The sequence below is a fragment of the Brachyhypopomus gauderio genome, chromosome 1 (assembly GCF_052324685.1).
Source record: "Brachyhypopomus gauderio isolate BG-103 chromosome 1, BGAUD_0.2, whole genome shotgun sequence".
Taxonomy (NCBI): Eukaryota; Metazoa; Chordata; class Actinopteri; order Gymnotiformes; family Hypopomidae; genus Brachyhypopomus; species Brachyhypopomus gauderio.
In genome coordinates this window covers 24,119,205-24,186,816 of record NC_135211.1, presented here as the reverse complement: position 1 = coordinate 24,186,816, position 67,612 = coordinate 24,119,205, and the positions used below count along the sequence as shown (strand labels likewise).

The 67,612-nt window shown below is 42.3% G+C and overlaps 5 protein-coding genes and 1 long non-coding RNA gene across 8 annotated transcripts; 1 reads left to right on the top strand and 5 right to left on the bottom strand.

Annotated features, from left to right (window-relative positions):
* Positions 1 to 244: 244 nt before the first annotated feature.
* Positions 245 to 9,519, bottom strand: rnpep (arginyl aminopeptidase (aminopeptidase B)). 2 transcript variants are annotated; one of them, XM_077004443.1, is made up of 11 exons: positions 8,706 to 9,519; positions 7,732 to 7,869; positions 6,877 to 7,028; positions 6,474 to 6,590; positions 2,494 to 2,729; positions 1,881 to 1,994; positions 1,610 to 1,722; positions 1,373 to 1,481; positions 979 to 1,203; positions 736 to 878; positions 245 to 609 (listed from the first exon to the last, which is right to left on the bottom strand). In XM_077004443.1, the coding sequence occupies exons 1-11, from the start codon at positions 9,081 to 9,083 to the stop codon at positions 463 to 465; spliced, it is 1,872 nt and encodes a 623-aa protein (XP_076860558.1). In that variant the 5' UTR covers positions 9,084 to 9,519; the 3' UTR covers positions 245 to 462. The 2 variants fall into 2 exon arrangements, with proteins under 2 accessions (XP_076860558.1, XP_076860557.1); XM_077004442.1 differs by lacking the exon at positions 7,732 to 7,869 and adding an exon at positions 7,550 to 7,690 and having other exon boundaries at positions 8,706 to 9,514.
* Positions 9,520 to 10,123: 604 nt separating this feature from the next.
* Positions 10,124 to 25,417, bottom strand: inavab (innate immunity activator b). Of its 2 annotated transcripts, none has more exons than XM_077004441.1 (10): positions 25,303 to 25,417; positions 17,050 to 17,164; positions 16,322 to 16,455; positions 15,229 to 15,351; positions 14,698 to 14,926; positions 14,540 to 14,593; positions 14,156 to 14,453; positions 13,705 to 13,860; positions 12,851 to 13,583; positions 10,124 to 10,505 (listed from the first exon to the last, which is right to left on the bottom strand). In XM_077004441.1, the coding sequence occupies exons 2-10, from the start codon at positions 17,102 to 17,104 to the stop codon at positions 10,413 to 10,415; spliced, it is 1,875 nt and encodes a 624-aa protein (XP_076860556.1). In that variant the 5' UTR covers positions 17,105 to 17,164; positions 25,303 to 25,417; the 3' UTR covers positions 10,124 to 10,412. The 2 variants fall into 2 exon arrangements, with proteins under 2 accessions (XP_076860556.1, XP_076860555.1); XM_077004440.1 differs by lacking the exon at positions 25,303 to 25,417 and adding an exon at positions 19,028 to 19,242.
* An 8,266-nt stretch (positions 25,418 to 33,683) lies between these two features.
* Positions 33,684 to 35,332, bottom strand: gpr25 (G protein-coupled receptor 25). The gene has a single exon (XM_077021973.1). The coding sequence runs from the start codon at positions 35,298 to 35,300 to the stop codon at positions 34,200 to 34,202; it is 1,101 nt and encodes a 366-aa protein (XP_076878088.1). The 5' UTR covers positions 35,301 to 35,332; the 3' UTR covers positions 33,684 to 34,199.
* Positions 35,333 to 46,643: 11,311 nt separating this feature from the next.
* Positions 46,644 to 52,359, top strand: olfml3b (olfactomedin-like 3b). Its single transcript, XM_077004439.1, has 3 exons — positions 46,644 to 46,866; positions 49,352 to 49,637; positions 50,817 to 52,359. Exons 1-3 carry the CDS (start codon positions 46,762 to 46,764, stop codon positions 51,599 to 51,601), a joined length of 1,176 nt encoding a protein of 391 aa, XP_076860554.1. The 5' UTR covers positions 46,644 to 46,761; the 3' UTR covers positions 51,602 to 52,359.
* Positions 46,706 to 47,255, bottom strand: LOC143513395 (uncharacterized). The gene is made up of 2 exons (XR_013130634.1): positions 47,021 to 47,255; positions 46,706 to 46,909 (listed from the first exon to the last, which is right to left on the bottom strand). It is a non-coding gene; the product is annotated as an uncharacterized LOC143513395 (long non-coding RNA).
* Positions 51,679 to 64,439, bottom strand: syt6b (synaptotagmin VIb). Its single transcript, XM_077004438.1, has 6 exons — positions 57,866 to 64,439; positions 56,689 to 57,265; positions 55,235 to 55,355; positions 54,940 to 55,111; positions 54,649 to 54,799; positions 51,679 to 54,525 (listed from the first exon to the last, which is right to left on the bottom strand). The coding sequence occupies exons 1-6, from the start codon at positions 58,228 to 58,230 to the stop codon at positions 54,454 to 54,456; spliced, it is 1,458 nt and encodes a 485-aa protein (XP_076860553.1). The 5' UTR covers positions 58,231 to 64,439; the 3' UTR covers positions 51,679 to 54,453.
* Between the last annotated feature and the right edge of the window lie 3,173 nt (positions 64,440 to 67,612).

Sequence of the window (67,612 nt, the reverse complement as noted above, 5' to 3'; positions counted from 1 at the left end):
AGGTTTAGAGGTGGTCACATTAAGTTCACCGGCAAAGGTTAGAGTGCATTTTAGGTTCATCGGGAAATTTCAACCGAAAGCCAATATCCCTAAATTTTATGAGTGCATCGACTACAAAATGTATTAAAAGAAAATGCAACATTTCAAGTTTCATCTTAAGTCTTCTCTTCTATTGGTTTGTAATCCTAGAATGATTTGTGTAGTATTCCTGTATTATGTATAGGATTACAACATAAGGCATTAATTAGGAAATAAGTTTTATTATAGGAAAATCAAACTTTAATGCCAAATTAAGAAAAACACCTGTAAACGTAAAATCTGTAAACAGATAACTGAGGAAATTTTAAGAAATTAATTATACAGTGTTCAGTATTTTGCAATGCTCATTATATATGAGCATTATAAATTGCTCCTTATATATTTTTCTTCCTTGAATAGGCTTTACTGGTGTTGTCAAAAGCATCAAACCATTATCTTCTTCACATAATTTTGAACATTAACATGGAGCTGATGAGAAGTGGCAGAGAAAACCTCTGTAGCTAGAGCCTTTGTCTCCTCTGTCCCAGTCCAAAGGGCACGATACACAGGTAACGTGTACTTCTGTTTTCCCTGTCGGCATAAAATTTGAAGAAGGAAAAAAAAAAAAACAACAAAAAAAAAAAACGCAACAACTGTTAAACTTGATGTAATCATGAAAACCAGAAATGGACAACCAGACTAAAGTAAGTTCCTGACCTGGCAGCTTAGGAAACTGCGCACATGCTGGTATCCGGGTCCATGTTGGTTTTTCGCCACAATTTGGGCCCACCGGAGCCTCAACTCAGCATTGTTTGACTTCACAATGTGTGGGTACTGGTCTTCTAGCATCTTAATATTACCTGAAGAGCAGCAAAATTTGTCAGGTGCCCTTTTGTGTACATAAACATCAGGTTTAAACCAACCACAGGTATCACAGAAAAAAAGATGTGCTGACAGTACCATCGGGAAGCGGAGACTTCTCAAGGACCTTATCTAAAAAGTAGACGGTTTGATAGGTCTTCCATGGCTGTGTATCAGTCTTGCTGACAGCTGTAATGTCTACATTTTCTTGTCCCCAGAGGTCAGCAAGCTTGTCTGCAGGGTCCATTAGGGTTTGGCCCGCAGAGAGGTCGGGGAGATATGGGGGCCAACCGGAAACATTGAGCCACCTATCAAACTCCAAACCTAAAAGTAAACCCACAAAGTGCAGATCTACTCAAGTTCACCTCATTGATGCCCACTTTCTGTTGTGCCAAAGTCTGGTACTGTGGATCTACTGACTCTGCAGAGCAGGAGATCTCTGACTGAACCTAGCCAGCCCTGGTTTAGGTTGTGGCAGCCTCCCTCTACATACCTTCAATCTTGTGGACATTTTTCTCCTTTAAGTCAGGAAAATACTCCAGGAAGAAGTCCAAAGCGTCCTCAGCGATCACACTGCAGAACTTGAACTTGTCTGTATATGCCTGTGCAGACAGCAGGCGACACTTGTATCAGGATAGGCAATGTGTACTATGCATCCTACAAAAGTGATAAAATGGTAGTGAAATATTTAGATCAGTAGTAGACGGTTTCAGCACAGAAAGCGATGAACCTTAAGGAAGGCGTCGAAGCGGCTTTGGTCTCCTGTTAGCTGTGCGAGGTAGGACACAAAGCAGAAGCCTTTCTCATAGGGGGTCTCATTGTATGTGTCATCCGGATCAACACCTAATCAGAGAAATTTACATAAGTACGTAATTTACATAAAAAAAATACATAAATACTTTTTTTAACAAGCCAAAAATCAACATGTTAATGGTGGATAGAACATATTGTAATTTACAGAAATACACTACAGACCACTGGAAGTTATCTTGCTCACTGACCAGGTTCAATCTTAACTCGCAGTTTGTTTAGGGGATGGTCTTCTCCAGTGTTGTCCATGTGCTGTCTCAGCAGGGCTCTACCTGTTGCTGCCTCTAAGCAGGTATAAGCCTCCCCTAAAAAAGAGTGCGCAAGTTTAATTCAGATTTTAACAAGCTATAATGGGGCATTTGGAAAAACAAAAAAGAAAACACACACAAAAGCAACTCACTGCAAGGGGTTAGAACTACACAGCTTATATTAAAGGAAACGTGTATGATATTCATGTATTTTGTTTATTCAGAACATTAACATTACTGTAATCTGAATTGCTGTGGATGTAAACACCATGAGCTTTTTTTTCTTTCAGTGCATTTACTTAATTCATGTATAAACTGTGTTTTTTTCCATTCTCAAAACACGTGATTTGTCAGGACTTTAATCATCATCCTCTAGGACTGTGTCACAGCCCAGTGAAAATCTGCAAAGGAGCCGAGTTTCTTGGTATAGAAAATTTCGTACAAAAAACTTAATACAAAAAAGCTATGCATGGCTTAAAACGATGTAAAGCAACAATGCACATCCTACTACAAGAACTGTACATGCTGGGTTTTCTCCATCTAATGGGTTTCTTACCGTACAGCTCTCTGCACACTCTGCGCTGGGCGTACATGGTGAACCCTTCGTTGAGCCAGAAATCCCCCCAGTTGGCGTTCGTGACCAGGTTCCCAAACCAGCTATGACAGATCTCATGGATGATGACGTCAGCAAGTGAACGGTCGCCCGCCAGCAGACAGGGAGTGACGAAAGTCAGGCAAGGGTTCTCCATCCCTCCGAAGGGGAACGAAGGGGGCATGAACAGCACATCGTACCTGGCAACGTTAAAAATAAACAAATAAATAACAACAATCCCCAAAAAACATTATTCACAACATGAACCAATTTTAACTGCATACATTCACCCCATGAGAAACACATATCTTCCAACCTCAGTTACTCACACAAAATGCATTTGCATATATAAAATGCACTTAATTTGTGTCAAATGTATTTTTATAACATGTTCAAAACTAGGAACTAGGCACCCCTGCGGTGCCAAGATATCAGACATCAGCAGCAGCCATAAATCGGCACTTAAGCACTGAGCAAGCAAGACCCGTCACCCCTGCTGTGAGCGCTCAACTCTCTGCTGCTGTTCCTAATGTGTCATAAATTCACAGACGAATTTTTTTTACAGCTTATTAACATTGCTTTAACCATGACCCCAACTTCCCAGGATGACCAAAATAAGAAAAAGCAATATTAATATTCATGGACACTGAAAAGGTGGACTCCTTCACTGACCTTAGTTTAAGCCAGACATGTGAACAAGTCACTAAGTTGCAAGTAACAAGTAAGTCTCAAGTCTTCACAATCAAGTCTCGAGTCAAGTCCCAAGTCAATACAAGCGAGTCTCGAGTCAAGTCCCAAGTCTTAAACTTCAAGTCCTAGTCAAGTCACCAGATGTAATTTCAATATTTAACACAATTAATGCAGTTGATTAGTAGTATATTAAGTTAGTCAGACTAACGTTAGGCGTTTGAGTGTTTCCGTTTGCTTGAGTGAGATGTCGTCGCAATTGTCGTTGTCACCTAACCCCCCCCTTGCCACAGTTACTTTCATCCGTCTGTCCGTCCGTGTCACCCCCCGGCCGTCCTCGCTTTCGAATTATCGTTAGTGCGGACACAAGTCAAGTTGCTCATGTGGACCCTTGTAAAAGTTAATTTTCGACCCCTGAGTTATCACATCCCAGCTAGCTAGCTAACCGTTATAGCATTATGTTAAATATACATAGCAGAGACTTGCTTTTGTTTGTGCAGCCTCAAATGTTGAACAAAGTTTGAAGTGGCTGCATCTCCATCTCTTATCCTGACTCCACATGTCTTGCATGTCGCAGTTCTTCTTTTATTCACAACAGCATGATCTTTATAACTGAACAGAATAATTTTTGGTAGCATGTTGCTTGTCCTCTCTGCACAAATTCAACGCTGCTGTCGCCCCTCCCCCGATCGGTTACGGATAAACTGAGCTGAGCAGTTCATATTTTAAAGCACCATTTAATACAAAATAATCCAGTTATGTGATTCTATATTACTTATTTATTATGTTAAAACAGGGCTCTCAAGTTTTGGATTCATGTCAGAGTGTGAGAGTTGTTGACGGGGGGGTGTGGCGAACGTTAATTGTTGAGGGGGGGGGGGGGGGGTGGCGAACGTGAGTTGTTGAGCGGGGGGGGTTGGCTAACGTAAGTTGTTGAGCGTGGGGGGGGGGGGGGGGGGGGTGTTGGCTAACGTAAGTTGTTGAGTAGGGGGGGGGGGGGGGGGGTTGTATATCGCGATCGATCGCCAGTGGAGGGCGACATAGATATGGATCGGAGGTAAATAAACTAGATTTTTTTTTTCTCGCCGTGTGAAATCGGAAGTGTGGTGTGTGAAGACGGTCAAATGCGTGAGACTTGAGAGCCCTGGTTAAAATAAGGATTTCAAGTCTTTTCAAGTCTTAAATCTCAAGTCCGATTCCAAGTCCAAGTCAGTAAAGGTAAGTCTAAGTCAAGTCGCAAGTCTTCAGTGATGTTGTCGAGTCAAGTCACAAGTCATCAGTTTAGTGACTCGTGTCAGACTCGAGTCCAAGTCATGTGACTCGAGTCCACACGTCTGGTTTAAGCAAACCAGTTCGTGCTGATTCAAACAGGTTTTTGTCATGTGGATAATGATGAATCAGTTCCAAAATTGTAACAGAATACAATAGTCTTCATAACCTACTTGTATCAAGACATCGTTATGCCATTGTCTGAAAGGCCTACAAAGAAAACAATGCAGCTAGCTCTCTGACAGAACCAGCTTTAGGAATCAAGTCCAGTGAATCAGGAACAGCTGGGTGGATTTGCTGTCAATCAGACCCACATCGCGTGTACAGGTTTGTAAACCCAGCAGTGCAACATCAAAGATTTTATCTGTCTTGACTGAACCCATCAAAGCATGAAGCATTCATCTCTTATCTCTATTGGTCTGGCACATCATGGTTGGGATTGTTTTGGTTAGTTATTGGTCTTGTTTACGGAATTTGATAACTCATTACATCATCTTTTACCATTTTATTCTATATGTTACCATAGGATACGACTGCTAACTGATCAATACACGTTAGGGTTTTTTTGTAAAGCTTGCGGTTGCCTGATATACCTAATTTGGGTAGATGATAAATAATCATTTTGTGGAACTTAAAACTTTATGAGTTGAGGCCGAGTTTAAAGAGTTATAAAGACTCCTAAAATTCAATACTCACTAGAGTATTGGTATGAATGACTCAATACACTGGCCATCAAAATTGTTAAGATTAACTGGGCACCACCCTGGGCACCTTAAACAGGAACATAAGGTAACTGACATTACATTTAATGAAGGATAAACTCCCTAAGAACATGAAGATTTCTTGAACCAAGTGTCAAAGTGTGTTAAAGGATAAATTCATGCTTTTTTAATGGTTTCTTTTAATGTGGACGGTAAGTATTCAATGTTTTGATTTTAAGTGGATATCGTGGATGAGTGCATACTGTAGGTTTTGTGGCCTGTGTTTGATGACCACATCCAGGTTAAGGAAACACTCAAGTAGGGCTGCAACTATCGAATATTTTTGAAATCGAGTATTCTGTCGATTTTTCCATCGATTAATCGAGTAATCGGATAAAATCACAACTTTTGTGTTTTTAACGAAAATTGTTGGGGGGGGGGGGGGGGGGGGGGGGTGGGACATAGGTCATCGGAGAGGTCGTTTTCTGCAGGGTCCTAGCGCTAGATTCGTCGCTATTTAAATATTTGTTTTTTAACCGTTAAAAAGTGGGGGGGACATGGCTTCATCGCTATTTAAATATTTGGTTTTAACTGTAAAAACTGGGGGGGACCAAAACCTGCTTTTGAAAAAGTGGGGGGGACATGTCCCCCCCCCCCCCCCCCCCACCCAAATTATGTCCGTGTGTGTGTGTGTGTTTGGAGGGAGAGATGAGATGATAAATTACATGAGTGAGATCATTTGCTGTCTTGCTACTTATTATGTCTAGTCACTATCGACTCATAACACGTGCTATATATAATTATAACTACTGTACATTATAACAAGCACTAGTCTTTATATCAGTTATAATCATAAACATAACTTGGAGAGGCTCCTAAACCGCTTGGAGAAGCGCAGTTCACGTGCGGATGCTTTCGGTTTAGGTGCTGAAGTATTGAGGAAGTACTGTTATGGTAGGCCAGGTCTGTTTTACAGTAAATACACTGCACTACGTTGTCCTCCTTGCGAAGCGAAAAATGGTCCCACACTTTTGACATTTTTGCCTTTTTACGGACACCGCTATCTTCATTTTCCGCCATTTCCATCAAAACAAATCACGCCGCCTTAAACCTGTGCGTCAGTTATAACAGTCCGTGTAAAACAATGATACCGGAGCTGGACATTTAAAATAGATGGTGACATAAATTAAACGAAGCCTCGAGGCAAAGAATTTGCCTCGAGTAATTTTTGTAATCAAATTACTCGAAGAATCGTTTCAGCTCTACACTCAAGTCAGGCTGTCTTACCTCCCCCATACATACGGTCCAAAGAGCTTCTCTCCTACTGACAGAAATTCCTCAATAACACCATCATACTCCTCCTTGGCACTGTCCAGTAAGCATGGTTCAGCCCACACCCGAGACCTGAAAAACACATTGTAATCAAAGAGACCTCTTTTGGTCCTCTAAGCCCAGCCCAGCCAAACATCTTTCCAACAGACAACCTGCTTGCATTTCAGTAAGTTTGTACTCACTACCTCCTCCTTGCTAATTTTATTAACTTTGTTTCTTCTGCACACAGAGACTAATGAGAAGCTATTTTTTATTATATTGCACAGATGTGAACAAGTAGGAGCAAAATCAAACGATTCATTTATATCATGACGGTAGGTTGGATGATGATGAGTGCATCTGGGGTCAAAGGGCTTACCTTGGCCCAACCTCAGCTGAAGCCAGGTCCCCAACAGCCAGGGCCACCAGGTAGGACGGGATGGGCTGCTCCATGGTGAAGAGGAAAGTGTTGTCTGCCTTCCTGTGCTCCCACTTGGTGGCACTCATGACTGCTGTGAAGCCATCAGGCACCTGATGAGGGCAGAGGTCAATTGATATCTTGAGCTGCTGTATCTCTGAGCCTGCTCAAAGTGCAACACGGCTACCACACTTCTTTTTGTGCATGTTGTCTTTAGGGTTATACTGAAAGTTTGTAATTAGTAATTGTTGTCTGTCACATCTAAATGCCTTAATAGCTTAGACTGCCATGAACAGATTTTTACTGTTCTCTACAGTACTGAATGTGATTCTAGCATATTTTGCTCAGTTCTGTGCTTCAGGTAAATGGCAATATTACTTGCACCAGTCTATAAATCACCTCTGATCTGTTGTTTGACTGTCATAACAAATAAAGTTAAAGTTTAACCCTCAACCAGTGATGACTAGTGTATTATGTGGTTTTGAACAAATGGCTACCACGCAAATAGTTTGCCATTGTTGAACACCAACATATTTTAGATATTTGAACCTCTAGCTCAACATAAAAACAAAGCAAAAAAAAAAGTTCGCCTTTCTGTACCTGCCTGCACAGTACACCCTAACCAAGACCTCACCTTCACCGCAGCTGAATAGGTGCTCTTTACTGCCGGAGTGTCAAAGCATGGAAAGAAGGATCGATTGAGCACAGCCTGCCCCTGGGTAAAGACGTAGGGCTTCTGCTTTCCAGCGGTCTGCTCTGGGTCCAGCCAGCACACCTGAGAGAACATATATGTAGCAGGTGAGCAGGGTCCTTTACCTGCACGGTGGCTGAGTAGCGACTCTTTGTCATGGGCGTGTGGAACCCCGAAAACACGCTCCAGTTCAACACTGGAAATCCAGATGTGTACAGGAATGGTCTCTTCTCAGCAGTCTGTTCAGGTCCCAGCCATGACATCTATGAAAATGCCCCAGTACAGGTCTGTGTGCACTACAGTAAGGGACTATGCATGGGGCATGCAAGACATAAAACCTATTTCACTTCTGAGGAAGTTGGACATCCTACTGAAACCTGCTGACATATGGAAATGACATCCTGAATGATTTCACTATAGCCACTCACACAGACTTTTTATAATGTAGCTTCCAGTCTGTGTTACCTTCTGGTTCTGCCCTTTTAGCCAGGCTGTAATCATTTAATGCAGGAGTTGCTGCCACACTCCAGAAATGTTTAGATTTCATCTGTCCTGCATATTATCCTGTACAGAGCCAGTTTCCCTCTTTTCTTTTTCCAAATGGCTGCCCGCCTACCCGAGAAATAATGAGACGAGGAGAGACGAGGTTCTCTCGAGATCCACCCTGGACCTCCTGCCTAACCAGCTATGATGAAGGATCAACCCACTGCCCTGGACCCTCTCACCACCCTGAAGTCTCCCCTGCTATGGCTGTAAATCTGCGGCCCTGGACTATTATTACCAACCATCACGAAGTTTAGGACTGAATAGGAATTACATAGAGAATTCATGTATATAAAATACACAGAAAGATGAGATATATTTATCCTTACCATCTTTTCTTTGTATCTCTCTAATTGTTGTTATGGTGACATAACTACAGAGGATGGGTTCCCCTCCTAAGTCTTGGTTCCTCTCAAGGTTTCTTCCTCATGCCCTTAGGGAGTTTTTCCTGGCCACTGTCGCCCTTGGCTTGCTCACTTGTAAAACTGCTTTTACAACTGTTGTAAAAAGCGCTATATAAATACATTTTGATTTATTGATTGGTTGCAATGCTTACCCCAGGTCCGTCAAAGGCTGCATACTTGATGTGAAGTTCAAATCTGTCTTCCGAATTCCAATGAGATGGAAACTTCACAACCAGCGTGGTGCCATAACTGGTAAAATCCTGAGTTAAAAAATCCACTTTGGTGCACTCCTGGTCATTACGGCTGAACGAAACCTCTTCAAGATTTAGAGTGCGATGAATGTCTAAGCGCAGCTCACTTTGTGGCCCTTCGACGCACTGCAATCGCAACGTTTCTTTACCCTCTAAGCGTTTATTATCGAAATCCACTTTTAAGTCAAGGTGAAAATGGTCTATTTTGAACTGTCGGAAACTAGACGACGTAGCGATATCCACTGCTTTGTCGGAATGCAGCACACGTGTTGTATCCATCGTTGTTGTTTATTTGCAGGCGAATAAGCGGTAGCAGCCTGCGAGCCTGCCTAGGGTGCAATGACAAGCGCCTCAACCTAGTGACCCTGTGTAATGGCGGGATCAATCAGATCTGCAACATCTTCCGGGTTAGTCAGACGCTAGAGGCGCCAGCGAGAGATTAGAAAAATGAACAAGAGTGAATAGAGAAACAAAAACTATATGACAGGTGTGGCAGCAGGGCAATAGCAGTACTGCCGCTCAAGCCTCAATTAAACAACCAGTCAGCACCTACTAGCGCAGTCAGTGGCAGAAAAGCGTCCTCCAAACCTGTAGAAAACAGTAAATATGGAGGCACGTTTTCTTCGATATTTTAGTATAACACTAGTTTATAAGTTTGTGGTACGCCACCGGCCAAGTGGCGAGAAAGCATTTTAATGTTTCGTTTTTAACCGCTTAGCTCCATTCTCCCTGATTCGAAGACTCTCTCACTGGCGCCCTCTGGCGGTACGTAGTCATTTTTTTAATATTGGGAGGAAATCTAAGGGGACACGCTCCTCATAAAACCGCTCTGATTCAATACTGTACTTTTTATGTAGCCTCATATGTACGTTTATTGTGGACGTCGTGGCATTTAAAATCACATTTAATTACCTGTAAAGTAGTTTCGCTGAAAAACTGTAGCGTGGTGTAACATTAAAGCGTGACGAGTCTAAACATTCAAATTTGTGATTTTTGTATTTAACACGCAAATCACAGCTAGCAGAAAATCTAGTGTATTTAGTTGAAGTGTAATGTACACACTCGTTATATTACGCGTTATTAAAACCTAGTCTAGTTAGAAATCAAAGCAAATCTCATTTAGGTTATTTACTCTAAATGGTCTTTTTTCAAAACTTCCACAACGATCTACACGCTGTATAAATATAACCAAAATAATATCCATTTTAAAACGTTAAATTGCACACTTCAGTCACGTGGTGTTTTCAAACAAGTTCTGCAGGACGAAATCAACAGATTTGTCTCAGTAGCGACACAGTGTGGCAAAGTAAAACAACGTATTAAACTTTTTTAATAACAAATATTTTTAATGTACAAAATGTAGACATAAAAAATCTATTTTATGACCAGCGACATTGTCTTTCACAGCGGAAGATCACGTGTAAAACATATGGTGTCTTATAATGTGAAAAAGCATTTGATCAAGGTTAGATCACCTATGGACATAACTATAGCTAAATCAATTTCTAGTAGTTCAATAAATTAAACCATAAATAGGACTATCGTCAGTGTGTGTGTGTGCACGCTCATGTTTTTTTTTATATATTTTATTTTCTGTAAGTCCTTTTCCTACACTTGGCTGACAATTTCTTTGTCACCATCTTCGTACCATCTGATTGGTGTTCCATCTGCAGACCTCTGGATGATCCGTCTTTGGGCCAGCTGTAGGATGTATGGACAGAGACACACAGACAGAGAGATAAATGTATACAATGCAGTAAAAGAATACTTTTGGATGAAATGTTCCCTCCCAAATAATCATACTGTTTTGAAAGCAGGGCAGAGTTACTTTTAGCAGTCACTGGTAGGCGTGAGAGCTTTACCCCATAGGGAAGGCCAGCTGTACACTGGTAAGGAGAGACTGCGAGAGCTTTTGTCCATACACACCTTCAGCACTGAAACTCACTCACTCAGTAATGTTGACTGAAGGAGTGGCCCACATGTACAAACCTTATGTTCAAGAGGTCAGTCTTAAGAGATTCAAGTCAATCCTGCATATAACTGGTTACTGATTCCCTTATTCCATGTTTTGAAACACACCCAAAAAGCATTCAAATTTGTTTAGGTGAACCAAACAGCAGGTAAAAGTAGTATTGGTGACATATACAAGTGGTGTTTTTGGAAACCAAAAACCTTCATTTATGATGTTTTTGCATTTGATGAGAAAGCTAGTGAGAACAGAAAATCAACATTACTGAACTGAGACACATTTGTCCTTTATTATTCTGTTCCATTTCTTCTTTTTTTCTAGACACTGCTGAAAACATTCAACACATTTAAATGCTGAAATCAATTCAAGAAGATCAAATACACTGAATTAACTGATTATTAAGCTAAAAGAGAAAAGTACATTGCTTTCATATTTGGGAAAATAGTGTATTTAAAAAGTTTCTCAGCTGCTCCAGTGCTGGAACACTTGACCATGTAAATCATTAGCAATGGCTGAAATCTGATACTGGAATGTAGCATCTGTGTGTCAAGAAGAGTCAGTGTTGCTGTCTCCTGACTGAACTCAACATTAAGATCTTATACATCAGAAATAGCCCCCAAACAGCTCAAGGAACACGAGTGAACGTACAGCCCTGAAGACCAATGAACACTGACTCATTTAAGCTCAAATAACTCCTCCAGTCAGAGCTACACCACATGAGCATTATATCTGCTTGTATAATGTAAAGATATTATACTATTATCTTAGATCTCAGTAGCTGCGGTTTAGCTTTGGACAGACTGAAAGAGGATACTTTAACACCTCCTTTTCTATATTTTGGTTTCCCTTTCCGTAACCCTCCCACCCATTGAAACATTCTCGTTCACAGCTGAATTAATTTGCAGGAATTTTCTTTTGTGAAGTCAGCTTGCTGGGGCATGTGGTGCACATTCTTCTAGTTTCCAATTGCACATTTCCATCTCTGAGAGGATCGCTTCACTTTCACTCGGGATGAATAGTTTTGGAGAAGTCTCACTGTTCTGCACTTTCTCGTCCCATGCTGATGAGCAACAGTGTTTTTTACAGCTATTAACACTGCAATGGGTTATTAATAGTGAGGAGCTTTTTCTTATCCATGAAAAAAATACATTAAAACATCCTAACTAGGTTGTGTGGTTTAAAATCCTAGTACTTCACTTTCGGAGTAGCTTTGTCAAAACCTAACAATGTGATGTAAAGGTTTTTTGTTAAAGAATGATCACAGAACAACATTCAAATAAGTTTCAGCATCTGGGACATGCCAGCAATGATTCAGTTACATAAAATGTTAATCCTGGACATTTATATAATATGACAAAAAAAGTGGATGTAAAATGGTGGACATCCAGTGTCTCTAAGCCACTTTCAGAATGTATAATTGAACCATTGGGCAGGGCCACCATCAGTTTCCCTTCATTCAGTTTAAGCTTTTGTCCTTGAGCTCAGAGGAATGCTCACCAACATATCAGGTTCACATGTGTTTCACTCACTGTAAACTGGCACTACCAAAACAACAAATCAACCTTGAGTGATTTTTTTCCCCACAAAATGTGTTAATACAAAAACCCTGTAGTTAATATATATTTACCTTACAGTATATAACCTAATATTGCACATGTGTTAACCCAGTTCTGGCAAATTCTTTAATTATTTGTACAGTTCTTTTAAGTTTCTACAAGAGCTCTTCAATTCAGTCAAGCGCACTTTACTTGTACGCCACACCTAATTCCAGTATCTGATACAACGGTGTTATTAAACCTCTTGAGTCTCTCTGGAAACATCTGTGACTCTACAGACAGGCCTGGGCAGTGAGTCCCTATCTGTGCTGGTAACGAATCTCTTCACCCACAGACTGAAACATGATGGTAAGCTGAACTCGAGCTATTCTGTTTCATAAAGCCCTCAGCTAGCTGCGTGCTCCAGACGGGGTGTCTGCCACCGGTGCCTCTGACGTGGTGGATGCAACACAGTGGACGGGTTTGCTTTGCCCCCTTTGATATATATACACGATGAGCAGCAGTCAGAAGATATACTTCACCTGCTGTTCCTGGAAGCTGTGCTGCAGCGAGAGCGGCGACTCGCGTCCGGCCGTGTTCCGGAAGCGCACGGCGCCCTGCCGGTGCCGGTCCAGGGAACGGGGCCGCGGCGTCCGTAACTGGCTGCGCTGGTGCCACGACTTGAGCTCCTCGGACACCACTTGGCGGGGAAGGCCCCTGTTGGGGTGGTGGGGGTACTCTCTGAGCGACGGGGCCCGGGACACCTTGACGTGGGGGGGCATCAGCCTGCAGAGTTGCTGGTGTGGGGGAGCCTCATCGTACCAATAATCATAGTGGCCATTGGAGCAAGAAGGGGAAGGTGGGTATCTGCTGTATATCCCACCCACGTCCACATCAATGCCCCTGCCGTCATCCATGTATGTGTAGATGCTGGGGGAGAACTGGGGTGAGGGGCTCTTGTAGTAACTGAGGGGCACGTAGGTCTGAGGCATGTGGCTGTCTGTGTGGCTGGCGTAGTGGTATCCGTAGTGGTCTTGGCAAGGTATCTGCAGCTCGGCTGGGTACTCAAGACAGGGCGAGCTGATGTAGGAGGTGGTCGAGGAGTGCTCGGAGCCACTGTCCTCACAGCTGGAGTAGTACAGTGGGTTTCCCATGGCCAACCTCACAGGCGAGTAGTCCGGGGACATCAGACTGACGTCCGTGAGTCTCCTCCTGGACCGTTGTGGACGTCCTCGCTCCTGGTCTGCATTGTACGCCGGCTCGCTGTTAGGAAGTCTGTCAAAAGCCCAAAGCGGTGCAATCATGAGGGGAAAAAAAAAACTAAACAAGTAGAGTGCAAGAGAAAGAAGGAGAACGTGTGGTTTGACTGTATGTGTGCTCTGAGCTGGCGGCTGACCTGAGAGATTGTCCTCTGTGCAGATGCAGGTCTGGTGTGGATGGTGCGCTGCTGGACTGGGTGTGTCTCAGTGATTTGTGTGTAGGTATTTGCAACGTTAAGCCTGCTTCTTCTAAACAGGCTTCCAGTGAAGGCAACGTGGGGGTAACAGCAGGACTGCCAGAGAAAGAATTATTGTCAATTATGGTTATTCGGTGGTATAAAGGATTTTGTCAGACTGGCTGTCATAGTATGGTAAACTTTATACAACAACTTTTTAAGAAGGCCATGAGTAAAGTGGAGGTGTAGCCATACACACCCATGAAATTACTGTGTGTCTTAATGATCGCTGGAGGCGAAAAGTCAGTTGGAGAGGTCATGTTTCAAATTTCTTCACAGTTTGAAAACCGTGTTTACAAGTTAAGTGGTGCAAGAAGTCCATTAACAAATCAGGGTCAAAATGTCAGCGTACCTGGATTTGATGCTACTAGAGTGAGATTTCTTCTGTTTCTCATAAGGTTTATCCAGGCTGGACTCCTTCCACGGGGAGTTCTGAATGGGGGCAGGGTCGAACTCCTGTACGGGGCTGTGGCAGGCGTGCACGGCCTGGAGGGGAAGAGGCGATGCCGGGCGGGGACTGGGCTCAGAGGGCTGGAGGAAATGGCCATTGGGGGTGAGCGGGCGATGGAGAGGACCCGGGGCCACAGGACAAGGGTCAACAGCTGGAGGGGCTTCTGACGAGACACGAGATGACTGGCTCGCCAGTTCCTCTAAAAGAATCCCAAAAGAAGATATACGTCATTACAACGTTCACCGTTAGACAGACGTCAGCGTTATCCACCGTTAGCCCATTTACCTTCATCCATCACTGCTGAGTCGGACAGCGAACTGTCGTCTGAAGCTCCCTGATCTAAGGACACAAACATCGTCACGGTCAGTTTAAAAGGTCACCGCTGTAAACAACACCAGCACCAGCGATTAATGCAGAGGGCCGAAGTTTTGGCCTGCGCTCACGTTTCTGTGTGAGGAGGGGCGGGCGCGGCGAGGATCGGCCGTGCTGGAGCCGCAGCTGGAACACGGCCTCCTGCAGCTCCTTCAGCTTCTGCTCCTCACGCCTACACTGCTGCAACCTGCTCCTCTTCACCGCTTTGCCGAGGGGCTCCTCCTGGCACAGCCGCCGGGCCGCCACGTAGATCTGCTGCTGCAGGGCGAGCTTCGCCTCCACCGCGCTCAGCTCCGAGTCCTGCAGGACCAGATCAACGCACTTGTATGACCCATTTCTATGAAATGGGGTTTGAGATGGAAGGGTGAAATCCTGCCTCTGAACGTAATGTTTCTAGTCCATCTGAGGTTAGTTAGATCAACAAGTATATTGCAATATTACAGTAATATAAAAAGAAAAGTTTATATTATATGCAGTGAACTCAAAATTAGTCACAACACTAAAAAATTAAGCTACATGGCAATGTGTTAACCCTAAAGATTATTTGATGTTTATGGGAACAGTGAAATATGTGGAAATTGTCTTTTGGTTGGACTCTTTACCTCTCCTTTATGAAGCAAGCTCTGCTCGTCCAGTTTGAACGCAGCCCCAATACGGCGGCGGATGAGGGGGGGTTTTTCCCCTGGCAGGAGAGGGTAGTCCGAGGACAAGTGTCCAGTCAGCTCCTGTGTGAAGTGGGAGATTTATGGGGTTAAACATGGAGAACAATGAGGAGGTGAATGAGGAAAGGGCATATCGAGACATGCTGCTACTTGTGACTTTCGTTCTGCACAGCTCATCAGCACAGCTGGGACACTGAAACTGTGTTCAGTGGGAGATGAAGCAACGAATGAGTTTCTGCCAGTGTGGCTTAAGCTCGCGTTCTTGCCTTTCAGGTATTAACCTCCACATTTAGCGAGTTCAGACAAGTTGGATGTTCCCAACCACTGCAGTTACGCAACGGCGTTATTCAGAGATTCTGTCCTTTCTCATCCTGCGTCCTGAATCGATCCTGCCATCCCTCCCAAAATCAATCCCATCCAAAACACGCAGGCAACAAATGAAACCTGCCTGTGGTGACATTTCCAACAGAGACACAAACCCTCATGACACCAGTTTTGGTGAGCCACAGCTGGGGTGTGCTGATTCAGCTACAGACGATATAAACACTGTTGCTAGGGAATGACTTCAGTTAATGTGACAGAAGGGTGAGGTGTCCTCACTTTCTTAGAACACCTGAGCGGGCGAGTGCGGGTGGAGCCACCCGGCGCCTCACTCTGAGAGTGCCTCATGGTAAGCCACCATCTTTTGTTTGGCAAAGTAAAAACAGGTGTAGGACAGTAGGTGGGGCGGCGACCTATTTGGAGCAGGGCCTTGTGGGTAAGGCTCACCGAACAGTGGAGTCCTCTCTGGAGAAGAAATGCTTTTCACAGAACTTCAGAGCTACCCCCAAATTCAAGTCAGTGAAAACAAAGTTTAAAACATGACTTTCATACTTTTTTGAACTGAGCTCTGGAGCTCTTGTTTTCCTGTCCAAAAGGTATGTCACAATTTTCCATAATGCAGTGGAAGTCCGTTCTGATATGTAGTTCTGATTTCAAAATTACTTCTGTGTTAGATGTGTGTGTGTGTGTGTGTGAGTGTACAATGACTCACAGCCTCTCTAATACAGAGTTTCTTCAGCTCCAGAATACATAGCTCTAGCTTGTCTTGCAGTGACTGATGCTTCAGTTTCACAGCCCGAGTGTGTGTACCCACGTCCTTCATCACAGTGGTGGGACTGTCGGGGCCTAAAAGACACCCCCCAAACACACACACCTTTAGAAAATGTATACTCTACTAGTTTATATAAAGTGTATATCAATTACTGCATCATGGCAAAACATTTGTGAGTAAATTAGGGATACCATTCTGTAATGAAGATAGCGGGTGCGTACAGGTGTAACATGCAGATGGACACAATAGCACTATGAAGTGGAAACTAAGGAGGAATTTATTCAGTCTACTCTGACATCATTCTGCATTCAGAAGTGAGACAGTTTACAAAAGAACGTACTACCAGTATGATGGCTACACAAAGATCAAAACAGACACAAGTGCCTATTCAGCCTGGCCTGATAATCTCCCATTGTGTGTGAAAGAGAGAGAGAAAGAGAAAGAGAGAGAGAGATGTCTATATTACAATGGAAGATGGTACCACCTCAAGATCAAAAACAATTTCAGACAAATAATAAACTGTTATGATACAAAATATCAAAATATACATTTATATGATCATATAATTAATGGTATCATGTAACAGGTGAACCTACCTGAATGTAAAAATATACATTTATATGATCATGTTATTGTTATTAATGGTATCATGTAACAGGTGAACCTACTTGAATGTAAAATAATCCCACTGTCTGTGTCACTGGTTTCTTCTTTGGCTTCCATAACTTTTAGACTTGTGCTCTTCAAGACCAAACACTACGTTTTCAATGTCTTGACAGTCCCCTGTGAAACATAAATCAATTAATATAGCATTACTTTTTAAACCTGCTGACTAATTTAATGACTTGAGGCAAAGTGAGTGTGGTGAGTCCCATGGAACTATTTAACCCTTCAACCGTGACAGGATCTGCTGACCCAGAGCCATGGGGGTCAAAGCAGATGCCGAGGGACTAAGTCAGTCAAACAATAGTTTAGTGGAGCCACTCAGAGTCTCGGGCTAACTATGCCTCACAGCCGTGCACTCTCAGCAGGGACTCAGGCTAGGGTTTAGCCAAGGGAGCATTCAAGTTAGTCTGTTTCCCTTTAATTTACTCATTCCTAAGTGGATGACTTTTCTGTGTCGTGATAATTGCACTCAGGGACACGGGAATTTTGAGCAAAGGAGAAATTAGTGCTCAAAAAACCAAAACCAAAACAAAACACACAATTAACATGGAGAGGTTGATGAAAAAGGCTTAAATTCCTATTTTCATTAAGCTGAGGCAATGTAATCCTTTTTGAATGAGAACTGTATTTTGTCTTCAGGGAACTGAAGAAATTAAAGAGAGAAGGCCCTGCTTCAAAAGATCTTGGTTCATCAACAGGAACACAATGCCACAGTTTCAATGTGGCAGTTCCAGTTTTCCCATGTAGAGCTCCAGGTTCCCATGACTCCGTAACTCCCGTCAGCCGTGAGTCAGGTGTGTCAAAAGGCTATTGCACCAATCCCACAGTTCAGACCACTACACACGAGTGACACACAAAATGACACACAAAGTGACATCATATCTGCTCCAGACCAAGGGGAGAGTCTGTTTAGCTTCCCGTCACCAGGACTGTTCGTGCTCGTCTAGGCCAAAATGACTGTGTGGTGAGTAAACAGGGTTGTCCACAGCTGAGAGAATGATTAACAGGTAAGAGAGCTATGTAATAGTAGTCCATCTCCAGTCACAACAAGCAATGTGTAGAGTGGTTAATTAGTGAAACTCTGCTGTGTGTTTCACACTACCTCTGAAAGCATTATGAACTATATTCTTATATACAATAAAATGCTTTGTAAACCAGACAACTTTTGTTACTTTGACTATTTAATTAAATGTGTCAATTCTAAGAAACATAATGAGGTTTTAATCTTGTCACAATTAATCTTGAGCCTGATAAAAACTGCATCGAAATTGGTGTTCCATTTCTTATGAATTCATCCTCAGACTAACTCTGAATACTACATTTTCAGTGGTAGTGGCAAAAATAACCAATTTTTTGCAATTTATGGGTTTGTTTTTGAACAACGCAGAATAAAACATCCTAAATATCTCCGTGGCCTTCCCCAAATAATGTCAAAATATCATCCAATCTGAATAAAAACAAATCACAGAAAACCGTGGCCTTCCCCAAATAATGTCAAAATATCATCCAATCTGAATAAAAAAAATTCAAAAACAAATCACAGAAAACCACTAAAACACTAATATATAATCAAAAATCCGTCATCAAAACTGAGATCTTGCTCAAAGTCAAAATTACCATAAACACACCCCAAACACACAATTAAATTCATCCCGTAGAAACGCAAGGCATGTACAAGGCATGTATAACATATTAAATTACAGACAGAAATCACGGAGAACAATGTCTTTACAGTGCAAGTAAACTGCTCCTGTCCTATCGCATAATAAGCAGCACTTGGGCCGAGTCAATATCAGATTTCACCAAGTGCCAATATATAAACGTTCAAATAGCCACAAACCAGCGAAATAAAGAAATAAGACAATTCCCGATAGACAGCGTCATCGGAGCGACTATTTGAAAAAATGCATATAACACATCTAGGAAATCTGAACATTATAGGCTTATTCAGTCATTAAAAAGGATAAAAATGTTACTTACATGCTTATAGAGCGAGTCTAAAAGAACATTAAACATTCGCTGAACTTCCACAGATTTGAGCTTCTAGTGCTCCCTCCGCTTCCCGCTCCACAGGTAGAGTGTGCCGAGTCGCTCCGCTCTCGCGAGTAAAGTGAGGAAGTGACGCGCGCATACCTGTGTGAAACTCACGCGGGGTGCGACTCACCCTGCAACTCTCAACTGTGTGTGATAAAGGAACCGGCTATCAAAGGTAATGACTCTCCTTGACTTATTTCTTATCAGCTTTTGACGCACAGATCTAGAAGCTGGGACAAGAAACACACCATAAATGGAAACACATTAAGCTGTAAAACTATTCTCAAGATAAACGTCAGAAAACACAAAACCGGCGGTCAGATTATTGACGCTGTAATATTTGCCCGGCGGTCTACACTACTGTACCTATCACACTGACGCAATGCTGTTCTCCTAACATGTTCAGTGTCTACATTTTATATGTATGTATCCCCCTATATCAGCCTACCCAGAATGCTTTGTGAGATGCTGCATTTACAGCTCCTATGTCTTTACCCTCATATTGGCTCTCCAAGAATGTCAGTTTGAACCACCACGGTCACATCAGAATGTCCAGTACTTTGCACTGCAGCTAGTGTCAGATTTCACTAACAGGCTCCAAACACTTAGAGTTCAAAGAGCTTTAGCTGGCGAATATTCTCTTTTGAAGAGGTAGAAACAAAGAACGTGGGAAATCCAAAGTATATTCCTTATAGTATTTAAATCAATTACACTGAGCAAGTCAAAGCCTTATCGGGATGCAGAGCGAGAAATTGTGTAGGCTGGATTAGTCAACTGATGCGGGTGGGAGAAATTCCCCAAATCTCTCAACCATGTAATTAATGCAGTACCTATAAATGCATACATAAACCATCGTGCATGACATTATGCTCATATGTGAGAAGAGTTTACATAGGCTTTTCAGAAATATACTTTGCCATTCATGCAAGCATAGTTAAGGTTCCACAAACACTTCGCTCACCAAATTTAACCACAAGCCTCTTTTGTAGGAAGTAACTACATTTTGTGGATCATGTGTAGAAGTCAGCAAAAATACCCAGGGGAATTTCCAGCCCAAGGATACAATAGATCTGTGTCTGCTATTTTAGATGTAGACAAAGTATTACAACCTCAGCTTAGCCAAATGTTGCAGAAGATTTTAATACTGCACACATCACACACAAATCTTTAAGTTCCAGAATAAACAGTGCACACTCAGAATTACATGAAGTAAAAAAGTATTTAAATGTTTATGTGGGCCCACACCATTTCTTTGCAAAACCTAGAGGAACATTAGAGGCAAGTCTGACGCCATAGTCATAGATCACACTTTTTCTGTGGTTTAATATTCTAAACAGTGCTGTGATCGAGTCTGTGTTAGGGATCTGCAACAATGCAACATCAGATCTAATCAAAAGCAGCATTGGCAGACACTGAAAAGACATCTGCACTGTTTGGTTAGTGCTACATCCATAGGATTTCCACAGGATTACAATTAGATGACTTTAAAGGCTGTCTAGCCACACGTCATGGCAATAATTGCAGAGACCTTGCGATCTTTATCTGTCCTCTTCCTCTTCTGTCCTTTATCTGTGCACACTTGGTGTGCATGGGCTTGGTGTGCATGGGAGCCAATGAGTCAGGGGATCTCGGTTCATTCAGAATGGGAGCTGAAACGCACAGAGGGCGGCAGTGAACCGTGGCTGTCTGTGACCTTCCACTAGGAGCTGTCGACACGGTGGAACGCAGGCTAGATTTCATCTTGAAACATGGACCAGATTAACAAGAACTTGATTCTACCTACAGTAATAATGTGGAATTAATGCCCTTAATAAATCAAAGAATTAAACAAATACAAAGACAACACTAAAACTTGCCTCCAGTTTCACGTAAAGGCGAGGACAGAGCAAATGCTCTTTATGACCTCATTAGACTGCATCAGCCAACATTCGCCTTCCATTGTATTAAACATTACTGTTAAGCCAACATTCCTCAATATCACTCCACAATATCATAATGCACAATACTGCAACATCAAAAACACATTTCAACCCCAAAGCAACATGGGTACTTCAACATATCACTTGGGGGCTGCGACTTATAAATCCATGCTTTCCTACTTAACAGGACCGTAGGGGATCTGAAATCAGTCTACAGCAGTACTCTGGATAATTGCTGCTTTGGTTGGTAAAAAAAAATAAGTGGGAGGAGGAAGGAGTATTTCTGGACCCGGAGGACCCCACCCCTGAGTTTGGTAAGAGTGGGGCTGTTGGGGCACATGCTGGGGGTCTATAAACATGCCACCGCACTGAGAGTGACTGATGGCTCTCCTCTGACTCTCACACCACCGTCAGCACTGTAGCTGTGAACCCATCTCACATGCTCTTGGTCTGCATATTCATGATCACTGTGGGAAGACTCAACGTCTCCCCTCACTGAGGTTCACCAAGGGCTGAAAAGACACATGAACCAAATCCAAGGGGTAGCAACCTTCTGCTAACTTCCCTATATTGGCACGTGGTTTTTTTTTTGTTTGGGTCAAACATTTGCTCTAGAGAAACAGTGGATATAAAACCAACATGTGGGTGTTGAATGATCTAATACTTGGGATAAGAAAACACTACATTCCCTATTAAGCAACACTATGTAAATAAAGATTTTTTGATAAAGAATTGTCTTCATCAAATGTAATTCAAATAATGTGATGGCATCTTGCTTGGGCATGCATTCAGCAAAATGAGAACATTTATGTTTCCTTCCTGCGTGGAAGTCCAGGGTTCCTGTAAAGCACTAATTCAAAGCATTATATTATTCTGGTATAATGGGCACTCTGTGCAGTTTACTGCAATACAAGCCATGCATTTGCACACTATGGTGATTTAATAATGATAATGCATATTAAACAAAACGTTCCACTGCAGGACCAAAAGACCACGTACAGAAGGGGTTTATCTGCATCCAAGTTGTTTTTCTTTTCAGATCAACTATAGAATGGTTCTTCATATGGGCATTTATTTTAATAGTGTCAGATATGCAGATAAAAATCATACTATAGCTTGACAATATTGATGGCACGAAGCCGGGACACAGCATTAGGCTGCAGTAAAGATACCAACAGCCATACAGAAATAGAAGCTCTGTGTTTAGGACCCTATTGACTAATTATAGGCCCATCTCCAAACTGCCTTTTATTTCAAAAATTTTAGAGAAACTTGTTTACACCCAAGTAAAATCTTTTCTGGATGAGCACAATATCCTGGAGATTTTCCAATCCGGTTTTAAATCTATGCACAGTACAGAGACAGCACTGATTAAGGTTTTTGATGACATCCTACTGGCTACGGATTCAGGTGAACATGTGATTCTTGTCCTGCTTGACCTAACTGCAGCGTTTGACACATTAGATCACAACATTTTAATTTCTCGGCTACAGCACATGGTGGGCATTTCTGGCAGTGCACTACAGTGGTTTCGGTCATATCTAACAGACAGAACCATGTGCATATCTATTGCTGACTGTGAATCCTCTGTAGCTCCCCTGTTATATGGAGTTCCTCAGGGCTCAATTTTGGGACCCCTCCTGTTTTCTCTGTATTTGCTCCCACTGGGTTCCATTTTAAGAAAACATGGCGTCTCTTTTCATTGTTATGCTGACGACTGCCAGATATATATACCTTTAAAGAGAAACGATGCATGTTCTTTTAAAGCACTGCTTTTATGTCTTGAGGACATTAAAGCCTGGATGGCGTTAAACTTTTTAAATTTTAACGAAAAGAAAACGGAAGTGATGGTATTTGGTCCTAGTGGTACATGCAAAGCCCCCCCAGTTGACTTTGGCCTTTTAACATCATATATAAAGCCAACAATCACAAATTTGGGTTTTAAGATGGACAGTGATTTTAAATTAGATAGGCAAATTGGTGCAGTAGTGAAGTCCAGCTTCTTCCAGCTGAGGCAGCTGGCAAAGGTGAAGCCAATCCTTACACGGGAGAAATTTGAAACAGTAATCCATGCTTTTATTACATCTCGGCTGGATTACTGTAATGCACTGTATTATGGAGTTAGCCAGTCCTCCCTCAGTCGTCTTCAGTTGGTTCAGAACGCTGCTGCCAGACTTCTAACTGGAGTGCGTAAGAGGGAGCACATAACACCTATTCTGGCCTCTCTCCATTGGCTGCCGGTGCATTTTAGAATCCGTTTTAAAATTCTTTTGTTTGTTTTTAAATCTCTAAATGGACTTGCCCCACCTTATCTCTCTGAGCTCCTCCAACCACACGCTCCCAGTCGGTGCCTTAGGTCAGCTGATCAGCTTCTCCTGAAGGTGCCAAAAGTAAAACGTAAGCTCAGAGGGGATCGATCTTTTTCAGCTGCTGCACCGAAATTATGGAATGACCTTCCAATGTATATCAGACAGGCTTCTTCACTGTCCATTTTTAAGACTCATCTTAAAACCTACTTTTATTCCTTGGCTTTTAACCCAGTATGAGACTTGTGTTGTTATTGTTTTAATTGTGTCATTAGTAATTTTAGTAGTATTTTAGCGTGTTATAGTTGCTGTTTTTTACCATATAATTAATAATCTTGTCTGTTTTTACATTTACTACCTACTCTGTAAAGCACTTTGACCCAGCCGAGGCTGTTCTGTAAAGGGCTATACAAATAAAGTTGAGTTGAGTTGAGTTAGGGCTGAAGTGTTTAGTTGACTTTTGACTATCCAGAGAAAAGGCTATTTAATAAACACGGCTACATGGGACAGTACATACTACAACATTCTTATCCAAAGGTGTGTGAATGGTGTAGTCACATATGTGCTGGGCTGACTACTTAACATGTTAGAAAAAAATGCACCAACTTGCTGTGGTTTTCACAGAGAATGATCTAACATTGAGAGATAGGAAATCAGCAGCTGATACTGAAACATCACAGTCTATAATTGCGGCAAAGAACATCCAGAGGTGATAAAGGGGGTCTTCAGCCAAGCTGTCAGCAGTGCACAATACACACATGCTGTTTGGGTCCTCTGTGGCATGACCCCAGCTAGGGCTCTGCAGAGCCTTGGATTCCAGAGCCATTCATATGCAGTTGTCTCACACTTCCCTTTAATGTATGCCCACTCCAACCTCTCCTCCATCACATACCCAGTCATTCACAGCTCCCCCCAAATTACTCACCAGCTTCAAAAGAATCACACAAGGAATGCCATTCTGCACATGCAACACAGAAACTGAATGAAACGGTTTTTTTTCCTTTAGGAAAAACATCCTTGTGGAGTTTAGTGTTTGTGAAACCTCCCTCTGACAAAAAAATGGTCTGGTAGTAATTTCCTTCATGTAAAGTTATGCTTGAGAGTCCTTTAGGGACATTCTCCCTCTGATGAATTAACGACTTGTGAAACTACACACAATCTTCACACCAGGGAGTAATGGGCGTGATGTGAACCGAGACGACTGAGATTGCCATTAATACATTACCATGCAGGCAACTATACAGTACTCTACCACATCGAATACATTACCATGCAGGTTACTACAGTAGCCTACTCTACCATCTAGAATACTACAATAATATGCGGTATACGACCAACCAAACACATGTATTATGCAGTGAATATATTTGCTTCTTACAACATTTCGTTGTCATTTCTACTTTCAATAAATACCTGCAACGGTACAAAACAAATGAATTCTGCTTAACTGAGGACTACTTAATAATCACGTTTGAATCCCAATTCACTACTGAAAACTCAAACAGGTTAGAATTACAAAGCCCTGTATCTGGTTGCACGGCAAATATATGAACAGTCGCCTCTTCTGTCTACTCTGTAATGTACATTAGATCGTTTCCACACATTCCTGTGAACTACAATTGAAAAAATGAACAATTCCGATAACCTTCCAAAAAAGTATTCAACTGAACTGAATGGAAAGTTAATTTTTAAAACAATTGATTTGTGATTCTTGCACGAACTAGGTGAATAGTTTATTAGATCAGAGGTTATTCATTTCTAACGACCATTTAATAAAAGTAGCAAGGCTTGCCTACATTACACTTTTGATTTATTCTATTATTCTAGGACAGAGCAGGCTAACCAAAAAATGAATTACATCTGAAGCCGTGAAACCCCCCAGAAAGTCAACAATCCTCAGTCTAGGTTTACGAATACTATTTCATTTGCAGCGAAGTGCAACGATCACTTATCATGCGTTTATTCCCATTAACTCATAATGCCAAAAAATACTTACCCAGTGTCCTCATAACAAGCACAGACTAAAATGCACTGAAATTAAAAGAAGTTTCATCTAACACCATATCGTATTATTTCATCCACGTTTTCTAGACCACCGCATTCCAAATCTAAAAAGGGATCATACCAAACTACGTTGTGTGGGTAGACTGTCCAACTGCATAGACGGAGATTTTCCTTTCCAGATTTAGTTTGTTGTTCGTAACTGAGAGACAGCATTGCACTGAAAATATTTACAATGTTTTCTTTACACATCAATAGTTTTTAGTTTCTTAAATACATTTCAATAGCCGCACGTAACTGTCCCTCCCCTGTGCTCTAACATGTTATTTCCTTCACAGCTCTCTAAAACTTTCTCCCCCTTCAAGTACCACCTCCAGCTTTTAGAAACAGCACGCGCTCAATGCCAGAATTACTTTTACTTCTTGTAATTACATTCTACTCAGTCGGTGAATTTTTAACAAATATAGTTTATTTTTAATAAATACAGTCGTTCGTTCAGTCAAAAAGAGTGTATTTTCGGATGCATTTCACTTTTCAATGTCCTGCAATGTCCTGTCCTGCTCCTGTTAGCGCCCCCACATCTATGAAGAGAAGGGTTACCATGAGAAAGGTTTCGTTTACATCGTCTGTGCTTGTTAAACAGATCCATTGGAAAATAATCCGTTATACACACAATCGTACAGCGTATCCGTTTCTAGTAGACTCAGGTCAAATCCTCATTGTGTTTTCTGTTTAACAGAAATAAACGCAGTCACATTTGGTTTATACGTCAACGTCCAAGAGCTATTCAGGCCTTTGAGGCCCGTACAATGCTAAAATAATTCCCAAAGTGTCTTTCACACTACAGTATAATATACTTATAGAGAGATATCAGTTATAGAGAGCTGTTGTGTTTGAAATGAGAGAGATATCAGTTATTGAGAGCTGTTGTGTTTGAAATGAAGTAACACTAGATGTCAGGAGAGTGCTGGAAAGTGTGATCCAAATTGCTACATTCAAGCATGCTGTAACAGCACAAAATTTAATGTTTCCAGTTTCACACTGTATGGCCAAAAGAATGGCAATCTAATTATTGAATTCGGGTGTTTCAGCAACATCCATAGCTAACAAGTGTACAAAGTCATCACTCTGACTCCACAGACATACACTAACAGTTGAATGTGTTGTACAGAAGAGCTCAGTGGCTATAAACATGGCACTGTGTGCCACCTGTGCTTCTAGTAAGTTTGTGAAAGCATGTCTTATTTATAAATACATGTATAATGTCAAAGAACATAATGCAATGCATTCTGAATCTACCTATAAAATGCATGAATGCCTTCTGGATGTGACGCCTGTGCTCGTTGAACCGGACTCCTTGTTTGCCTGTCTATTAACCATTATCACCTGTTCCCAGTTTATCCATTTCTCTATATAAGCCTCGGGTTTTTAACAGTGTCTTGTGTGTTGATTCCAAGACCTTTTGTTATATTTCTGTCTCTACAGTTTTTGTTTGTCTCCCTCTCTACCTGCTTTTGGTAAGCTCTTTTGGTTTAGTTTGTTGTTTGTTTGTTTGTTTGCCTGCTTTTGGTAATCTCCTTTGGTTTTGGTTTTTTTTTTGCCTTGTTTTCTGTTTTTTTATTTATTTTTTTATTTTTTATTTTTGCATGTTCTCCGATTGGCTGTAACATTACAAACTTTGTACCATTGCCTGTTTCTTTATATAAGTATATGCTGCTCTATACACATGTTCAGTTAGGGTGAGGGTTAGTGTTATGGTTATCTGAAGCAACCTTGGCACTATACCCAGTAGTTCAATGATGTTGGGATACCTTTTTGTCTAGGGTGTAGGGATTTATGTCCCAGATGAAATCCACAAGAGACGTGGAAGACCTGGTATGCCCAAATCCACAGGCTGCTGAAAATCCTAAACACCACATTAGAACAGAAGCTGTATCAGTACTGAAACCCCAATGTCTCACAGCACCAAACTGGCTAAATGCAACCATTCAATAACAAACCTCAGGCTGGTTAAACAACTCAAAACATGTGCGGTGCATGTGGCAAGGTAGGCCTTCACGGACTACACCACATGCTGCCCACAATGATCCAGACACCTCCATCCCAGACACACTCAACTCCTCCTATGCATGACTTGAAGCACTAATTACTGTTCCAGCTCCAATTCCAGTGGCATCAACAAACAAGAAACTGCACCCTCAGATGCCGTACTCACTGTGGCTGATGGTTTCCACCACTGCAGCCTACAGATTCTCCTTCCCAAGTATGCACATGAACTTTCCATGGAGGAAGTGAAACATGCTTGATCAAGTCTACTGCAGTACAAGGGGTGCCAGTCAAGAAGGCTGTATCCCATGTATAACTTCACACAGTTCGACCACATCTCCAAGTTCCTACATACAGCATACAGACATCTCCTCAAGCAAGCTCCCTGAGTAAGTAGATCTGTTAAATATCTCTGCGCGTGCACCGAGGTGGTTGGCTGAGGTGTTTGTAGACATATTTGACCTGTCACTTGCAGGTGTTAGTGTGCCTCTGATTCAAGTCCACCATCGTTGTGGCCCTGCTGAAGAAGAGCATAATGACCTGATGACACTACTGTCCCTCCCTCACAAGTGGTACGATTCCCATGGTGATGCATAACCATGTGTTCTTTCTTTTGGTTTTGCATTCGTTCTGCCCCTTCTGGCTGTTTCCCCTCCTTAATTGCACCCGTCTGTTCTTGAAGCTGTATTCTTTTGGGTTTTGTTAGCGTTTTTATTGGGTTTTTGCACATTGTATGTTTGCTCAGTGTCATGTTTAGTTCCTGGTCTAGCCTATTGGCGCTTTTCTGTACTAACCCCATGTCCTTCACACATTTGGATGGTAAGAACAGTATAGTTTGAGTGCTGCTCATTGATTACAGCTTGGCATTCAACACAGTCATCCCAAACAAACTGACTGAAAGATTCACCCTCGGACTCACACTCTGTAAATGGCTGCTGAAACCAGGTCTGTGTGGTAAGCCCCTTACTGTACAATCAATACAGTTGTATAACAACAACTGTTACTGAAGGTATACAGTAAACTCCCAGTATAACAGATTCGCTTTGGACTGATCACTTGGGGGGTGAAGCAACATACAGGAGGGAGGTGGCAGATCTGGTGGCATGGTGTTAAGACAACAATCTCTCCCAGAATACAAATTAGACCCAGGAGGTGATTGTTTACCCAAGGAGGAGGGGAAGCATCAGCTCACACCACTGCAGATAGATGAGACAGAGGTGAAAAGGGTGACCTCCTTCCTTGGACTTCACATCAGTTCACATGGACCAACAACACACACAGCATCATATAGAATTCCCAGTAGTGTCTTTACTTTTCAGAGTGGTTGAGGAAATATGGTATGCCAGGTGAAATTCTCAGCAAGGTCTACAGGAGCATGGTAGGGAACGTTCTCATCAGCTCCATCATGGACGTTTATGGGAATTGTGCTACTAAGGCATGGAAGGATCTCCAGCATGTGATAAGAACTGCACAGGTCACCTGAGAAACTGAGTCTTCTCTTAACTGCAGGACATATACTACTCCAGGGTCTTTGGAAAAGCCCACATCATCATGGATAATACACACCCCCAATACATCCTCTTCACACTCCTCTATCAGGCAGTTGGTACTGGAGTGTGAAGTCCAGAACAATGAGGCTAACAAACAGCTTTCATCCACAAGCTATCAGGCCGGTGATTTACTTCTAACAGTTACCACAACCCCCTCACTGCTACCATTGCCTGCACAAAGACAAGGGTGGACTGCACACTAATTACTGCTGCTGTGACCGAACTTGCAATATTGCACATTAAATATACAGTAGCACATTTCACTTTATGAGCACATCATGAGCACTTTATGACCACTGATGTTTGCTTGTTGCACTGCCAAATACTATTAAGCACCATTTGTCTCCAGTAGTGGCATACCAGTGTCCTTTGAACTCCTGTTCTTATTCACAGGCGTTACTGGAGAGAGTCCCCATACAGGACGGAAGGACTGGTGTCTTGTATAAATATTGACATTCTGCATTGATACTGTCAAAGTGGATTGTCCCTGTGAGAAGTTCTACACAGGGGTAGAGTGAATGATTTTGGGGTACTGGGTGACAAAGAGAAGTGGACTGCACCCACTCCACCCAACCCCCCTCCACCCAACCCCACTCCACCCAACCCCCCTCCACCCAACATCCATCTACCACAGATATTTACTTTGGCCTTCCCTCTGCTTCCATGTTCGTACGTGCAGTTGGTTATTGTTCAGTGGGGTGGGTGTGAATGTCAGGACCAATCTAGACCAGTGACGTGTCATTCTTTGAATTCACAGAGTTCTTTTGTTGTATTTGTTGTGCTAGACAACAATCTGTTGTTTTATATAATTCTTGCATTTCTTCTTTATTAAACGAGCTCACATTTAACATTAACTGTGGCAATTCATATTAGCAAGTTTGAAAACTATTCACAGCAAGTAGATGGAGAGCCACGTGGACATGAGGAGATCTAAAGAGTTCGGGAGCTCTGAAGCAGTGTGTGGGGGATTGAGTTCTGCTTTTGACAGAAGCAGAGAAGTTTGAGACGTGTGTGAAGTTGTGGAGAGTCTTTGTTCTACATAGAGTAAATGATAAGTTGCACAGTGCTTAGCAAACTGAAATTAAAACAGAAAACTGAAACAAGTGGTGATGTGGGGCAAACATGCATATAACACCTTCTAGCCACTGTATAAGCAGGCAAAGCACTGCACTGGAGGAAAGTACCTGAGGGCTGTATATACGGAGAGGTCAAACAAAGCACAATTGTTCTCAGTTAATACCCAGGTGATTGGGAATGGGGCAGGTACAGTGTGTGTGTGTGTGTGTGTGTGTTCGTGTGTGCGCATGTGTGTGTGTGTGTGTGTCCCCTTCGGAGTGCCCCGTGCACTGTGACACATTATGTTCCTTCTACAATTGATTTTGTTTCCACACCCTTGATTTTTATCTACTAACAACGCCACTAACAACCCATTAAATTAAATCTGAGTGGTGTGGCTTTTTAAAAGTCACAAGGTGCTGTTATTAGGACAGCCATCAGTAATCTATATGAATATCAGAATGAGCATTAGCATTATCTCAGGGTTGCCAACTCTCACGCATTGAGCGTGAGACACACGCATTTGACTATCTTCATACGCTCTCACGCCACACTTCCGATATCTCACGCCGAAAAAAATTTAGTTTATTTACCTGTGATCCACATCTATAATTCAACGAGTTACTAGTTCGCTCTGGCGCCAACCACTGGTGATCGATCGATCGCGATATAATACTTAATTTGTGTCCATTTTACACCCCGCCCGCTAACAACTTACGTTCGCTACGACCCCCCCCGGTCAACAATTTTACACTCGCCACCTCCTCCAGGTTCAAATCTCACTCCGAGCGATCTTGAAAAGTTGGCAACCCTGTTATCTACAGTCAGCAGAGCAACATTCTATTCTCAATTAAATGCACTAGTTCATTTCAGGTGTGTGCGTTGCTCTCTTCCACTCTGAAGCACCCCTTGACGACACTCTGTGCACGAGTCTTCAATTACAAAGATGTGGTAGCATAAAAAAATATGGGCCCGACCATTCCAGCCAGGAACAGGGGTGGTACTGCAGTTAGATTCAGAATTGACTGAGTAGCAGTTAACAGGCAATTAAAAAATATTTATTCAGATATATTGAAGAATATCGTATTTAACACATACATCTTTATTTGTGTTTGTACATTAGTTGCCTAGCTGTACAAGACACTGTTTGAGAGTCAACTAACTAACTGAACATAAGCCTTCATTTCAAAATGGATACTTTACTTACCTCTGCTATGTGGTAAAGGTGTTTCCTGGCATACGATTTTGAGTGTGACAGAAGCCAACAAAACATTTCAGCAGTTCCTCGTGTAGTTCTCAATCTATATCCAAGTTCATTGAACAGATTATTTTCCTTTATTGTTTAATGATTTAAATAGTAAAATATAAATAAATAATGATTTAATCATTGTTAAATGATTTTAAAACATGTTAGCCTACATCTAAACTAAAGAGATAAACAACCATGAAAAGTTATACAGGGTTAGGTAACCAGTTTTACAGTTGTACAGTGTTATAAAGGATATAAAGTTTTACAGGCTTCTGAGTCCATTTTAGACAGTTATACAGGATTATAAGACCAGCTTAGACAGCTATGTAGATTTATGTGATCAGTTTAGACAGCTATACAGGGTAATGTGATGAGTTTAGACAGCTATACAGGACAATCTAACCAGTGTAGACAGATTACTGGGTTAGGGCCATAGCTTCCGGTAGCATATATGTAGGCTATAGTACGTTTGTGTTTTACTCTTAGGTATTAACCCCCCCCCCCCCACCACACACACACACACACACACACAAAACAAGCTTGTTTTCTTTCATCTCTGAGGTTTTTGAAAGCAATCACACACCTTCGTTCTCTATGTAACGCTGCATGATGAAAAGAATAGTACATAACAATTGTTTTACTCGTTCTTTACACATGATGTAAAGTTGCTTTTCAAACAGCATTTCTATCTTATTAAACTGTAGACAGTTAAATGTCCTAAATTGATTTAATAAACATTTTTGCTAAACGGGGCTTTGGCAGCGACAAATCAGATCAAGAGAGCGTTCATAACGAACCCGAGAGTCTGCTGCCGTTAGAGAGAGACGTGCATTGTTTGTGAAGCGCTTATGGCGGTGGCTCTCTCTGATTTCCCCTCTGCTGGGCGCGCACACCCAGAGGTGGTTGTTGTTTTTCTTAGACCGATCTCAGATTTGCTTGTTCTTACGCATGTTGTTAAGATTACAGATTGATGTGATGAGTATTATTTTAATAAATTATCAGCCCTTGCGTTTTTTGTTGCTAGGTTCATTGTTTTAGTGTAAAACATAGATTCATTTCATTTAAGCTTAAATGAATAACAAGAAAGCAAAAAAAAGTTTCTTCCATCGATTAAGGTAGACTAGATGTGTTTTACAGTTATGATACAGTAATAGAATACCAAAAGTTATCTTTAAAAAACTTGAAAAAAATTTATCCCATGCCCACTGATTTTTGAGCAGTTTGACATATCAACCAAAACGTTTTTTCCCTGGTCCCCCAAAGGAGCCCGTGCACATCAAATATGATTAATATCGAAAGTCTAGTGCCACATAGTGTGAACTTCTGAACCTTCTCAAGCAACCACCATGATAATCGATATGAAATGAAAGCTTATATTTTATTACAATTTATACATCTAAATAATAAGTGATACCTTTTTAATTAAAACTGAATCTTGAACATCATCCCACAACATCATCATGGATAATACACACCCCCAATACATCATCTTCACACTCCTCTCAGGTAGTTGGTACAGGAGTGTGAAGTCCAGAACAACGAGGCTGTCATAAAAAAGTATTTATTATTAATTATTTAAAATAAAAAAACAGCTTATTTAGATTTATAATTATTTTACTTTACTTATTATTTAATTAATTTAACACAATTGCCAATTAGCAAAGAAGAAAATTAAATAAAAATGGTCAAATGCAATGCCTGCATTCGTAAACTATAAATCGCATCTGTAATTACAAATGAGAGCAAAACAAAGCAAAAAGATTTACAACATTTTTATTAGCAGTTTTAGGATATGAGGTGCACCTTGTGTGTCATCTTGTACCTACCGTAAGTCTGATGGATTAGCTGTCGGCTGCCCTGGGCTCAGGGGCCGAAAGTTCACGCTGGCACATACGGTACCCAGTGTCACTTCAAGCCCCTTATGTGACTCATTTCAAAGGGGAACTGCAAAGCCATGTTGCCAGTCATGAACCATTGAACTTTCATATCTCATAGCTGCCCACTCATTTTCTCACGAGAAAAAGTATTTTACGGGTTGGTAATGAAGTTGGCTGCAAATTTGACTTGTTGTTTTGTGCTGAACAAGGTAGGGAAGTATTTAATTATGTGTTTAATTAAATTTATGAATATTTATTCATTTATTCATTATTTAGTTGTGTGAACAACTTGGAAATGTAATATAATATGATGAATTTTAAATTGAGGTGTCAGCTTACATAATGGTCACAGACCACAAATGAAAATCTATTTGATAATGCTGAGTAAAAATAGGGACATGACAACTGTCTACTAGCAAACCACTAGCTATAATTATGCAGTCGTAACCAGCATCAACAAGACAAAAATAAATGACTAATTTACTAATATTTACTATTAGTAAATGTGCATTATGTACAAATTTTGTGTATGAAGCAGTCTTGTTACCTATCTAATGACTTTCAGAGAATTTACTGTTTTGCACATCTATGTAATAACAATAAATAAGGGAAAAAAGTACAACCATATTGTAAGTTTATTACAGGTTTATTAAGTCTGTTAGGAGACCTTCAGTGATTGTGGCATAAAATGATGGCAGAAAATAAGTGTTCTAAGGCACTAAGAGGAAACAGACAGTAATTGTAACTAAGATACAAATCTTTAAACAACCATCCATACAAAGAAGAGTATTTAAATGCTAAAAAAAGGCACGTTAAAATCTTTAAAGTTTTGTTAATAAAATGGGGTAAAACATAACAATAATTGTGTCTCACAATTAATAATTCAGCCAACTGTATTATAATGGAAAATATCTAAAAAGAATATCAAAAGTGTTAAAATGATATAAGTGTTAAAACATGAGCTCATTAATGCGATGGTTTTAAACAATTCCGGTGAGCCGAGGTATAAATTTGGTCATTTAACGCATTCTTAAACTACTAAAAACAGATTTGAGTTACAAATATTGACGGAAGCCATAACAATATCCCTAAATGCAGACAGGACTGAAAGAGTTCAGCTCTTTGAGGTGAGAGAGAAGAGGCGTCCGCGGCTTGCCGTGCTGCCCACGCTCTCGGAGTTGGTAGAGATGGAATTAGAGGGAAAATAGCTCTGCTGGTCTCCCTGACCCAGGCAGGACACGCAGATGGCCGCTGCGCTGTGTCTGAAATGCTTGTCCAGGAAGAGGTAAATTGCTGGATTCACGCAACTGTTGACGAAGGCCAGGCAGGAGGAGATGATGAGTCCTCCACCCAAAGAACTTTCCACGTCTTCCTGCATGTCGGTGTTGCTCATTTTGGATATCACCTGGATGCTTTTGAACACGTTATAGGGCAGCCAGGACACCAGGAAGGCTGTGATGATGGTGAAGACTATTTTGAGAGAATGGCGACAGCGCACACTGGGGCGTAGGTTGCCCATGGTGCTGTGCTCGCGCAGTTTTGAGATGATTGACCCGTAACACAGCACGATGACCAGCATAGGCAGCATGAAGGTGAGCAAGATGGTCAGCAGCACCACGGCTTGGAAGAAGGAGGAATTGAGATCCTCCAGGCAGGAGCTGTGGTCTCCACTTCTCCTGAGCTCCCGGTACACCAGCGAAGGTGTGCCCAGCACTAGAGATGTCACCCACACCGCGGCGCAGGTGAAGCGCACACACTTGCTGCTGCGCAGGAGGTGGGACTCCAACAGGCGCACGACAGCGAGGTAGCGGTCCACGCTCATGCACGTGAGGAAGAAGATGTTTGAGAAGCGGTTGACGGAGATGACATAGCTGCTGAACTTGCATAGCGCATTCCCGAATGGCCATTGGTTATGCAGTCCTGCCGAGATGGCCCACAACGGCAAGGTGAACACAAACACCAGATCTGCAAATGCCAGGTTGAGCACGAACGTGTCTACCAGACGGCCTCTCCTCTTGTGTCTATTACCAATGACAACAAGCACAAAGAGGTTCCCAGAGACTCCGGCAAAAAAGATGACGAAGTACAGTACGGGCAAGTAGACGTGGGACATGCTGAGCAGCTGGGGGTCCACGGTGCTCTGGAATCCTGGGGGCTCTGTGATGCTGCTGGAGTTGTAGTCATAGTAGTAGAACACCTCTGTCGGGCCGTCCATGCTGGCATTAGAGAGATGTGGTGCAGAGCTGCCTGTCATCTGCACACATCTGACTGGCATAGTGCAGAAAACCCAGCTGTCACATGCTTGCAAACCACAAACTGACACATGACTTTTATGTCTATCTAATAATTATATGCTTTTCTCATGGGGAGGGAATTTCTACAAATGCACAAATCACTAAATTGTGATCTAGTATATTCGATATTCTAAGCTGGTTTTAAATTTAAAGAACTGACAAAAGAAATAATGATTATGTTGTGATGGTTTGAGTCACTAAAGGCTGTGAGCATTAAATTTTAACATCTTAGATATAATTTTAACAAAATTGTTATTTTGTTTAAATATATTTTATAACAAAAACAATATTTATTTTTATAGCAAAAATATTATTTTCTCAGTTTTGTAATGTGAGTATTTTGTCCTTTCTAGGTACATTGATGAATACATAATCCAAAAATAGATTTCTAAACAGTATATTCAGCCAATTCATTTCTAGAAGAAAATCCCTGTGCAGTTGGCACATGTAAACCAACACTCCTAAAGATGCCAATAAACTATGAAATATATCACAACTCTATCCCCATCATCCCTAACACATGACCCTATTATCACTGATGACAGTTCTGCTGCACATTTATGCATTTGAGGGTATGTTTTTTTCTAACTGTGGTTTCCTGGTCATTTTTGAAATGAGATTTTTCTTTGCACATAATATTTCTCTTAGAAATTGCAGATCTTTAATGTCTGATTTCACAAATGTTTAAAATTGGTAAATGTCAAAAAGGTTCTGTGACTAAAAAGGAAGCGATCACACCAAGTCTCAGGGAAAGAGGATGGTTTAATAGAAAGTGTGCAAACCAAAAACCCGTGCATTGTTCCAAATGAAGGAAATAATAACCAGCAGTCTACTGGTACAAAGACAAGACATATATAGACGAACAAACGACCCTCAGGTGAGACGGATCACGGGTCCCGCCCACCTGAGGGACGAACATCACGTGACCAAAAACAGGACCGCTGCCGCTGTAACCGGGGGCGACCGGTAGGGGCCCCCCCACAACGTGACAGACCCCCCCACCAAAGCCGCACTCCCCTCCGGATGTGCGGCTTACAGCGGCAGCACACAAAACACAACAAAGGGGCGGGAGGGCGGGGACAAGACAGGGACCCGTTCCCTGCCGTCCTGAGCTGAAACACAAAATACAAAACACATAAGCTCCTCGTCACAGGACGCAGACAAGGCAGGGACCCGTTCCCTGCAGTCCTGGAGCTGAAAACATAAAACACATAGGTTAGCTCGCCTCCTGGGCGGGACCCTGGACCGACCGGGCCGTCAACAAGACGATAACCACGCCCCGGTCGGTCACAGGGCCCTCGCGCCCTAACCGGCCTTAGGCCGCTTAAGCCCCACCGCTGTGTGCGGACCGTGAGCACATGGCCCAACACACGTCACAGGTGTGGATGTGTGCAGGCCGCCACACTGGGGTGCGGCCACGGCTTCCACAAACACCTCCCGAACCTACCTCCTTGCTCGGAGCTGACCCCTGCCCTTTTCGCTAGGGGTCACCCCAGACTCCTGGGGAGTGAACCCCTCCCGGGGCCCCTCATCTCAAGGTGGACTCCTCCACCCAACCCAGGAGCGCCAGAGACCAGGGCCCTGGCAATCCGCAACAGGGACACGCTGGTCACCCCGAGCTCGAAGGAGAGGGTCTCCTCCTGGAGACCCCACTAGGTCCGGGAGTACCGCAGTCCACCACCAGGAGCGACCTGCAACACATCACACACACACACACGCACACAGACGACACACAACACATAACGCGCACTGCCCTGCCTGTTAAACCCCCTTTACCCAGGGGGGAGGAGCAGAGGCGGTCTTTGCATAGAGGCGTTGCTAGGCAATTGCCTTGGGCCCCTCCCACTGTAGGGCCCCCTTGTCTAGCTAAAGCCAGGTTCACACTACTGACTTTTCAGTCGTCAGGTTTTTGTGCCGTTCACACTACATGACTGGTTGTGCTGTAATCGCGAGTCTCTCAGTTGTTGTGGCTTTCACACTACATGACTGATCGGCGACGTGGGCTCACGAATTAAACGATTGGGGAATCGCCGACTCATCTGGCTGCCGTCCAAAAACACGAGAACACGAAAACGAAACTCTCGCGAGAACCAGCAACACCACGTAGAAGAAAAAACAATGTACATGTACTCCACATTTTCGTTATTTTTTTTTTTTTACCGTTTAAACACTCCATAGTCCCAAATTGCCAGAATTATTTCATCTCTCCGTTGCAGTGAACATAGATATAATCAATCGCACTATTTCTCCAGTGCTGTCACAATAACTTAAACACAGTGTTGTAGTAAAGTTGTAAGAAAGGTGAGGATTTTGTGTGTTTGCTGGGTTACTGTTTTGAAAGCATTCTTGAAAGTTTTTGTACATTCTTCAGAGATATCTTCAGCGGTGCCGCGGTTCTCTCTCCGCGTTCCCATTGGCTGTAGCTAGACGCTGCTGTTGACTCAGTCGCCGACTGGGCTAGATATCAGGGGCGCAGATGGCACTGGGGACGGGGGGGGGACATGTCCCCTCCAGATTTATATTGACCCCATCCGAAATCTAGCATCTACAAGCATAAACGTATATATTGTACACCTTGGTCCCTCTCACTTCAGAATTTCCATCTGCGCCCATGCTAGATATTAAACATGCTAGATATCTGCCGGTTGTCTGCGATGAGTCGACGAGCGTCTTTCAGCAGTTCACACTACATGACTGAGCGAGCGCCGAGTGATCGCCGATTTGCCTCCGACCACAGGTTTCTGTCGGCGATCTACAAAAACAGTCGGCGACTGAAAAACCAGCCGAAAATCGTGCAGTGTGAACCTGGCTTAACTTATTTCTCGCATATTAATGTTGATGGGCCCCCTAGCTAAATTCGCCTTGAGCCCCCAAATTGCTAAGTCCGCCACTGGGGAGGAGACCCCTTCTCAGCCTGAGGAGACACCCTGCCACTAACACCCCAGGCAACCTCTGCCTACTTAAAGGGGTACAGGGGCTCCTACCTGCTCAGGGGTCCCTCCCAACAGGACAGGTCTCCCAATGGAGCAGTGCCTTCTGAGCCACATGCCGTGGCTCAAGAACCCCATAGCTCCCCCCCAAAAACATTTAGGGGTGGCCCCTCCAGAGAACAACAAAACAAAAAACACAGACACAACATACAACATACACGCACCCAGGATGCCCTCCGTGCCACGGGACCTCTAATGGGCCCCTCCCCACACACAGTGAAGAGGGGTGCAAGAGAGGAATTACATAAAACAAAGCACGCTACACTCTAGGACAAAACGAACACGCAAAGACAGAACACAAACAAACGGACAGGACCCACCGACGCGCGCGCTCTGTGGAGCGCGACGCGCCCACTCCAGCTCTCTCTCTCTCTCTCTCACCGTTTTCACCACGGGATCCGCAGATCTTTGGAGAGAGAGAGCTCTGCGCGAGCGGCTTGCGCGCCACGCCCACAGCGACGCATCTCTCTGGCTCGCAGTCGCTCACCCCCGTCACCACGGGATATCGGGTGAGCGAGGCGAAAGGAGCAGAGAGAATCGCGTCTCACGCGTTCTAGCGCGCAGCACGCATCGGTGGACCCGTCTACATTCACACACGAACACCACCAGCGAAACACACACACCACGGCACACACACTCGCTCACGTCCGCGTCGTTATTAAAACACAACACAACGTACACACACATATATAGACGATAACGGACAACGGACGTGCGCAATGTGAGGCACCGGTAGTTTCGCTGGGCGAGAGCGGAGTCTACCGGTCCCCAGCTCTAGTCACCGCGTGTGATTTTACGGGTTTAAACACAAACAACATTTAAACACGGCGGGACGAGTGGGGACAGACTCAACACACTCTCAGACAATACACGACAAACACACAGCACGTAGACAAACACTTACCACGAGACATGACCACGAACGAAGGAGAAAGCAAAGGAGACTGGCGGCTTCCGAAAGGTGGCTGGTTATTCTGTGACGGGCAGGTGTGAGCAACTAAAAAGGAAGCGATCACGCCAAGTCTCAGGGAAAGAGGATGGTTTAATAGAAAGTGTGCAAACCAAAAACCCGTGCATTGTTCCAAATGAAGGAAATAATAACCAGCAGTCAACTGGTACAAAGACAAGACATATATAGACGAACAAACGACCCTCAGGTGAGACGGATCACGGGTCCCGCCCACCTGAGGGACGAACATCACGTGACCAAAAACAGGACCGCTGCCGCTGTAACCGGGGGCGACCGGTAGGGGGCCCCCCCACAACGTGACAGGTTCAAAAGGCAGATAGATGTCTTGGAAGAACAAATCAGATGTTTCATTACCTAATGACCTTTGGTGTGTACACAATAAATGCACATTATTCACAGTTGTTTTGCTTCTCTGTTACAGGAAAATATGGGATGGGAATATTGTGATCAACCTGTCTGTTTATTACTTTATTTTGTAATTCATTGTAGTGTCTAATATTGTGTAGCATATTTATTTAAGGCAGCCAATGAGAGGCTTTTACATGTATTTCTTTATAAATGTATATGGCATTTTGCATTTATTACTGGGTAGCTAAGAAGGAAAAGGTTAAGAAACAGACCCAGGGATGCAGTATGCGTTCTGTTCTGATATTTGGTAATAATACTGGTAGTTTGTATCTGCAATCTTATCACAATAAAATTTTTAATTTTGTCCTAACCAAAATGACAATGGAACATGCATTGAAATAATGATAGTTGACATTGTAAATCTAAAACATAAACATATACATATGCAATAGAATTCTATATAGTGAACCACAGAGAACGTTCTAACATTTCAGCTGTCATCCCAGTAACTGCATGCAATGCGGAACATTATTTTCACAGAGCTCACTGTTGCCACATTTGAGGAACAACACCTTAAAGTGCAATTGTATTTCAACCCAATATTTTAGTGCTTATTTGATACCAGAATATGAAAACATCCCCTCATTTATTTCTGAGGGGAATGTACTCTCAGCGCAGTCTATTAAAACCCTGTCCACCCACTGAGACCTCCCCAAAAAGTAAAACGCATCAAAAACAACAAGTAACCTCTTATTTTTCCACACAAGCATCTTTTCTCACAGATGATAAAAATCTCTTCTTGCAGTGTGTGTTTTCACACATGTGCTTCACTTAGACAGATATCTATCCATCAACCATTGTGGGAAAATGGTGGCAGAGTCCACAGTCCAGCCCTGTAAACGAGATAACATGCCCATGGACAGCTTCAACTGACGCCAGCGATTGGGCTTTTAAAAAATCTGTTCTAGGGAAAGAACAACAAATATTTTGTTATAGGTCTAATTGATTACTTAACATAACTAAATAACTTAATTGTCTAGCATAATACTGCCACCAAAATATTTACTTTGTTACTACCTTTTTCAGAAATAGAATCATGAATCATGAAGCCCAAGTGGTTGATGAAGCCCAAGTGGTTTTAGCTTTAGTTCTGTGGTATAATCTGATCTCATTATCCATTATAACGAATGTTCTATTTACCAGGTGCACTTGTGCAGATTACGTTTCCAAAGGAACATGCCATATTCACAAATTTGGAAGATAAAACAGAAGGTTCATAATGTAAAGTACACTTAATAAAGATATGAGGAGAAGATCATAGATCATAGCTGAGCTGTTTCTTTACAAACTAAGCACACAACTTTACCTTTGACTTCATATATATATATATAATTTTTTTGCTAATCTGTCCATTGCATTTGCTGACACATTTGAGTGAAGGTGCATAAGTGAACCAGATGCAAATTTAAAAACAAAACAGTTTTAATAAAAGCAGTGTAGTTGTATTTTGTGCACCTATCACAGTGTAGTAGATGTTGTAGTTACACATTTACTTTTGACTTCTTTTATCTCACACGGGCCAGTCAGAGGGCCGGATGTGGCCCCGGGCCCTACAATGCTCAGGTTGTTTGTAGCGCTATAGCAAATATGGCCAGTAGGTGGAACAGGAGACAGTTGAATGGTAAAAAGCAACGTAACAGAAAGTTGGAAATACCCTTTGTACTTTAATCACTCACTTAACCCTTCATGTTTTTTATTGTGGGCTGACTTCATTGTCTTACGTGTAATTTTCAGCTGCTTGCTAATATAAGATATTCAGAAATACACAGAGCTGTGGGCAGAGACCTTGTGTGTAAACCATCAGACCACTCCACAGTCATTGTGAAGTAAAAGCCATATAGGCGGATCTTGATGCAGAACCTTAACGCACAACACAAACGTATTACACACACACAAGCATATAACAAATGAAACAATAACACAACATATGACATAATAACACAACATATCTTTGACTGATGGTACCTACTGTGAATTACACAAACTCAAGTCCTAGACAAAGATCAAAGACAGCAATTTAGAACAACTATTTTCATTTTTTTCAAGTCTGTGTCAGCCAACCACACATATATACATTTCCGGCATCTGTGGTACGTTCTGACCTACCGAGAGTAGGAAGGATGTTGCTGAAATTTCAGAACAGGTTTTCTATGGTGAGCATTTCTACTCTCTGAAACTCACTAAGTTTAGTATGTAAAACAGCCGGTGTTGTTACTGTTTAACTGAATGGAAAAAAAATCAATTAAAATTTATCACTAAAACAACTGCTTGAAGGGAACACAGGAGTTATATTTTTGTATTGTGTTGTTGATGTACTCTATTCATCAATTTGAATTATTTTGTGTGTTATCTACAATTTTTGTTTTAAATTTTGCACACAATCGTGATTTCCTCACAATTGCATCAATTATAGCTTGACAACGATGTCTCATGCTGTTCACAAGTTTACTTATTATCTGCTGAGTCATGGTGTCCCACTCTTCCTGAAGGGCTCTCATATCATTGAGGTTCTGGGGTACACAGTTACGAGCCTCTACATGGCTCTGCTGATCCCATAGGTTTTTTATGGTATTCAGGTCTGGAGAAAGTGCAGGCCACTCCATTTGAGGTGCCCCAGTCTCCAGCAGTCATTCCCTAATGATGTGACCTTGATGAGCTGGAGCATTGTCTGTCGTCCACAAAGATAAAATTAGCCCTGTTTTGTTCATGTAGAAGTACAATTAATGACTGGATTAATGATGTTATTTAAGTAGTATGGTCTTGTAAGTGTCTTGGCTAGATACACCTGCACTGAGGTCCACTGGTCCCTCCTTCTTCCCTGGCCCATGCAAGAAGATGACACCTGTGGTGTGGTTCAGTACCCTTGCAGGTTGTCTAACATGCAAACCACATTTAAACAGTTTCGAATGGTCTGTCGTGACATTTGGGTGCCTCTCACCTCTCTTAAATGTGCCTGGTGTTGTGTAGCATTCATCGTCCGGTTCCACAGGGCACTGTTCACAATGATGTAGTCGTCATTGTGAGATTGTGGCCAAAGGACATTCACTTGTATGCCTTTCTGTGACTCTTCCATTCTCTCCGTATCTCTGTTGCAACCTGCTGATGATACTTGGTGACACTCTAAGTTCAGTGGCCACTTCTGTCCGAGAATGGTGAGGTACTGTTGATGAATTGTTACATGTCATCTTGGTCTCATGATGTCAAAATGTGAACAGCACGATGAGAAGGACTGTTCAAATACCAATTCTAATTGAACCAGGAAATGTATTGGTAGATTCATAACTATGTGTTATACCAAGCGTTGGCAGGAGTGGTGTAAACCACACTGCCACTTTATTCAAGAGCATTGTTTCTAGGGTCTCTTTCCTGACCCAGCATTAACCCTATGTGCAGATAGAGGGCTCCAACTCCATATTAATGCCCCAGGTTTCACAGTGGGATGCCCACCAAGCTTGAATAGGTGTCATGGTTAGGTATTTATATACCATGCCATGCACTGCACAAAGAGTAAGTAAATGTAAATGAATGACAACACAGCATGTCAGTGACTGGCAACTTCAAATTGTGAGAAAAAAAAGCTTAGTGGGTTTCCACTGACCAGCAACAGATTTGAAAAAAAAAGAAAAATGTCAAATAATCAAGTCCAATTCAGCTCAAATCTGCTAACTCAGTAATACAATGATGCAAAACAGGCTGAGTCACTCTACTGCACTTTCTCTGTGTGGCCTTTATAATCCTTAAACCTTCTGACTGTGCTAAGCAACAACATAATTAAAGGTTCGCCAGTGCTACTTGGTGTGTGGATAAGGCTGTAGCAACACCAAAGAGTTATAATACTGAAATCTAGAATATAGTTCATGTTTTATTAGAGATAATAGGGTCAAACCATTGGTCACTTGGTGATAGATATTTGAGAGAGGGTTACTTAGAATGAGATCATGTGTTTGACAGCTTTGAATATTTGTGCTTAATTGAAATACACTACCCTTACAAAACTTCATAAGTGTAATATAAAAAATATACTCAATAAATCCACGTAATCTAAAATGTTTAGATGATGTGAAAATTGCAAATGAACTTCAGCAGATATGTTTATATATCCTGAGATTAAACCACTAAACCACAGTTGCCAGTGTTTTGATGTAGAAATGTTTTGGCAGTTTGACATGAGACAGTCAGAAGTTTTGTTATGACTGTGAAAAAAAAACAGAAGAAAACAAACCTGATTATATCTAACCCTAGCATTTTTAAACAGAAGAAAACAAACCTGTTTATATCTAACCTTAAAGTTTTTAAACAGAATAAAACATATCTGTTTATTTATAACCCCTAACATTTATTAAGCAGAAAGAGACATCTTTCTCCTACTTTTTGGTAGGGGGCGTGAAACACTTTAGAACCCACAGAGCTTGTAGATCTATAATAGTTGGACAGTGTCAATAGTGTAGACACATTTATGATTGGAATTAAAACTCACTATGAAATGATTTGACAATATTAATGTGACAAATGCTTCTGTTTAGTCAGTCTGTCTGTTCATTCACTGCCCCCGTGTGGTCAACACTAAACCTTACATCTGACTGATCTCTGACCTCCACACTATCCACCTTTGTGTGGATTTTTAGCTCCAACAGACATCTAATGCAACTGATTTAGGAAAAAAAACGATTCTTTATAGCTCTTCAATTAGCCCATGTGTGTTAGATGTGCATAGGAGTTAAACTTTGTAGAAAGAGGTCTGAAGAAAAGAGGAGGGTTACTCTAGCAGTCCATACACACATAACCTTAAAAGCTTAAAGCTTTCAGGAGGGATAGGGGCACAGAGGAAATAGGGCCACGTAGTGGAAACAGTAATTATTGCATGTAATGAAAAAGCAGCATGCATTGTTTGCATTTGCGCAACATAAATAAATTAGACCGTAAACGCCGCGTACTAGATAAGACATTATGGTTGCTAGATTCCATTAGACCAGTGGTTCCCAAACTTTTTCTGTCGTGCCCCCCTTTAGTAGATGAGAATAATTTGGTGCCCCCCCATGCGCCCAATAATTTTTGTTGAGCGGGGGGGGGGGGGGGGGGGGGGGGTGGCGATCGTAAGTTGTTGAGCGGGGGGGGGGGGCGATCGTAAGTTGTTGAGCGGGGGGGGGGGGGGGGGGGGGTTGATGCCGCGATAGCGGTCGATCGCCAGTAGTTAGCGATTTCAAACAGTACACCACCGACGTGCGCATGTTTTACTTCCAACAACCTCCGCGCCCCCCCTGCAATACCTCCGCGCCCCCCACTTTGGGAACCACTGCATTAGACAATTCCTGAACCTGGACGTTTGCAGTCACACACTAAATGTGCTACCGATTACTCAGAATTAATCAGTAACAGCATAACAAACGCACAATCCCTAATGTTGATCGAATCAAGTGACACTTATTTAAAAGACAGAAAAAAGCAGCCTTCACAGTGCCATCTTGTGTTCAAAGTACAGCACTATGGTAATCTGTTGATTTCTCAAATTTCACTAAGGTATTCGGCTGGAGTTCCGAACACCCTACTAAATATACCTAAACAGTGCTCTGAATACGAGTACAGATATATTGGTACATGCTTGAAATCCTCATCGGTTTATCCAGGTCTGGGTCCCGGAGACAGCAGCGTGATGGCTTTCAACATGAGGTAGGCTACTAAACATGAGTGAAGGTTCTGAAAATATCCCAGATCTGACAGCAGATCATTAAGCAAAGTAATTACTGAGCATTAGGGAAATAATGTTGGTTAAACTTTGTTCAGATTGACCAGGATCTCACCAGGGTTTAGGAGATTGAACTATTTTCACTTTACAGTTTGACTGAATCATATTACATTGTACACAGAATAGCCACTTAATTAGAAACACATAATAAACATATCCTTTCCTAATATGTTGTAAATGTAGAATGTACAGTCACTAATGTGTGATCCTATCGTACCCTGAAGGCCCAACTGGAGTCCGGTATCCGGTAAGCTGAGTCAGCCGTCAGGGTTCCTTTCAAAACGCAACGGAGGGATTTAGCTGCACGCTTTTAGTAAACATTTATACTGTAAATGCACTTGCAAATAACATTTATTCAAACATTTCTGAAAGCAACAGAAACTGATATAAATCATTTATATATACATGATATTCAGCCTTCACCATGATTTCTTAAAACTGATCAGTCGGATCAGTCTGGTGGCGCAACCGTGCTGAGAACAGTTATGTCCCGCCAGCTGACTTCCGACCGCGTAGGAATAACCCAAAATGATCACGGTTTATGTACTTCGAACAATAAACACACCTCATAGGGTTTTAATGTTGTCATTACTTTTTACACTTTGTTTAAGCAAAACCTATAAATGTGCGCTGTGTTTGACTATATAGTACGCAAGTCTGATGTCAGTGGTAGGCGTCGTTTAGTTTAGGCAGACATGAAATTAACTTTGGTCTGTTCGTGTGCTTGGAAAATGCTTTGGCGTTACACGACGCATCCAAGCCAAATACAATGAATGAATGGAAAAGAATACGGCACATAAAGGACCTTAAAAAGCTTTAACATCAGCGATTTCAAATGTCTTTCCAATAAAATATTTCCCTGATATACTCCCGAAATCATTAACAACAGAAAAGGAAAACGAATAAACACCCAAATATAATACGTGGTGGACTTCAGAAAGGGTAACAACTTCGATCTTTAAACTAGCGGAAGTTTCAGAGTTCGAGTGAGGGCAAATATACATTAAAGTCCTCGGAATCTGTAATGAAAAGGACATTACAGTCCTATGTCGTGTTTAGGTCTGACTTTCATCTATCCTACGATTAATGTTGTTTCTAGAAGAGAGACGGGAAATCGCCAAAGAAAGCCAGATGTGTAGGCTCCTCCTCTGCCGCTTGTCAAAACATTCCAGCCAAGTTGGGCTTCTCGATCCACCAGGGCTTTTCCTCCCTGACTAAGAGCAAACGCACACACCCGCTCGCAGCGTACTAGGACCTCTCCGTCTCCAGCCATGATGAGAATCCTCCAATTTCTCGTCGTAGTGCTTTCTGGACTGGCCACAGCGCAGCAGCAAGCCCTGATGGACTACTTAGAGAGGAGACTGCTTGCCATAGAGGTAAGAGCCCCCATACTCCCAGCCAGACCTGCACCTCCAGGACCTTTGCAGGGAGAAGAACAGACACTTAAGAAAAGAAGACTTGACGTGCACAACCTCAATGCTCCGTAGAAAGCCATATCATTCCATAAAATTACAGAGAGAAGAGCAGTACTTTGCTTTCTGAGAGCATCTTCAAAAGCTTAGTTGGTTTTTAGTGGTTGTTACAGAGGACCTTTAATACACAGGACTGCTCCTGAAGTCTGGCTGCTTCATTATTCACATCTGTGTTTCCTCAGGGTTTATAACACACACACACACACACACACACACACACACACACACACACACACACACACACACACACACTCACACACACACAGTGCTTCGACCTATCCATCTATCTTGCTGTTGCCCTGTTCTTCCTTTTTATCTCATTCTGTCTTTTAGATCCAAGAATGCATCTGTACAAGGTATGTAGTGTGTGTAAAAGGTCTGTTCTGTTTGTGTACAACATCTGTACTGTGTGTACAGTGTCTGTACTGTGTGTGTAAAGCGTCTGTACTGTGTGTATACAGCATCTCTTCTGTGTGTGCACAGCATCTGTACTGTGTGTACACAGCATCTGTACTGTGTGTATACAGCATCTGTACTGTGTGTTTACAGTGTCTGTCCTGTGTGTGTACAGCGTCTGTACTGTGTGTGCACAGTGTCTGTACTGTGTGTACAGCATCTGTACTGTGTGTATACAGCGTCTGTACTGTGTCTACAGCGTCTGTACTGTGTGTTTACAGTGTCTGTCCTGCGTGTGTACAGCGTCTGTACTGTGTGTATACAGCGTCTGTACTGTGTGTGCACAGCGTCTGTACTGTGTGCACAGCGTCTGTACTGTGTGTGTACAGCGTCTGTACTGTGTGTATACAGCGTCTGTACTGTGTGCACAGCGTCTGTATTATGTGTGTACAGCGTCTGTACTGTGTGCACAGCGTCTGTACTCTGTGCACAGCGTCTGTACTGTGTGTGTACAGCGTCTGTACTGTGTGTATACAGCGTCTGTACTGTGTGCACAGCGTCTGTACTGTGTGCACAGCGTCTGTCCTGCGTGTATACAGCGTCTGTACTGCGTGTATACAGCGTCTGTACTGTGTGCACAGCATCTGTACTGTGTGTATACAGTGTCTGTACTGTGTGTGTACAGCGTCTGTACTGTGTGTGTACAGCGTCTGTACTGTGTGTATACAGTGTCTGTACTGTGTGTGTACAGCGTCTGTACTGTGTGTATACAGCGTCTGTACTGTGTGTATACAGCGTCTGTACTGTGTGTGTACAGCATCTGTACTGTGTGCACAGCGTCTGTACTGTGTGTTTACAGTGTCTGTCCTGCGTGTATACAGCGTCTGTACTGTGTGTTTACAGTGTCTGTACTGTGTGTATACAGTGTCTGTACTGTGTGTATACAGCGTCTGTACTGTGTGCACAGCGTCTGTACTGTGTGTATACAGCGTCTGTACTGTGTGCACAGCGTCTGTACTGTGTGTTTACAGTGTCTGTACTGTGTGTGTACAGCGTCTGTACTGTGTGTTTACAGTGTCTGTACTGTGTGTATACAGCGTCTGTACTGTGTGCACAGCGTCTGTACTGTGTGTATACATCGTCTGTACTGTGTGCACAGCGTCTGTATTATGTGTGTACAGCATCAACTGAGTCTGCACTTATGGTCCTGCATAAGTGCACGAATGAAGTCAATTCTTGAAATTTTGCTGAAAGAAGCTTCTTTTCAAATTCTTTCCAGTGACTCACCAGTCAAATGAAGCTGCTTAGCCAGACCGTCCAGTTACCAGTGTACTTTAGAGCAACAGTAATTACCTGCTAAAGGTGTATGGAATCAGTGCAGGTTGCTCTCACTTATGCAAAATCTGAAGACTTCATACATGTTACACACCAAATCTATAATTATCTGTAAAGTCACATTTTCTGTGATGTCAGGTATTTGACTATGTAACCCACAGGCGGTGTGTGCAGTAGGACAGCAAGCATTTATTTGGACACCACAGAGTAGGCCTACTCATGTTCGTGTTAGTTGCCCCCAAAAAGCCATTACCAGCATTTGTAAGGTCAAACCTCATCCACGTTGTTCGACCTATACACTAGCACATATGCTGTTGCACGGACGTAGTTTTGGGGGGGGACGGGGGGGACATGTCCCCCCACTTTTTCAAAAGCCGGTTTTGGTCCCCCCCAGTTTTTACAGTTAAAACCAAATATTTAAGTAGCGACGAAGTCATGTCCCCCCCACCTTTTAACGGTTAAAAAACCAATATCCAAATAGCGACAAATCTAGCACTAGGATCATGCAGCACCCCCCCCCCCGCTCAACAGTTCGCCACGCCACCCCAGGTTGTGTCCCCCCCACTTATGAAATCAAAACTACGTCCATGTGCTGTTGGTTATTCACCGCGTTGTCGTGCTAAAACTCGCACGCGCTTTTCCTCTCGTCATTCGGCAGGACCGCATTTCGCTGTGGCACGAGCAGACGAGCCGGTACGCGTCAGAGCTGCGCGAGTTCAAGCAGCAGATGGTGTCTCAGCTGGAGGGCCTGGACAAGAACAAGGAGACGCTGCGGAGCGAGCTGGATGCGGTGGGCGTGCGCGTGGACCGGGTGGAGCGCGAGATGGACTACCTAGAGACACAGAACGGCGCCCAGCCCTGTGTGGACGTGGATGACAAGCTGGTAGAACAGCAGGTTACTGTGGCCAAGGAGAAGAATAAAGCCAAGTATTCCAAACTCACGGGTAACGAGGAAAAAAAAACATACCATGGCTATTTGCATGGGAATACTGATATGAAAGGGATAGTATGCACTGACATAGCATGCAAATTATAACTGCACTTTGGATTTCTCTATTATTATGAAGTAGGTTGGATGAATTAGGACAACATTCCTGAGTAATAATGCTGAGTGTAGTTCTAAAAAAATCAGAGAATGGCTTAAATAAGAAGAAGGGCTAAATTTGTATTGAAAGACATCTGATAATACATACTGTACATACTGTATATACTGTGTATTTTTATGTGGATGTTTTGAGATACACAGATTTTGGTTCACCACAACTTTTGAATTACACAAAGTGTCTAGGTCTAGGTCTTATTAACATTGCAACAAAACATGCTTTAAGATTCCTAAGAATGCTGGATTTATTTATTCAAATTTTACTGTAAAAATTTTTTGTGCAGTTCTGTCTTACGGGTCAATTAATGTTTTGATATGTGTAGTTATCGTGTAGCCTTTGAATCCGGACATCCAGACACTTAACAAGGCCTGAGAAAAGGAACATTTACAATTACAAAAAGACAAGGTGCATAATACCTGCTACGCTAAATTGAGAGTACCCAGGCGATCTACCATTTGCATAAACTGCTACCATTCAGCAAAAAGTCATAAGTAAGCATTTTCGAAACATCCTGTTTGATATGCACTGTGAGACACCCACAATGTTCTCCTGCAGGATAACAGTGCTGTTTTAAGCATAGCACCTGTCCACTCATAAGACCTACTAACTAACATCATAGACTGAAGCCACACAGCAGAAATTAACTTCATGTCATTAAGCATGGCATGGCATGGTGCCATTGATTTTTTTCCCCTTGGATAATTAAACGCATGTGCTGGTCCCTGTGATTTTATAATCAGAATGAGCATTCCAAACATGCTTTATGATCAAGTTGCATAATTATGCGCCTGCCATTATAAAGTGCAGAATAAACACTTTAATTAAATGAGAGGCGAGTGAACAGGAATGCACTAATTAAAGTAGGCAGATATTACAAATTTGATGACATTCAATAACTTCACACAAGTTAATAAGAAAATCCTCAGGAAAGGCAGCCTCTGCACTAGCAGGGTGTGATCTGTTGTATTCCTGCAGATATTCGCTGCACGTCTCTAATGCTGTCTGTGCTCTCCCCAAAAGACTGCAGTGACATGATATCCAGCATTAAGGCCATGAAGATTCTGAAGCGTGTGGGTGGCCATAAGGGCATGTGGACGAAAGACACGGGCAGTTCTTCTGGGAAGGTCTACATCTTCAACGGCACAGGCGAGGACACCCTGTATGAGTTTGGCTCCATGAGGGACCTCAGTTCCTCTCAGGGCATGGCGGGAGCCACAAGCATCCAGCTCCCCTACGCCTGGGGAGGCATGGGCCATGTGGTCTACAACAATCACCTGTATTTTGTGAAGGATGATGAGGAATTGAGGCTGGTGAAGTTTGACCTTCAGAACAGGTTAGTGGCTGACAGTGCTGTGTTCCCAGCTAAAGACCAGCTGCCCGTGTACACTCTGAACCCCGAGACCTACGTTGACCTGGCTGCAGACGAGGAGGGTCTGTGGGCCATTTACGCCACCAAGGAAAACGAGAAACACGTCTCGCTAGCCAAAGTGGACCCAAAAACGCTGGCCATCGAACAGATGTGGGACACCCCATGCCCCAGGGAGAACGCGGAGGCAGCGTTCGTGGTCTGTGGAACTGTCTACGTGGTCTACAACTCCAAGCTCCCCAGTCGCTCTCGGATCCAGTGTGTCTTTGACGTGAGTGACATGGTGACCAATGACGATGCTCCTACGGTGTATTTTCCCAAGCGGTATGGGACTCACTCAAGTCTCAAATACAGTCCACTGGAGCAGCTGTTGTACGCCTGGGACGACGGCTACCAGATGCTTTACAAGCTGCAGCTGAAGAAAAAACTGGAGGTGTAGGATGTTCGCAACAGTCAGAGAAAACAGCATGCGGCCAACAGCACAGAGTCTACTAGTCTCCAGATTTTGATCCCGTCTGATACAAAATGTCTGATTTGAACCTGGTAAAGACTGATTTGATGTGTTATGCTCAAGTTGTGACATATTTGCTGAGGGTTGCTGACATTGTGAAGGCAAGTGGTAGGCATTCAGATTTATTTGCACAAGGCTGGTTGTTTTCAGCATTTAGAATAAAAACACATATCTAAGACTGGATCTTCCCCTAACACTTACCTGATACACCTATATTTCTGCTTCTTATGTAGGTTGCAATTAGGTAAAATTCCATTCTTTATTACCTAATGTTTTGTTAGGGTAAATAAATTAAGTTTCTTAAGGTGAATTAAAAATATGTCTATAGAGCTGACAGTGCAGCCATTATCCACTACCACCTACTGTAGTGACTAACACACAATAGAGAACTGAAAATGTACTTCCACAAATTTAAATATTTTGCCTTCAGCATATTTGAAAATGCTACTGTGTTATGCTTTTTTAAACCTTATATTAAAGTATTTTTCTAGCTGTTAACTTAGGTTATAAACAACTGGAAACTGCAGTATTATTGTGTAATTCAATTATGTTCTCATCTAAAATATTAAATGAGTATTAACTGCATTCATTTGGAAAACAAAGAATTCCAAATCACCATTGTATTTTTCCAACATTTTATATGATTAATGGCACCCAAATAAACAATAAACTTGTTTTGCACACTACTTTGTAACGCATTGAGAAAAAAATTATATTTTACAAAAACCACAGACCAAATGAAAACAAAGTAACAAAGAAACAAACCCAAAAACAAACAAACAAAAACAAATCAGGACTAAGAACTTTAAACACATGTCTAAAATACACTGTAGTCATGATCTGAACTAAGTAACTGTACAACTATAAATTCTTTATATAAAAATGAAAGTGACTTGTAAATGAAATTAGGTCTATAATCCCAGGGGGGAGGGGGGGGGGGGCAATGTGTGGGGTCCAGCCAATGTGAGTAACAAATTCCATTACATTAAGGAACAAAATAGGAAAGAAGAAACATACAGAATAGGAGACATTTGTCAAAGATCACTTAGTAAATTAAATTAATATTAAAAAAGACACCAAAATTATTGTCATAGAATGTTATAAAATATTGTTTTAAGTTATTTAAAGCCCAAGGAAAGGCAGAGACTTTCAAACAAGAACAATATTACAAAATTGCAGTTACTAGCGTATGCACCATGCCTGATGGTCATGCACTCTTGGAGTAAACGTCGTGTTAGGTCATGGGCAGTCCCAGACAGTGGCTTCAGGGGCGTGGAGAGAAGCCAGTCTGTCTGTCAGAACCCTTACTCGTGGTTACCGCTCCACGCTGGAACTACTAGGCTGCTGACAGGCGGCCTTTGATTGCTACTTGGTGAAATTATAATTTATACAGTGGTGTCTTCCAGCGTCAGTAGCATTTCAAGTTGATTGTGGAGGGTACGATGATGACTGACCCACATGAGATCACACCGATGTGAGTAAAGTCAGTCCTGCCCTCCCAGTATATGATCACTGTATTATAGAAAGAGCATTTGAAGCTAATCCTAGATCAGTAATATGATGATAGATAAGCTAAAGATATTTTGGTCAGTGCAGCCCAGAATGTTTTATTGTTCCTGCTAATTTGCATGTACATTGGAAAATATCAACCATTACAATTTATATAGAGATTCGGTAAACAGGTCTATGATGAAAAAGATACATTTCCATTTTAAAATATGCATTTAATGATCAAGTTAAATATACTCTTGCCATATAAGTAAACTTGCTACCTATTTAAAAGATGGAAAATGCCCTGTCCGCATCAATCCAATTTATAACAAACTGAATAGTATTGTATTTGAGCCTAAGTGTAACTTCAAGTGATATTGCTGAAACCTACTTCACCTTAATCAGAGATACTAGAAATGAAAATGAAGGAAAATAGGAAATCATTTCAAATACATACAGGTAACTAAAATAACAGTGCTGGTATGTTGCCTGGAATATTCATATAACCTTTTAACATACCCCTGTATCAAAATATCTACAATATTTTAATATTTGTTAAATTTCACAAAAAGCTTAGTAAAATTTACAGGTTTCAAATAACTATACATAAATAAAAACATTTGTAAACAGCCAGTAAAACTATTTAAGCAATATGGTCTTTGTCTCTTGGCTTTGAACGTAAATCTTGCAGGGTGGCAAACAGAATCACAACATCACAAGCAGTAGGAAAGTCACAGGAATACCTCAGGTCTGACAACACATGGAAGTTTTGCTAAGACAGTTTGCATAAAAACCAAAATGTATGACTCTCAGTATCTTAGTTAAAGATATCCCTTTTGTACCAATTTACCAGTATTACAAACAAAAAGCTTAAAGAATACCTTAAATCAGCTTTGCTTTTTTAAATGAGATTTTTACAATATTATGTCAAACATTTGTAAACTGCCTATTTGAAACACCAAACATACAATTTATGGCAATAAATTTGCCACATACATGGCAATTTATGAACATAGCTTTCTGGACAGGCCTGTGAATGTAGCCAGTGGGAGACCTGGAGACCTCTGCTTAAAAAACACCCAAATCCCACACCATAAACATGACTAGGCTCAGCTGCGCATCACAAATGAAAGTCCTTGACTCCTTTTGCTCTGTATCAAAAGACATGCCCACACAGATAGACGATGCACCCCAGGTTGTCTTAGGACATGTGTGATTCTTACCACAGATTCCCTGGTAGATTGTTGGCTGCTGAGAATCCCTAGTCTGAAGTAATTCAGGCCTCTTCTCTATGGACTGGAAGGTAGTCGAGGGGAGGGACAGGACCCCTGACTGTCAAAGCTTGCAGTGCGTGTCTTCCACTGAAACACACCGAGAGATAGTGAGAGAAAAGATATGATTTCAGTGCAGTAAGACTATATATGTGTAATTATTATTGCTACGTGTTCAGCTTAGATTTTTCTGATTTAAAGCAGTGCTGGTACCTCTTTCTCAGACTTCTTGGGTTCTAGGAGAGGGTGCCAGTGTGCAATGGGTTTGCGAGGATAAGCCAACATCTCGTTCCAGTGATCTCTGCCCAGTCCTTCTGCGTGGCACCCCACCCGGTTTACACCTATGACCTCATTGTGTCCCACTCTACCCACCAAAAATAGCAAACAGATGCAACAGAGAACTGTGTTAAGCCTTTACTGGGACAAATGCTCCTGAAAGCACATGTATCTTGCGTTCATGTGGTGTGCCTTTTAGTGTAAGAGTTTATACAAACTATAACTCACAAATCATAGTCCATAACTGATATATGTAAGCTGATTTGCTCCATGTTTTCAGGAGGGATGTCAAAGATAATAGCTTCATTATATACAGGGTTTAGGGTGTTCCTCTTTATTGTAGTTTTCTTCTTTTTCAGCCTTTTCCCATCACAAATGAGTGATACTTTCACATATGGATCTACCAGCAAAACAAATAAGTGTCACATGTATTTCTCAGACCGGCTGTGTGCTAGTGTGAGAAAGATTTATAACAAGATCACAGCAGTGGCACACACCCACACACCCACACACACAGATGCACCTGAGTAGCCTGTTATGTCCATGGCTTTAAGGTTCCTGCACTTGATGACAGTAAGAGTGAGTCGTCCTGCAGTCGGTAGGTAACACAGGGAGAACATTATCTCCCCCAGGTCAACACTCTCCTAATGGCACCATACACACAAAACACATATTGATCCAATCAGTCCTAATGAACACAACTCCAGCAAATGTACAAACATATGCTGCCTTTTGAACAAGAGATTCATGTTCCTGTTTTGTTTAAAAAGAGAATGTGAAATACCTTACACAGGTACAAAAGTCAGTTTCCCATTGACTGAATAGATCTGAAGCAGATTTGAAGATTAGCCTCACCTAATCGCTATCTCCTCACTCAACAAACCTCTGATATAGTTTCTGCAGCTTTCCTCTAATTTAGAACAAAGTTTTAGTAGATCGTATCAACATCCACAAAACAAAAAAACAAACAAAAAAACTGATTGAAAAGGTAACAATCCGTGCCTTTCATTCACAGGCTTAAAAAAGAAACCGCACACAGATATCAGAACGCACATATGTAATTAGAAAAAAAAGCCTGTATACACTTGACCACTTTACGAAGCCAAGGTAGACTGTACATTAGTGTAGTACTGTGTTGTACTGTGGTGTAGTACTGTATATCTCATCTGAGACAACAATTTCATGAATCACTGATATTGTACCACAGTTTGCCCAGCTGGCTTAACACAAATATCATAGCTTACACACCTGCAGTCCCATTAACTGAATATCAGTGTGATTGAAAGCTTTTATTCCTACTCATTATTGTACAACCAAACCACTGGCTGGGATTCTAGTATTGCCATGGAGATAATTAGGACCACCATTAAAGCCTTGATCTTAAAATGATCATGTGATGAGTTCTGACTTTGCAGATGACTGAGGTCTATTAGTAAAATATTGCAAAGAAGCTCATATGTAGTGTTTTCAGTATGTGGAAGACTGGTGAGTATTTGGTTAACCTCTATTCAAAAAATTTCCATCATATACGTTTATCTTCCCTTTTATTTACACTTACAAAATTCTTTGTGAATTAAGTGAAAAGATACTAACACAACAACAGATGCACTGCGTTAATTATCATGATCATATTCATCATTTGATGTAGGCCAAGTCTACTCTCAATAATAACTGGATATAATTTACTGGAGGTGCTTTCCACTGCATCAGCTAGAACTGGAAACAAGACGATTGCACTTTTGTCATCTCAAAACACATGGAATGTATATCTGGCATATAGCTGGAGGACAGCAAAACCTGATCTATCTAATCATAAATGCTAATAACAATAATAAGCATATGTATATGGTAATATATTGTTCTTTCCAGATGGGAGCCTCACCCATTTGATATACAATAAAGTGAAATATCTCCAGGTGAGAGGAATGGGTTTCTGCCACACCTTAACACAATAATAAAAGGGATAGGTTGTCTTACACTAGTGGCGTACTGAATGTCTTTCCAGATGGAAGTTTCCCGTGAGAGGTCGGACACTTCAAACAGGTTTTCGAGTATCACCTCGCCAATCATGTCGTGTCGGGAGAAGCGGTCAAAGTCAAACACGCTGAGGTGAAGCTTCCTGCCTGCCAGCTGCTCGTAGGGGACTGGGAACTGGAACGTCTCATCAAACGTGGGGTTGAGAGTCTTGCGGTGCACTCGCGTCTGGAACTTGTACTTGCGGTCTGGCAGCAGGTAAACCTTGACGTAGGGGTCTGAGCTTCCGCACAGGTCTTTGGCGGGCAAGTCCTGCGCCTTGAGGATGTTGACGAGCAGGAGCTCGCCCTCGTAATCATACTTGAGTGAGAAGTTGATCTTGCCGCAGGTCTTGGCTGCTCCGTTCTTCGACGACTCCTCGGTCTCCTGCAGGCTCTGCTTGTACAATTCGGGCTGGATGCGACCGATAGCAGCAGCTGTGCAGGTGGGATGATCTTCCACGTCCAAACACTCGCTCCCACGGTCCAGGCTGCTAACATGTTGCATCTGTCTGGGTAGGTGTTTCTTAAAAGAATTATGCCTGGTAACATTGAGATACAGTTTAGTCACTGAATCATTCATGCGCGTTGGTTTAATCAGATGAGCCACTCTGCATTTAAATTAAATGTTGAGATCAAATGTTGACCAAGGGCACTGTAATTTTAAGGTGTAACTAGAACATATGTGACTATGACACTGGATAAGAGAATTATGTAAAAATGTGTAGCTCTCACAGCCAGCACTACTGCTGAAGCATTACGTTTTATCTAGTTCAGCTAAAATGAGGGAAAAATTTACTGCTTGATAAACACACTCAGTAAACATTAGGGACCACCTTCATGTGTAATGCTTCCTGACAAGTTACGAGAATTTATGCAATAACTCAATTTGGAATGACTGTAACTAAACTCAGAACTCCTTGCCAGTAATCTCTTTTCAAAACATATTCTGGCTTCAAACATAGTGTATACTAAGTGAAAGCTCGTAGATTTTAGAATCCAGATAAGCTACTGACAGTACTGCTTTAAACTTAAGAATTACTTAACCTATAAATGTTTCAACATTGTTTTGCAGCCGGTGTGAGCCATTTTTTAATGTATGTTGATGTTAGAAGCTGTTCCAAAACTGGCTGAGGTCTAACCTGTTGGAGGAGGCGGGCTCAGTTGTCTGCCGGGCAATGCGTGTGCGTCTCAGCAGGTGGTCCTTCATGGAGAGCTGTACGTCTGTGGGGATGTCTGGCGATGTATGACTGATCTTCACTGCCGCCTCCAAAAAATTACCCTTCATCTTCTCGGCTGCCATGATGTCTCCGTGGGGTGGGTAGTCCTTATCACCTCCTCTCGCTGTTTCGGGGCAGGTGGGGACGCTGTGCAGGACGGCTGTGGTGCGCCAGGGCACCCAGCACAGCTTCCAGGTGGCGAGGGTGATGCCTCCGAGCAGGGCCAGCCCACAGAGGACAAACACCAGCAGAAGGAGACTGAAAGAGATATCTGGTGAGGACAACATCGACAAGAACAGGGCGGACACGGGACAGATGTTTGCAACGAGGGGAAGACAAAGAGAGAGAAATGATTGTTATTCTGCATTGTTATTGAGACCAAACGTTCAGTCAACAAATAAAGAGATAAAATTGATAAATTGTTGTCTTAGTGAAAGTGCAATATCGATTTTAGAAAGCAGAAAAAAAATCACACCATAATAAAATTTGATTATTTGTATTTAGACCACAGCTATGTACATTGTAAACTGGAATGCAAAGAAGAAGGTGTAAGAGTGACTGAAAAAACAGAGTTTGCACAAATGACATATTCACTTTAGCAACCATATTTGTGATATTTGTGATCACACTGACTACTAAAGCTGCAGTTGTTACTGCCAAGGGCTGGACCACCCACCAGGCCACCCTTGGCCACAGATTATCAGCAGCACCTGCTTAAGCCAGTGACAGCAAATATCCTAAAATGTTCCTCTTGGATATCTCTCTTGAGTTTCTTCTCCTTCGACAGAACAAATGCCTTGAGCTTGTCACACAGGGCTGGACTTGCCTTCATCCAGGTTTCGAGACCTCTGAGTCTTTAAAAAAATGTCTCGTCTCTGTATTTGTATTTGGACTTGCCTCTCATTCCCATCAGTGTTTGCTCCTGACCTCCTGGGCACCTCATTCCACTGGTGCTGCCTTAGGTTAACACTGGTCTCCTGAACTGTGGGTCTGCAGTAAAAATCCCTCTCAGGGTGCAGTTTAGTTTTCCCCCCGTTTAAAGAACGTTTAGTGCTCCTGTCACCTCTAACACCTGCCAGGAAACATTGCATCAGTTATTGATCGTTTCACCTGCAGTAACTGCTCTGTGCTTGGCTCTCTCTGGGTGGCTCACATGGTTTACACAGGTTTCCAGTACAAGGACACCAAATTTTTTTCCGATATCAGGGTGAGACTAAAATTACATCAAGACCCAGCAGAGCGCTTAGATTTGGAGCAGTTAAAAAATGCCCATGCTTACTATGGTGTGAGTATTGGAAGACATGAGCAAGTGACTACAGGACCTTGTGGAAATTATGGACCCTGTGGTAGCATCCTGGGGCCCCTGCATCTACCCACCAAGAGGAGTCCAATTTGCCTAATACTTCACCCCCTTCAGATGGTCCTCACCTGTATCTTGAGAACCTCCTGAGAACTTAGACCCCTGAATGGGGAACCTCATTTGAGTCAGGCAAGGAGATTAGTGGAAGATTCCCTCCATCTTTTCTTGTGTCCATTAAGGATACTTGGTAATTCCTCTTGGGTTGATACATGTACCAACACTTCATCAACGAGGCCCTATGAGACACCCCAAACTGCTAAATGTCCATCAACTTGGATGATATATCCACTTAAACATTAGGTAAACATGTAGCCAATGTCAAGTGGATTATCCAGCTACATATCAAGAACAACCACTATGAGAAGCAGAATTCAAAGGGTAAACTGAGCATAGGTCCAGCCACATGTCACATGTCCCTTCGCTTGGTGCAATGCTTTCTGTGCTTTTCTGATTATTTAGGCAACTTATATGAAATTTTAACAATATTGTCACCTATTTGAACACCCTCAGAAAGAAAATCATAGGGTGGTCCCAGAGACCGTATATATAATGGACGGTACGTCACCGTTGACTCCCATTGTGAACTTTTGCCGCACGGACACCGCCATCTTGGATGCGCTTTGCTCTGTAGATGAAAATTGGAGCCAGATTCAAATTCAAATTCAAAGTTTCTCGTCCGGCCCGTTCACTTACATGGGAATGGGCGGGGTTAAAAGTTGTACTGCCGCCAGCCACTAGAGGCAGCTGACTCACGGAGGCTTCACTTTTCACTCGCGTCGTCCAGTCCACTTATATATATGGTCTCTGGGTGGTCCCTAGTCTTGGGGACACTCAAAGCTCAGAAACCCTTTGAGGAGCTCAAGCGGGACATCTGCTCCAGTCCTGCAGCTTCCTGTGTTTGGTGGAGGTGGAGTTTAATGCTTCTAATGTAGGCAGAAGGGTTGTCATTTATCATAGCCTCAGACCCCCAGAGCAAAACTATTACCAGTATATCTTGAATGGGAAGCTCCTGGTAGTGAAATTAGAGCAACACAATGATCATGGTTGTGGTTGAATGGTTCTCCAAGGCAGGGAATGTGTCTAAGGTACCATCAGCCAAGGAGGCCGGTTGCAAGATATAGTTAGGGTCTACAGCCTGCTGACTGATCTGGTTTCAGATGTCCTCAGTTCAGAAAGACTTTCTGACAGTATCTCTGTCAGGATCTCCCAAGCCCTTATCCTAAGTTAAAGATCAGCATGGCAGAAGGTCTGTGCTGTTCTTCAGTTAATGTCTGCAGCTTGTAAGCAAGTTGCTGACTGCAACAAGCTAATCCCATGGTATGCAAGACCCAAGAGGAGAAGTCTTCTGCATTCTCCTCCCCGGTGGATGCACATAAACCCCATGTTCTGTGTCTCTTGCATGAAGTCAGTCTTGTGTTTACCCCTGTCACTAACCCAGCCTGCACAGCCAGGTCCCTCCTGGACACCTTGCAGGTGCATGTCAGCATCAAGTCCCTTGTAGACTGGGATGTATATGAATGAGAAGAGTGTGCAGGTTCCGACGTCAAATATTGGACCTGGAGCTGATCAGGACTTTCTGGTGTGACCGTGTAGCATGTCTGGGAATGTCAGGTGCTGTCGCTTGGAGGAGTTCTATAGTGCTTGAGGCTGGGCCACCTGGTAAGACACTCTTGGCCACCAGAGGGCAACATAGAGCCACTCCTTATTAATTAGGGATTATTAGTGGCATCTTTGTGTATCTCTACTTGAGGAGCTTGCTGTTTGCTGAGTCTTATGTTTCGGTTTCTGGCAGAAGGTTACTCAGAAATGTTAAATATCTTAGAGTGTTCCTCTTGGGTATTCTTCTGTGTCAAATTTCCTCTCCTTTGCCAGATCAAATTCCTCAGGCTCGTCTCATGGGATTGTTCTGACCTTCCAATAGTTCACTGACTCTTTAAATAAAGGTTTCGTCTGCGTTCCTACTTTTTGCACCTCGTTCCTTAATTAGTGCTTGAGTACTTTATTAGATGAAAATGACTAAGAATAGTAATTTCCTTTTGACCTAATTAGGTTGACATTACTCTCATAAACCTATGGAGGATGAAGCCCCATCTTAAAGATCATTCAGAGGTCTCGCCTCCTCCAGCAATTGCCTGAAAACCCATGCTCTGGTTATTGATGGTGTTTGTTGATTGGGTGCTTGCCCTCTATCTTTCTAATTTTAGTGAATAATACACAGAAAATGCATGTAAACAGTAATCATTGCTCAAAAAGAAGTACAACAACAATGCACTCATTTAAATAAAGACATAGTATCATGCGTTGGCTGGAGATGGCACTGGATGTGTTCTCTGCAGTTAAACGAGTTTCTTCTCCAGTCAGCGTGAACTTCCCAGAATCCTCACATAGCCAACATTTGCACAGGAGAGTGCCTGCTCACTGAATTGCAAATGCCTGAAATGTAATTAAGAACATCTGTGATAAAAAAAAGAAAAACGGGGCTACAAGCCATTTTTCAAAAGAGCAGAGCTACATCCTCTAGGCTGGAGCTCAGTGCAGTCTATGGCCCTGAGCTCAGATGATTATATCTGAATGGATGAGAAAATGCTGATGTATCAGTTTTTTCATGATTATTACAAATGTGTTGCCACAGGAGCCTCTGGAGTATGAAACACTTGGAAAGCAATCAAGAAAAACAACCAGGGAAAATACAAGTGCATCAGTGGAGATTCTAATTTCAAAGGCCCTTGAAGAATTATCCTCCCTCCTACGTAGACAGTTTTTTACAAACCAACTTTACAAGCCAACACTCTGACAGAGTACTTAACACTGGAGCAGTTCTGGGGCAATTATGGAGTACTTACATTGGGGCACTTAGCCCTGGGGCAGTTATTGTGTTTTTACAGTGTTCTAAAGGCAAGGATGGATCTGAGAATATCATTCCATCTCCTGTCTGGATTAATCAAATCCTTCTGGACTGCATAATCCTACTCTCTACATCACTAGGTTCAACCATATTACAGGCATTTTACTAATTAATGCAGTTACACACTGTAGCTCAACTGCTGTCATGCACAATGTATCAATCAATTTTGGTCAATTTGCTGGTCAATTTCTGACTAAAAGAGCATTGACTATATACTATCTGGGCAGTGGACAAGTCACAGTACAGACAGTGGAGAAGTCACAGTACAGACACTGACATGGTAAACGGGATTGCAATAGCATGTATTAATTAGGCACAGAATAGCACCACGGTTTCACATGTGTGTAATGTGAAGCAGGTCTCCATAACTTTGAAAAGAAACTGCTACAACTCAATGCAAATTTTTGTATCAGAAACATCCACCTTAAAAATGCATTAAAATGATCCTATCTCAATTTCTTTTACCACAGCTTTGTTGTGTCAATGACCAAAAATGTTCAATCAAATATACAAACAAGAGAATTGACCTTATTTATCGATTTTGGTAATAGTTTCCACAGCTGTGACCTTTGCAGTAACTCCACCCTCTACGTCCAACAGCAGTGGCCTCTGCAGTAACTCCGCCCTCTAACTCACACAGCAGTGCCCTCTGCAGTAACTCCGCCCTCTAGCTTCCACAGCAGTGGCCTCTGCAGTAACTCAGCCCTCTAGCTCCCACAGCAGTGGCCCTTGCAGTAACTCCGCCCTCTAGCTCCCACAGCAGTGGCCTCTGCAGAAACTCCGCCCTCTAGCTCCCACAGCAGTGGCCTCTGCAGTAACTCCGCCCTCTAGCTCCCACAGCTGAAGCCTCTGCAGTAACTCCGCCCTCTACCCCCCACAGGGTTCATCAGCAATTCCAACCCCTGGTACAAAATTCCAACCCATGGTAACTTGGTAGCCTCTGACTTCCACTGTCTCCTGCCTCTCTCAGCTTTGGCACATCAGGTCCAGTAGCGTCCTTCAGCAGCCTGTAACATCACTTCTATTGCCCGGAGTCCCAAACAGTGCCACTGGAACGTAGCTAGTGTCAACACTGCCACCAGGAATTATGGAAGCCGTCACTCCATTGAAGCCTAGGGTCATACTGTCCTGTGTAGGGATGCAAATGATTAATCGACTTTCGATTAATTGTCGATCAAGAGGTTAGTCGATCAAAATGTATTAATCACGATTAATCGTTTTAGCGTGCTACTGTAGTAACTTGAACAGAGCGTAAGAACGAGAAGTGAACACGTGTCGCGAAAGACCAGAGTGGCAAACAAAATGAAGCGGGCGAAAAGACGTGCGGTGTGGGACCATTTTGAAGCGGGTTCGGGAAACAAGACAGAAACTGCGTAATCCAGAAAATCCCGATGAGGGAAACTTTATTTTCCACGCAACTCAAACAATAGCACCGTTCTCTCTCCGCTCCCCCAGTGTCACTTAAAGGACCAAGTGCCTGTCTGTTAGGGAATTCGCTGCGAGGAGTAGTAGTCGCTACAATTTCAACATTGTTAATTTAGGCAAAGAAGTCAAATATTCTCTGTGTAATGCGGTATTGAAGTATAACAGTTCCACTAGCTCACTCAATTATCATTTGAACACCGTGCAGCTGTCCTGCATATCACCACTGCACCTGGTCAACCTAAAATCACAGCTACACTGGGAAGGCGAGCGTTTTCGAAGCTCGCTACGAATAAAGAAGAGTGAGCTAAAAACAAAGCTAGCTACTGCTACTGCTGTAGCCCTTACAACAGATTGTTGGACGGCTCTAACAGAAAGTTACATTACCGTGACGTGCCACTACACTGACGAGAACTGGCAGCTAAAATCTGCAGTGCTGATTACGACGAACATGTCGGATAGACACACCGCTGACAATTTAGCTGACAAGCTCAATGATGTTGTGGAGACTTGGGCACTCTCCGGTCGTGTTACAGCATGTGTTCACTACAAGGCTAGAAACATTGTCCAAGCATAGGCTCAATAATATTCTGTTTGGCTCTCTATTTAATTTCTTCTTTTTTTGTCTAATGTCTAATGTTTCAAATGCAAGAACGGAGCCAGTCCTTAATTTATTCCTTTTTAAATGAAAGAATGTATTTTGTTATACCATAAAAATTTCCTAATGCATAATTACTTGAGCAATATATCATATAATACAATATAATTATCATAATATAATATATACTTTTTGAACAAAGTGAACCATTTAGCTGATATTTTTAAAGGCCCTATTGAAACACTGAAATTCAGGTGAAAAACGCCGCTTATTGATTAATCGAAAGTCGATCGATAAGATCAATCAACTAACGATTAATGAATTAATCGATAATTTGCATCCCTAGTCCTGTGCAACCCTGGCGACCTATAGCTCTGCTGCAGCCTAAGGAGTGTGCACCGCATGAAGACATTCCTCCTAATGATGCTTGTAGAGACGGCACAGTCTGTGAGGTTATTGCTATGCCCCTTTCTGTTGAGTGCTGCTTAGTGCAAAAGACATTTGTCTTCCCCTGCTGTATGGCCACACCATCAGCTGTCTAAGTGATTGAACTGCTTTTTTTCTTCATATATTGTTCCTCTCTGTTCTTGTTGCAGAGTCAACGAGAAAGTCACTTATTCCTCCTGCTCTTCTCGTCTCAGCTCCTGGCTGGGGTCTCAATGCAGCACCTGTATGTCTGCACTGGAGGGTTTGGGGCGAGCCCAAATATGCAGTCACTTCACCACCACCCTACGGAGAACCCTTCACCATCTTTTCACCCTGTCTCATTCTTTATCCTAGTGTAGTATTCAGGATCTCTTCTGCCCCATCTTCTTCCCCCGACATGTGACTTTCTCACTGATTCCTCTTCTCCAAGTCCATCTTAACCTCTGGTCTGTACAGAAAGTCTCTGTAATATCCTGGGTGCTCATGTGTGTTTTGACCTTGCCTGTCAGTGTTGTGTTTATGAAAATCAGCTCTCTCCTGCATACTCAATCATTCTGCCTACCTGACACCGGGAAAAGCTATTCTAAAGGTTCCTCATGTGTACATCCTTTTGCCTAGCCTCCTGCACCATACTCATACACCTTAATACTAGCATCTAGATGCTTTGTGGTCTGTAGCTATCTAAAGGGAGATAGGGAGAGCTGATATGTCAAACTACATTTCTTCTAGGCCTTATCTCTGTCTCCCTGTTGTGCTACAACAAATGCAGTAAAACACCAGGAATCTCCTGTTGTACTGCTTGCTATTGCTGACACATGAATATTTGTTTCTCCTGTACTAGCTATGGCTGATGTGGAGAATGCTCAAAAGGTCACCAAGGTCACATGTCTGACTTTCATGGAACACACATACATACCCGTGCTATCATATTAATAATATATTGGTTATCAATGTCTTTGCCATTTTAGTGATATGTTGTTCAATCTTCTAAAACATTTGCACCAGAAAAAAATCCCTCAGTGCTAAATATTGCTCTGAATACATTAACAGCAATTTCAGATTTAGACGTGGGATGGTTTCAAAGCTCAGCAGTTTAGTGAGAGAGGTATTCCAAGGCAGCTTCACTTCACAACACTTTTAGTCTTAAACGAAACATTGTTAGGCATGATGCAAGGATACATAATCATTATATTCAACTGTAACATTACAGAAAATTTATACTTTTGACAAACTCCCTTAATGCTGCGCTTGCATACACGTCAACCGGAACCAACCAAAATTCTCCTTTTGGCAGAGACAGATGCTTCTATGTTGGACATCCAGACATCTGATATGTCAGGGATACGGGATGTGCAGGTTCTACAGATCCCCCACCCCCACTTTCACCTAGGGGTTTGATTGGATTGGACAGGAAAGTGGCCAACTACAGGGATTATAAAATCCAGGACCAGATTTGGATTTGAGGTACAGCTTTGAAATATTATATTGAAATATTATATATATATAGTTGCAGAAAAAAAAACATTCCTGTGACCAGGGTATCATAGTCAGATAAAGAATTAGAGAGAGAGAGAGAGAGAGAGAGAGAGAGAGAGAGAGAGAGAGAGAGAGAGAGAGAGAGAGAGATGAATGTATTTGTTATATTCCCAATAGGGACTGAAGCAAACGCAGCATTTGTGGATCATTTCCTGGGACCAATGAATCTAATTAGGGCTTGTTTGGTATCAAAAGGCAGAGAGCAACCAAAGCCCCAGGGTTTTTCCCTCTTAAAGTGTCTTCAAATCCAACATGGTCTCCATAGAAACCTGTCCATTAGTAATTTCCCAAACCCTACATTAACTTGCCTGCTCTGAGAAAAAGAAAGGATTTAGCACAAAATGTCATTAGCGTCACTGGTGTTGGTGATAGTTGCAGTCATAGCTGCAGTTGTGTGGGTTATACACAGCTTCCACAGTATATGGTTAGTGTCACTTACTATATTCATCAAGCTGGCTGCCCTGCCCTTGTATCATCATACAGACACTGCTGACTACAGATATTTGGTTATTTTCAGTGCCGGTATAAAACAGGCAGAAAGTACTGCTGTTTCACTGAAATTTGACTATATGTAGACTCCGTTATTTCAAAAAAGACTAAAGAATTAGAGAATTAGAGGCCAGAGTATCAAAATGACTTAAATCTAAGAACCTTTTTGTCTTTACTTTTTTATGATCTATTTTTTACGATCTATGTTTTTACAGCTGTGTATGTAGTAAACATCCATCAAATCCCTTTTCCAGCACATATTGGACTTGCTAAATCAAAAAAAAAAAAAAAAAAAAACCTGCATCACCGAGATGACTTCCCAAGAAATTCCCATGGCAGAGAAGCGTCTCCCTTCCTGTGGGATTGCAAGTTCATCCGGCATAAGCTGGTCTTATACTGTTGCGCACACAAAGCCTGACTGCTGAGAGAAGACCCAGAAAGCCCACTGATGAGTGCTCCTGCCACAAGCCTGCGGTCCTTCACAGACCTCCTTTCTACACTCTTGTGACAGCTGTGGTCTGGGCTGCAGGCCACTGCATTCGCGCCAGTACATATTCTGGAGCACAACAGGCCCTAATGCATCAAATGCATTAAGACAGTCCTGTGCAAAACTTAAATCACGCTGTATGCCGCTTAAAAGTCGAGATAACACAAAGGTGCCCCTAGAGATTTTTCATACAATAATGAAGAATGCTTTTCATTAGTTCAATTATACACAAGGTCATAGATTTAATCATATTTTCCAGTCAAGTTCATGCACCTGTCCAACTGTCCAATGTTTCAGTACTTCCTGCACAACTTGCTGTTCTCTAACAAGGAGTTTAATGGCAAAATTCACAGGGTCCATAAATCGACCAATAAACATCCTGGTCCAATTACAATTGGTATTTAAACAGTCCTCCTCACCATGCTGTTCACATTATGACATCATGA

Coding starts and splice junctions, on each gene's coding strand:
- rnpep (XM_077004442.1), bottom strand. CDS start 9,083: ATGGATACAACACGTGTGCTGCATTCCGACAAAGCAGTGGATATCGCT. Junction 1,482..1,609: donor GCTTCGACGCCTTCCTTAAG/GTTCATCGCTTT, acceptor CTGTCTGCACAG/GCATATACAGACAAGTTCAA. Junction 879..978: donor GAAGTCTCCGCTTCCCGATG/GTACTGTCAGCA, acceptor GCTGCTCTTCAG/GTAATATTAAGATGCTAGAA.
- olfml3b (XM_077004439.1), top strand. CDS start 46,762: ATGATGAGAATCCTCCAATTTCTCGTCGTAGTGCTTTCTGGACTGGCC. Junction 46,867..49,351: donor GGAGACTGCTTGCCATAGAG/GTAAGAGCCCCC, acceptor GTCATTCGGCAG/GACCGCATTTCGCTGTGGCA. Junction 49,638..50,816: donor CAAGTATTCCAAACTCACGG/GTAACGAGGAAA, acceptor TCTCCCCAAAAG/ACTGCAGTGACATGATATCC.
- syt6b (XM_077004438.1), bottom strand. CDS start 58,230: ATGTTGTCCTCACCAGATATCTCTTTCAGTCTCCTTCTGCTGGTGTTT. Junction 54,800..54,939: donor TCAGTTATGGACTATGATTT/GTGAGTTATAGT, acceptor TTTGGTGGGTAG/AGTGGGACACAATGAGGTCA. Junction 54,526..54,648: donor CCAAGAAGTCTGAGAAAGAG/GTACCAGCACTG, acceptor GGTGTGTTTCAG/TGGAAGACACGCACTGCAAG.
- inavab (XM_077004441.1), bottom strand. CDS start 17,104: ATGGAAGCCAAAGAAGAAACCAGTGACACAGACAGTGGGATTATTTTA. Junction 16,456..17,049: donor TGGGATTATTTTACATTCAA/GTAGGTTCACCT, acceptor GGTGTCTTTTAG/GCCCCGACAGTCCCACCACT. Junction 14,454..14,539: donor CTCAGCAGTGATGGATGAAG/GTAAATGGGCTA, acceptor GGATTCTTTTAG/AGGAACTGGCGAGCCAGTCA.
- gpr25 (XM_077021973.1), bottom strand. CDS start 35,300: ATGGACGGCCCGACAGAGGTGTTCTACTACTATGACTACAACTCCAGC.